The sequence below is a fragment of the Python bivittatus genome, unplaced genomic scaffold, assembly GCF_059951505.1.
Source record: "Python bivittatus isolate LINGU-HERP-01145 unplaced genomic scaffold, Pbiv_v1 ctg000430_np1212, whole genome shotgun sequence".
In the NCBI taxonomy this organism is placed as follows: domain Eukaryota; kingdom Metazoa; phylum Chordata; class Lepidosauria; order Squamata; family Pythonidae; genus Python; species Python bivittatus.
In genome coordinates this window covers 2,077,058-2,135,884 of record NW_028277071.1, presented here as the reverse complement: position 1 = coordinate 2,135,884, position 58,827 = coordinate 2,077,058, and the positions used below count along the sequence as shown (strand labels likewise).

The following is a 58,827-nucleotide window of genomic DNA, read 5'->3' as shown; positions in this document are numbered from 1 at the left end:
CTTGCTCCTTGGTGCAAGTCACTCTTTGTGTTGTCTGGCTGGCATTTTCTCTCCCATTTCCAGATTCAGACAAGCACTCCATGGCTGAAGAAATTGTCCTAGAATGTAATGAGGGTTCAGCCATTATGTTTTATGCTGTCCTTGGCTTTATGGGGTTCTTGACTGCTATCAGCTTCACGGTGGCCTTCCTAGCTAGGAAGTTACCTGATAGCTTCAATGAAGCCAAATTCATCACCTTCAGCATGTTGGTCCTTTGTAGTGTCTGGGTATCATTTGTTCCCACCTATCTGAGCACCAAGGGCAAGTATATGGTAGCGGTGGAAATCTCCATTTTGGCTTCTGCAGCTGGATTACTGGGCTGCATCTTTTCCCCCAAATGCTACATTATTGTTCTTAGGCCTGATCTGAACAGAAAGGAACAGCTGATAAAGAAACAAAACTGACTGTTTTGGTCATCTATGCTATAAATCCTCCAAATTGTGACAGAAACCTCATGTCCCTCCTTAAGTATCTACTGTTACTCTTGTAGAGTTGATTAAAAACTAGGGTGGGTTTTTGGGGGGTATATTTGTTCTTGTTTTGTTGTTTGTTTGCCTGCTTTTTTTTTGGTTTTTACACAATAAGTATGCAGGCATGAAACATGTGACATTTGTAATTCAGTCCTCATAGTACGGTTCCTTTATATGTCAGACTGGGTGGCCTTTTGTGAGAAACAGAGAAGTGTATTGCAGTTGCTGTAAGAGCTATTAAAGGTTGTCACAGAAAACAGACTATAGAACATGAGGAGTGAGAAGCCAGTGAAAAAATAAAGGGAAGGAGGGAGGGAAAGTAGGGAAGAAGGAAAGAAGGAAAGACGGAAAGAAGGAGAAACAGAAAGAAGGAAAGGGAACGGTGATAAATAAAATTTGAACCTGCTATTTCTCATTTTGTTCTACTTTTTTTTAATTATTATCCCAAAAACAGAAGAAAAGTGGAAAAAGTTGAAAAATGACTCATGTAGGTCATAGAAACACTTTTGGCAATAGGTTACCATTTAAAAGAGAACTGAGAAAAATTAAAAGAGGACATATATGTGAGTATTTAAAGGGTTAGGGTTAGGGATTGCATTTAAATCTTGTATCAATCTTGACATTTACCTAATATTACCTGCTTGTCAATGTAAGCTACATTAAAAAAATAATAACAAAAGTAACTAGTTAACCAACAGTAAGTAATAAACAGCAAAGTCCAGAAAAGTATGTATGTATGTATGTATGTATGTATGTATGTATATTTATATCTCTGTGTGTGCATACACAAATAAAGTGTGCCTCTGTGTGTCTGTGTCTCTCTCTCTCTGAGTATATGTATACACAGACACATGGACACACACAATCCCCTCTTACCCTCTCTACCAAAGAGAGACAGGGATCCCTAGAGAGGATTCATAGTCATATCTGCTGACCCATGAAGACTAAAATCTCAGAAAAAACCTGATCTCTATTGATCCTGATTGATTTCTCCAGAAAAATTTAACATTCATTCAGTTAGAAAAGTCAAATTATAGTCAGTAAGTCAGCTGGTGGAACTACAGAAGGCTGTGGGGATAAAGGAAAAGAATCAGCTACTGAAAAAATTCAAGGGCCTGACTCCATCTGAAGCCCTAGAGACTGCTAAACAAAGGCTCATAGCACCGGCTGCCAGGCTAAGGAGATACACTAGAGAAGCAGAGGCCAATAAGATAAAAACCCTGTTCTCCAAAGAACCATCCAAGGTGTACTCCCAACTGCAGTGCAACCACATAGTAACAGCAGAGTCATCAAAAGCAGAAACAGTACCAGAAGAACATACAGGAAAAAGAGAAGACATATAACACCAGTGCAAAGTAGCTACAGGACCTGAAAGCAGGCCACAGCAATCTCCCAGAAGAGGAACCAGTCAGCATCACAGTAGCAGACATCCAAAAGTGGTTGAAGAACAAGAAGAGCTGGATAAGAATATAAGTTCAAGAATGGAACCACCATCAGCCACCTCCTCTACATGGATGACATCAAGCTGTATGTAAAAGAAGAGCTGGACAGCACCTGGCCCCGACATGATCCACACCGACTGGAGAAAGAAACTAACAGCAGTGCATGAATTCCTAGCAGTGTAGATGAACCAGCTGCTAGCAGGCTCCCACCCAGGTTGGCTAACACAAGGAAGGACAGTGAGGATCATGAAAGACCCCTACAAGGGAACAGCACCGTCCAACTACTGGTCAATAACCTGCTTTCCCACAACATGGAAAGCCTATCAAGCTTCATAGCTGCCAAGCTACAGGACCATATGGGCCAGTACATGAGTACAGCTCAGAAAGGCATTGGGAACAACAGAGGCTCATATATAGTTCATTAAATAAAGTTAAAACATTGAAGTTTCTAAAAGTAAACATTATATTGAAATATACTGAAAACTGCCAACAGCCTCTTTTCATTGTATTGGAGAAAGAAAGAAGGAAGAAGGAAGAAGCAAGCAAGGGAGGGAGGGAGGGAGGGAGGGAGGGAGGGAGGGAGGGAGGGAGGGAAAACATTTTACAAGTCAATTAATTCCCAAGAGTTATTTTGATATTTGGATGTTTTCACAAGCTTTTATTTATTTGCCCATGAGGTCAAAGGAGTAAACTACGGCTCTACCAGATTTTAGAAACTTCTGTTCTGAAATTTATTCATTTTATAAATGTAGCCCAATTCAAAACTTGTCTCCAATGATATTCCTTTATTATTTGCTTATTTACTAGGCATTACATTCTGCTCCCCTCCCAAAGGACTCTGAGCAGCTTACAGACCTGCTCCCATTAGGAAGGTTAAAAGGAAATGACATGAGGTAATTCAGTGACAAATAAAATAACCCAAGTAGTTAAAGAGCTCTCCAAACAATAAATAAAGGGGGGTGGGAGCCTATAACATGATGGATCCACTTCTTTTTGGCTCTTTGGAAAAGTCATGATTTAAAGTAATTCCTAGAATCCTTTAAGTGTAAGTTTGGTAGTTCTATTGTCCGAGAGAATTCCATCTTTACAGCTACTGAACTACCAAAATGTTTCTTGTTTGGCATTTGTTCACTGGAATTTTCTTTCTCTTCCCCCCCCCCCCAGCTCCTATACTGTTTTCACTTATGAGCCCTTTTCTTCCTAGCCCATAAACATCATCATTCTATTTCTACTCAAAGTCTCCAAAGAGTTTCACTGAACGTCCATTGGTTTCCTCTGTAATTGTAACGTAGCTTCTTCTCAAATCCTTGAGGAATTCCAAGGGACAATGCAACAGAACAGCTCATGACTGAAAGGTGCTATTAAATGTGGGACCAGAGAGCTAGAGATGTAGCCATCTGCTCTTTGAGAAAGAATATATATGAAGGCTATTCTAATTAGTGAGAGTTTTTTCTTAGGTGTCATTGTTGCAGACCGAACTGGTTCATATGTGGTGATGTATGTTTTCTCAAAGAAGATGTTATTTTTCATGGCAATGATGGCAGTGTTGCTTCCAGGGGTTACATGCCTTATTCCTGCTACTACAGGATGTGCTGTGGGGAAACCTCACCTTATTAAGCACAAGTATTTTCTGTCAGGGGATTTCATACTCGCTGGTATACTATCTCAGTTCTACATGATATCTGATCCAGTGGGTTTCACAAGACATCCATCTGAAGAACTGGTTGATGAGCTCATGTAAAGACTTTCTCTTCTTAACTGTAGAATATCTCAAACCAGGCATCTTTCTCTAACATGATGCCTGGACTGAGTTAATGACTGTCATTACTTGCAGCACAGATTATTTCTCCTGTTTCTTGCTGGTTAGTTCCTTCATTCTTAAGCTAATACAGATTCATCCCCATTGCTATTTCTTACCTGGCAAATAAATAATAAACACACACAGAAACACACATACACACAGACATACACACACAAACATATGACAGTTCCTACCCCAGTTTTTTTATGCAAGTTCCATATTGAGCTCTTCTCATTTACTTACTGTGGAATGAATCAATGCTCTACCATCAAACCACTGTTTGTAGCCAACTTGAACGTCAACATTTAATGGGCTGTTTTTCTGAACATTAAGGAATAATGGTGCCGTGTCGCCCTTTGAATTTGTTTCTAAACAGCTGCTTCAGCATCCATGGAGTGAAAATGTAGGGCCTGTATGACCTAATGAAACAGCCACAACTTTTCCTAGCATAAGGAAGCCCTCTGAAGGTCTATCATGATCCCAGAAAAAGAGTGACACACAAAATTTGCCCTCATCATGCTTCAAAACACATTCTCTCCTCCCCCCCAAAAAACAACCACCAAGGGGAAGAGCTAAAGAAACAAGACTAGAAGTTATTTCTAAGAAATACAGGTAGATCATAATATTATTATTAATGTTCCTTCAAGCAATTCAGCTCTTTCCTACTGAAAGCTGTTTATCATGAATGCAAGGAAGGAACAGCCAGCCTAGATCTACTGAAAAATTATTTTTTTTTAATGTTTGCCGAAGAGCATTTTCTCCTTCATCAAAAATAATGTTTTAGCACACTCTGAAATACCTTTGCAGAATATTTCAATTACTATACAAGTACCACATCAGATTTCATTCACTTCCATTAGGAAATTGTACATTTGGTGGTCATGTCATTTACAGTTAACTCATATGATTCAGTGCATCTGTGGAAATGAAAAAGGTTTCTGAGTGCTAATGCATTTACATGAGTTCCTGAACGGTACTGTACAATCTATTTTTCTGTATAGTGTTTAGCTGAATTATAAAGTATATGTAATGCCATGTTCTTTAAGAGAAGGAATATGATTTGGAATATATCTCTCATTGCAGGTTTTTCCTGCAGAACTACCAACATATCCTGGCCTTAGTTTTTGCTGTAAAGGAGATCAGTGAAAACCATCACATCTTATCCAACATGACTCTGGGTCTTCACATCTCTAATAGTTATTTCATGGCAAGATGGACCTACTTGGCTTCACTGGAGCTTCTCTCAACACGGGATAGATTCATCCCCAATTATAAGTGTGATGCCAAGGACTGGGCAGTCTCTGTTATTGCAGGACCTAACTCTCACATCTTGCCCTTCATGGCAAACATTTTGAATGTCTACAAGATGCCTCAGGTAAAATTTACTCTTGAAATAAGTCTAATGGGTTGTGAGAATAACCTTGAGAGACAGGAGGAAGAGCTGCAGCTAGACAACAGCCTGATAAACAAAATCTGATTCCAAACCAGAAATGAAATTTGAGAAAGCATCTCAGAATTGACCCTCCCTAGTTCTCAGGAATCTAACGGCAAGGGGGGGGGGGACTGCTTTTAGGCTTCCAAGATTTGTGGTCTCAACCCTTCACGGCAGTCCAGACCAGGAAACCAAAATCATGAATACTAATACTACTTTTATTGTAAGGTCACAGTAACAGGATCTTGCAAGTCTGAAAGCACTTACCCCTCCCCCATTACATTTACAAAGTTATGTTTACAAAAGAACAAGTACTCAACAAGAAATCCTTCTTTTACATTAAATTTTGTGATTTGGAAATAAAGTGGCAATCCAATCAGGGATGAACTAAGTATGTGGGGGCCAGATGACATGGGTATTTTTAGGTTCTGTACTTGATTTATGCCTCAATCTGAATCCAAACCAATCAAAATACTATGATTCCTTGACTTATTTCTAAAGACAATTATAAAACTGTCAATACGTTTTCATCAATACATTTTCTCACCATGTTCTAATAATAATATTAAGGATTCACGGACCTAATTAAGCAATTCAACTTATTATTATTTGGGAATAGTTATCTTGAACTTTATTTTATTTTTTTTAATATTTTTTTATTTTTACAAGAAACACAAAACATACATGAACAAACAAAAACATAAAAAGGCATAAAAAAAGCATCTTCCATTTTATACCGTGTGTCAACCAGTTACCAACTCGTTGGTGCCCCTTTCATAATCTTAAATTCTCATATCATCTATTCAAAATATACTTGTATACTTATCAATTAACAATTATTAATCATTCATAGCTAATCTATAGAATCATTTACTACAAGAAATTTTAACTTTCAATAGGATTAGTAATACATTTTCATCTATCGATTATATGTGTATATATATAATAATTAATATCAAATTTCTATTATAAAATTTCCTAATCCATTACATTACTATATTTTCTCAGTGTCATATAAAATTACTTATCTTCTTACTCTAATTTCAAATCTCAATTTAACTCATCTCTGCACATTCCATAATTTTCAATAACTTCCTCCTGCATAAGTACTTTTTAATTTTTCCAATTCTTAAAAGTTACAGTTCTAACCAGTATCAGTTACAATATCAGTTACAGTTCTAACCGGGTTACAGTTCTAACCAGATTCTTCACTACATGTTTCAACAAAAATGTCTCTAGTTTAAAATCTATATGTTACTATATTCAACCATGCATAAAATTTAGTCTAATCTCTTGAAACATTTACAATCAAATACAATTTTTAACTATATATCTCGGATTTATACTTTATTCCAGCGCTTGCATAATTTTGAGTTCACCCTTTTCATTCAATATCCCAAAATATCTAGCTGTTTATTCCTTTTTCTATATTATTGAATAAAAGAAAGCAATAATAAATGTCCTTTCAAACATTCTGCTTTTTGAAGCTTCTGTCAGTTCCATCATTGTTGTATTCCCCGCGTTTTTTCTTTAAACATCTGAAGTAGTTTCTTTCAATATTGTTTTACTTCTTCTTTTTGTGCATTCTCTTAGTACGATTTTCCATTATAATCTTGTATAATCTTTTTCTCACCCTCAGTGCCAAGAACAAGTCTGTCCCTCTTCATTTATCAGTTAATTAACCCTTTTAATTCTCAGTTTATAGGCCTCACAATAATTCTGTTTAATGTTTCTGATTTCTTGTACTATTTCTTCCTTTTCCATTGATCCCGTTTTATGTTTAATTAAGTCCATTTTAGCTTTAATATCTTTTTTTCTTTTTTTTTTTGCGGGAATTTCTGCAGCTCTTCTTCCAGTTTTTCATAGTCATCCTCAATAGTTTAAAGATCTTTTTCTGCATTGTGTTTCTCGTATAGTTTATTATCTTGATAAACCTTCATTGAGTCAAAGGATTCTTTATCTTTGTTCTTGCCAAAAATAAGAAGAAGAAAAAAAAAGCAAGAGGAGAAAAAAAAAAAAAAGAAGAGGAGGGAAAAGACTAAGTCTCTTTTTAAAAAATCCAACTGAGGGGGGAATGGAGAGCAAAGCAGAGCTTCTAGCAGAAAGAAGAGCTACTGCCACTAATCAGGGCTCTTGTGACTAGCTCAAACTTTCCATCTTGATATTTTCAAAATCGCTTTCAACTCCACTTTCTTGTTTATAGTTACGGATGGCACCTGTATAAACATGCACATCCCACTATCTTTTTAGAAAGCACAGGGTCTTTGAGCATGCGTCACAATAGAAGAAAAAAAGCACTATGTTGAGCCTCTAGATGGTAGTGTAACTTTCTTTCATTTACTTTCTCTTAACTCCACTTTCCCCATTTCAAAATCAAAAGGTATAAATTTCTTACAACAATAAAGAAATCTTAGTCAAAAAAAAGGCTTAAGATAAAGAGTTATTGAGTATTAAAAAGAAAAAGCCAATCCAGTTAAAAATATATTTTTTTAAGAGAAAAACATCTTGCCAATTCCACTAAAAAGGGAAAGTTGAAAAGAAAAAAAATTTCCCCCCCTTTTTTTATAAGGCTCGATCTCGCCGCTTAATCCACTTTTCTTCACTTTTAAAAATCTCTTTAAGTTACTTAAGGTGTTCTCTAAGAATAGTTGAATAGTAAAAGTCCATCTCACCCAGTTGACACCCCTCTCTTCTTTCTTCCTTTGGAGCTGTCCTGGCTTTCGCAGCCATTTTGGCTGGCTCTCCTCCGCTGGCTTCAAGAGCTTCTCCCGGGATCAATCTGGGACTTGCGGCGTCCCTGAGATCCGCGGGACGCGCCCTTTGCGATCGCCATCTCTTCGGGACGGCTTAGGTCCATTGGGACCGTCCGGGGGAGGAGATATCGGCTGCGATCCTGGGAGCCAGTTCCGCCCTCAGTTATCTTGAACTTTATATTGCAGAATGTCCTTCCTTCCTTCCTTCCTTCCTTCCTTCCTTCCTTCCTTCCTTCCTTCCTTCCTTCCTTCCTTCCTTCCTTCTATCCATCCTCTCCATGAATGTTCCATAGTATTTCAAACAATAAAAAATTGAAGGGATAAGAAAGAGAACTGCGTAGAAAGTTAAATGAAATGCTCTGTGGATGAGTTTTCAGTAATTCCCTTACACCACATCCAAACACAGCTGTTTTACTGGGCTGTGAAAAGCATGAGGGTAGCTGGGAAAAAGAGCAGAACTGAAAGATAAACAGCCGGCGGACTTACTACGTTGCTTATTACATATTCTTGCTAATGTTTGTTAATATTTGATAAATACAATCAGAGTATTGTGGTATTTCAAATATTTCTCCTTCTCCTTCCCCTCCTGAAATCAGAGGAAGCAATGGGTTAATAAATCCTAAGTGGACATGGCCAATTCCATCAGCTAGAATGTGGTATCAGCATTTCCATGGCACATTGAATGTGGTAGCGCTGTGGGCCATTTGATGCCTGAAATTAGTCTCTTTAAAGCATAAGACAGCCTTTTAGCCTCTCCCAAGTTCTGGAAATGAGAAAAGTGATCCAAAGATTTAGCAACAGTTGCATTTCAGGTCACACAAAGTTTGTTGCTGGGGGCTGCATATTTTCTCCTCCTCTTTGAAAGTGGGGAGGGAAAGAATTTGATTTGGAGTATACTTGCTCCTGAAATTCAGATAGGATAGTATGGAAAGGAAGAGGCAGATACATCGCCAAAATGTGAAATAATTTAAATGAAAAGGGGGAAATTCATTCACTGTGCCCTTCCAGTACTTGTTGGATTGCAATTTATATCCGTATTTGCATGATCAGTATGCATAAAGATTATGAGATGGGAACTAAGCAAAACTGGAGGAGGGGGCAGGGTGCATATTGAACACCAGACAGTGTTCCTGCATTGCTCATCCTATCTCATCTGCGTCCCACCATGACTTCATTTCTTCCATTTCTCTGCTCTTTCCTATAAAGAGAAGACTAGATAAATGCTGGGGTGGGTTTGCTTCCTTAATCAGGACCAAGCACCTTTAGCCCTTAAAATATGGGGTCCATTTTCAGTATAACATTTCCTGAATTAATGTATTTCTGAGGTCTCTGGCTTGGTACTTATACTACTATTACAGCTATTGAATGAAAATTGTGCACTTTCTGAAAATGATTATATATCTGTTAATATTCACAATGAAGGCCATAAATTAAGTACACAATTTTCAAAAATAATGCATATTTCATTTTGGAAAACCATGTTCCCTTTTTTTTTCTGTATTTAGCTCATATATGGATCTTCTCCAATGATAGATAACAAGGTACAAGCTGTTTTCTTTCATCGTTTTTTTCCAAACGTTGACCAACAGATTATGGGTATCCTCCATTTGCTTTTGTATTTAAGGTGGACATGGATTGGGCTGATTTCCCAACCTGATGACAGTGGAGACAGGTTCATACAAAATGCTGTTACTGTGTTTTCCCAGAAAGGTATCTGCTTTGACTTTATGGAAGAGGTGGCCAAGGAAACATTTTCTAATGATATTGCAGGTGCCTTTAAAGATTTTAGTAAAATGTACATGATTATCATGAAGAGCACTGCCAATGTTATTGTCCTATATTGTGAAAACCAGGTCACTGTCATTTTTAGAATGCTGCCTTATTATACAGAATTTGAAGAGATGCCAATCAAGAGAAAAGATAAAGTTTGGATAATGCCAGCACAGATGGAGTTTACATCACTTCCCTTCCAAAGACTGCGGGGTATGGACTTTTTCCATGGTGTTATAACTTTTGCAGTTTCTTCCAAGGAGATCTCTGGATTCAATAAATTCCTTCAGATGAGAAACCCAACTTCAGAAGAGGAAGATCATTTAATGAAAGTGTTTTGGGAGCAGGTTTTTGAATGTTCTTTTCTGAAAGCGAAGTTAGATGAAGACACTGGAATGCTGTGCACTGGAGAAGAGAAGCTTGAGAACCTTCCTATGTCTGTCTTTGACACCACCATGACTGGGCAGAGTTACAGCATCTATAATGCAGTCTATGCTGTGGCACATGCTTTACAAGCCATGCTTTCCCCCAAGTCCAAACCCAGAGCAAGGGTAGAGGTTGGGAGACCAACATTTTTGAATCAAAAAGCATGGCAGGTAATCATAGAATGAATGAACATTTCCCATTGCCCTTATCTCTAATGCAATGAGCTATAGTATTCTGGGTATGACCAATGAAAACACAGGAGTGATGACTTTAAGTCATTTGACACTCCATTTTCCTCATAGTTTCAGGACTTAGAGAAACCTTTCTAATTGTAGATATATTGCTACAACATTGCTACAACAGTATGGAGGAAAGGATTAAGATGAAGCAGCAGCTCTGTGCTTGGCAGAGGTTCAAAGTGTCTGTGGCAGAGAAGAAACATAGATGAGGGGTTGAGGAACATTAATTCTATTAATGTGCCCAGTAATATTAAATGGAAGACCCCTAACCTAATACCCCTTCCTTCCTTCCTTCCTTCCTTCCTTCCTTCCTTCCTTCCTTCCTTCCTTCCTTCCTTCCTTCCTTCCTTCCTTCCTTCCTTCCTTCCTTCCTTCCTTCCTTCCTCATTAATTGTCTTCCTTTGCTTCTGTTTAGCTCCATCGCTATTTGAGAACCATCTCATTTAATAACACTGCAGGAGATAAAATTTCCTTTAATGAAAATGGGGACTTAGAGATTGGATTTGATATTATCAACTGGGTCACTTTCCCAAATGAGACCTTTGTTAAAGTTAAAGTTGGAAAGATAGACCCAATAGCTTCTCCAGATAAGCTATTCACCATTTCTGCACAGGACATCATCTGGCCCACCATGTTTAACCAGGTATTTCCTGCTCAGATTTCAAACTATGAACATTCATTCCCTTCTTGTTTTCAGAATGATAGATTTGAACAGGTTCTGTCCTTCGAATTGTGAGGCTTAAAATTGCAAAGATGAAGAAATAATGACCAGAGATTTTGAACTACAAAGACTTAAACCTCTGTATAGTCAGGGTTAAAATAATTGACTTATCTCTCCTCATCAAATCTTTATGGCTTTTAGGAGGAACATATAGACCAATACCTAGAGTCTATTCCTGCTGTCATTTCAAGGTTGCCTACTTAAAAAAAAAAATTGAAAGTGTATTAAAATAATTAAAGCTAGATATAATTCACAAAGTTTTAACAGTGACAGTGCTGAAATTTTAATATCTACTGTATGTCCTGGGAGATTTCCAGAATAAAGAGACGGTACGTTTGAAAAATCCATGGTTTATTTCCCAACAGTGACATTGATTTTATTCAAGCTTGATTGTATGCAATATTCCCCATTTAAGTTTAAAGGGGGAATATCTTTTACAGAATGTTAGTGTTGTTGAAAAAACTCATGAAAAATGCAGTATGAATCAAGCTGGCATCTCTTTTCTTGAGGACATATTCTAGTTGATGGTTATTAGGTGCCTCTGAGTTGGGTTCTCCTCCTAGTGACTATATGGATAAATGCTCACCATCTTGACATAATAACACATCACTCTTTCCCAGATATTCAAGCAATTGTTTTGATCCCATCCTTTCAGCTAATGCATTGTCTTCCTATTCTCCTTCAACCTTGTCAAATATAGTATTTTCCCCCCAGGCTTCCCTTTCCTTGAATTGCATATCCAGATATTTGGAGTTCCCATTTGCTAATTAAATTATCTGAGGAGCAGTCAGCCTCTATTTGATCCAGGATAGATTAGTTCTTCTTGCATTCTGTGGTGTTCTTGGTAATAGTCTAGATATGTATCATTTGCAGCTATCTACTTTTTCTTTCTTGCTCATCCTCAATGTCCACATTTCCAAGCCATGCATTACAGCTGGCAACACCATCCCTTTAACTGGCTTATTGTAGTTGGCACTGAAATATCCACCTCATTCGTCTTCTTGTTAAAGTTGTCCTTGGTTTCTTTCCTAAGGTTAATCTCTTCTACGTGTGTCCTGCCTACTGTCCATCTTTACCTGCTCTGGAGTCCTGGTAAACAAACTTCTTAGCAGCCTTTCTCTTCTTGCTCTCTGTCTAATGTTCATACAAATATGCAGATAGATGTTACCTTTTTTCCCTTAGGTTTTAACCCAGATTTTTCATTTTCTCTTTTACTTTCCTATTGAGGGCTGAACACCCTTCTTCCTTGCTCCAGCAACAGGATGGGCCAACCACCATCTTGGGTGCACAGGAATTAATAAGATTATCCTTAGCCTGTCCCTAGGGTGGTTGGAAGGCTGTTTCTAGTCACGTTTTCTTTCCCTACATCAAAAGCAATGTTTCCCCCATCTGCTGTATTTCATATAAATATTGGTCTACTCTGGCAAGGATCCCCACACATCATCCTCAGGCTCTGCTTTCTTTCTTCCATGGTCTTTCATACAGGGATTCTGGGCTGCCTGATTGCTTTTTTGTTATGGAGTAGGTGGTGGAATGGTGAAATGATGCTTGTTTAAAAAAATGAATCAGCAGAGCAATAGTGAAATGCTGGATAGAGAGATGAATACTGGGGATGGATGGATGGATGGATGGATGGATGGATGGATGGATGGATGGATGGGTGGGTGGGTGGATATTCTGCCAAGTTCCCCTTTATTCCCAAAATGACAGGAAGAATGATAAAACTGTAGCTCCTAGTTTGCTTGTTTTTCCACTAGTCATGACCACCCAAAGAAAGCAATTGGTGCTTACTTTCTGGGCATGGATGCAAAAGAAAAAGAAATGGGAGAATCCCATGTCAAGGACTATGTTAGTCATGGTCCAGACAGAACACCTGGCCATTGCTGTAGCCAAAGTAGAGAAAGGAATGGAAATTCAGGGGGAAAAAATCATTCATCTCTATTTCCAGCTCTTTTATACATGGAGTACAATTTTTTCCTGGATCTTTACTTTCACCTTGCCAAATGATGATATCCTCATGTCTCCAATTCTTAGTGTTCCTATCTTCAGTTTTGATGCTAGCTCTCATTCCCTGCAATACTTCCATCCATTTAATATAATTGCTGTAAAATATAAGATTTGGGACAGCTACCTCCTACATTCATTATTTAAAGTAAAATCCACACTGAAATAGAATTTTCTGTTAAAAAACCTATGACTTTTATTAATCCTCCTTTCACTTCTTGACAGGTTCCACCTCTTTCTGTATGCAATGACAATTGCTATTCAGGCTACAGTAAGAAGAAAATAGACGGGAGGCCATTTTGCTGTTATGATTGCCTTCCGTGTGCAAAAGGGAAAATTTCAAACCAGATGGGTAAGAGTTGTCTTGTGCAAACTATTCAGACTTCTTAACTGTGATTCATAATACTAATATTTAAACCTCCTACAGCTGACTTCTTTTTTTAATATATAAATTTTAATAAAAGTTAAAAAAAACATAAAAAATAACAGAAACTAATACAGAATAAAGAAAGCAAAGATACAAAAAGAGAAAGAAAAGACAGAAGACAAAAGGGCAGAAAGAAAAGAGAACAAGAAATAGAAAGAAGTTTCCGATTTCCTTTGCCGCAAATATAAGTATGATTGCAAAGGTATCCCTTGCTCTATGATAATAAAAAAAATCACTCATTTTTATTATGGATTTTTCTCTAATAATCAAAAACACAAGTCATAAGTGCATTATTTTCTGCTTCATGCAAAAGTTGTATAAAGGGTTTGCGGTCAGCATTAAATAGAGATTATTGTTTTTTCTATGATCAAAGAAATCAATTTCACCACCTCTGCAAGTCCCATCATCTTCAGCAACCACTCCTTTATTGTAGGTAGCGTCAAACTTTTCCACTTCTGAGCATATAACAATATCACTGCAGTTGTGATCTATAAAAACAAAGTTCCTTGCTTTTTTTTAGCTATCTGTCCATTAATTCCAAAAGGAAAATATCTGGTTGCAATTGTACATTAGTCTTTAAAATATTCTGAATTACTGTATTTATTTGTATCCAAAACTTTTTGGGTTTTTTTTACACATCCACTATACATGATAAAAAGTCTCTTCATGTTGTTCACATTTCCAGCAAAGATTGGAAGTATCTTTATACATTCTAGGCAATTTCTCTGGTGACAAATACCAATGATACACCATTTTATAAAAATTCTCTTTAAGGCTAGAGCATAATGTAAATTTCAATTGCTTTAACCACATATTTTCCCACTGATCTATTTGTATATTACAGTCAAAATTTTCAGCCCATTTTATCATACATTCTTTCATTTGTTCTTCTATCTCATGCTTCAACAGAAGTTTATACATCTTATCAATAACATTCATAATTTGTACATAGTTCTGTTTCATGGGTGTTCCTCTGATTTGTTGGTATATTTGTCCATCGAACTGAAAACAGATAGTGAAGCTGAAATTATGGTTTCATTTCATGTCACAGCACTCTTTACATCCATAGACCCAGAACTAGTAAAAGAATCCATGGCAGCAGTACTACACAGCACATCCAACCTAACCAAATACGCCCAGATTGAAATACCCAGAATCACGGACCTCATCAACCTCTGCCTCACTACCAATTTTCAGTTTGATGGACAAACATACCAACAAATCAGAGGAACACCCATTGGATGACTACTCTCAGGACTTATAGCAGAGATTGTAATACAGCATCTAGCACTTCCACACATATAACCAGAAGTATGCATCCTGTATGTAGACACCTTCATAATAATAAAAAAGGAACAAGTAGAAAAGACACATGAAACAATCAACAACATCTTTAAAGAAATACATTTTACAAGAGAAGAAGAAAATAACAACATACTACCCTTCCTGGATATGCACATCCGCAGAGGAAATGATGACAAATTAGAAACACAAGCCTATTGAAAAACAATCCAAACTAACCAAGTGCTCCAACTCAATGTCCCACAAGAGAAGCTGTTTAAGAACATTATTCAGATGAGCACAAATGCACTGCAGCAACCCAGAACAGCAGAGCAAGGAAACAGACCACCCATACAACATTTTCCAACAAAATGGATACCCATGCAACTTTATCAAGTTACCTGACCTCTCAACTCATTACAGCACTATCAACACAAGTTATGAAAAGGATAACACTACCATACATCAGAAACATCTCAGAAACAATCAACAGACTATAAAAACCACACAGCATTACTGTAGCACACAAACCAACTAAAGCCCTCCAGAACATCTTAAGTAAACCAAAAGACCCAGTTTCAACTGGGAAACTGTCAGCATCTTAGACTAAACTAAATCCAAGGATGCAAGCTAATTCCTTGGTATTCAGACAAGTCAACCATCAACAGGCACATAGAGATAAATGACATTTGCACACCATTCAAAAGAGACAATAAAAAGCCAAAAAGGAAAGAAAAAGACCAAAACACCACCTTGCCAGCAATCAATACTCAGATAAAAAGGGATTAACACCAGGATTAACACCAGACAAACTATCAAGCAGTAAACAATACCCTAATCAAGGGACTACCAACTAAGACAAACAATCAAGCAGTAAACAATAGCCTAATCTAGGAACTACCAAGGAAAAAAAGACTATACCCTCACTAACAGTGATAGGGCAACCTACTGTTTATAAACAGAGAGAAAACCCCACTCCTTCTAGCTGTGAAGATGTTACCTAGTCAGGTAACAAAATATTTGCAAGAAAACAACCAAGCTCAGAGAACATCAAGGACTCTACTTTAAACCTTTCTGATAATTGTACTTAGGAAAACCATTTATATGTATGTATATCTTTCTGCTACTAATTCTTCTCTTGATTTTGTTTTACAATCCCCTTGAGAAAATTCTAGTACATCACAATAAGTTAACCATGTATGTTTACTTATCATTTCTTGTCTATAAAATGCTTCTTAGGTTGAAAGCCACAAACGTGTTTTTAGGCATAACCTAAATCTATCTTTATTCCATACTCTAAGAATGGTCTGCCTGACATGTACAATTTTTGAAATCCCCATTAAATTTAGCTTTGCCATACCATAAATATCCATGCCACCCAAATCTCAGATCATGTCCTTCTGACTCCAATAGCCTTCTATTTCTTACCAACACCCAACTCTTTCATCCAAGCTAAACAACAGGCAGCAAAATATAGTTTCAAATCTGATAGACCCAGTCCTCCTCTTTCTTTGCATCTTGTACTACCTTATACTTAACTTTGGGTTTTTTCCCCCACCATACAAATTTAGATATATCCTTCTCCCATTGTTGAAATGGCACATCAGTTGTCAAAACAGGTATTGTCTGAAACAACAATAAAATTCTAGGTAAAACATCTTAATCACAGAAATTCTCCCCAACAGTTGTATTTTGTCCCATCTTGACATATCTTTTTTAACTTCGTTCCATTTCTTAACATAGTTATTTTGAAATAACATAAAATTCATATTTCTCATAGTAATACCCAAGTATTTTACCTTCTTCTCAATCTTAGGAAACGTTGTCTTCATCAATACTGTTTGATCTTGTATCTTCATGTTTATTGTTAACATTTTTGTCATCTATTCGTTAACCTTGAAACCTGCTAAGGCCCCAAATTCTTTTAATTTGCTCATTAATAGTTCAGTTCCCTTTAAAGGATCTGCCAAAATCAAAATCAAATCATCTGCAAAAGCTCTCAGCTTTTATGGCCCTTTTTAAATTTTTACACCCACAATCCTCTCATCTTGTCTTACATCTCTATTCAATATTTCAAGAAGTAAAATAAACAGAAGAGGGGACAGTGGGCAACCTTGTCTTTTTTCCTTTTTGTATCTCACATGGTTTGGCTAAATCTCCATCCTACAGCTGATCATGTGGTGACTGAACCAATGTTAATGTTGTATAAATATTAAAAATGAAGGGATATTTCAGAACATCCAAAAATAAACGTCCAATCTGGGTTCTTCTACACTGTTCCAGATGATGGATTCTGATTAATCAAAACTGAATAAAGAAAAGATCAGCTTAATAAAACCCTTTTTCTTTTGCTAAATGAGGGATCTTCCTCAAATAGAAATATATATAACTGTAAAAGAGGAACAGGATAGAATTTGAATCTAATTGCTGAATGTAAGAAGTTGATTCCATTAAATAATAGTATACCATGTAATATACATTTTCCTTCTCCATCTAAACCAAAACCATTTTTGCTTTTCATTTTTTCATGAAAGTTCTGAATAATAAAAGATTATTACACAAATCATTATTAGATTTTGTAATAAGGAGAGTCCTTACTACAAAGCAATATCTAACTCTCAGATGTTTTGGCATACTTACAGCATGGCACTAAATATAAACAGGGATTACTTAATTAGGAATAAATGAATCCCATTAACTGACTCCTGGACCCACTACCTTAGTATTTCAGGAATTGACCATGATGTTTTCTTTTTCCAGATGCAGTTGATTGCTTCCAATGTTCAGAAGATCAGTATCCAAACAAGGCACAAAATCTTTGCATTCTAAAACAAATAATATTCTTGTCTTACAGTGAGCCACTGGGAATCACCTTGGCCACTGTCAGTCTCTTCTTTTCTTTCATCACAACTTTGGTGCTGGGAATCTTCATTAAACAGCGGGACACCCCCATAGTCAAAGCCAACAACAGGAACTTCACCTACATTCTTCTCATTGCCCTCTTGCTCTCGTTCCTTTGCACTTTGCTCTTTATTGGCCAACCTGACCAAGTGAAATGTCTCTTGAGACAAACTGCTTTTGGCATCATCTTCTCTGTAGCCATTTCTTGCATATTGGGGAAAACGACCATAGTGGTTCTTGCTTTCATGGCCACCAGGCCGGGCTCCAAAATGAGGAAGTGGGTGGGGAAAAGGCTGGCCAACACTATTGTCCTATCTTGCTCCCTAGCACAATTCACCTTTTGTGTAGTGTGGTTAGCAATGTTTCCCCCATTCCCAGATTCTGACATGCTCTCCATGGCTGAAGAAATTGTCCTGCAATGTAATGAAGGTTCAACCACTATGTTTTATACTGTTCTTAGTTTTCTGGGGTTCTTGACTTCTATCAGCTTTACAGTAGCCTTCCTAGCTAGGAAGTTACCTGACAGCTTCAATGAAGCTAAATTCATCACCTTCAGCATGTTGGTCTTTTGCAGTGTCTGGGTGTCATTTGTTCCTGCCTACCTAAGCACCAAGGGCAAATACACAGTTGCTGTGGAGATCTTCTCTATTTTGGCTTCTGCAGCTGGATTACTGGGCTGCATCTTTTCCCCCAAATGCTATGTTATTGCGCTAAGGCCAGACTTGAACAAAAAGGAACAACTAATAAGGAGAGAAAAATGAATTATGGCTCTGTAAATGATACATTCTTGTAGTGCTAGCTTTAGTCTACTGGAGGAATAGCTGTTCTCGGGTTTTCCTGAAAAACTGAATGAGAAACACAGTATAAGGAATGTGTCTAAATAATATTTTACAGATAAAGCAGTTGGGCAACTAATTTCCTAGAAAACCAAATTTCTCATTAAAGGACAGAAGGAAAAGGTGATTTCTCAATGAGGAGATATTTATTCATTTTTATTTATTTGAAGCTTTCTGGAAAAATTAGAAACATCAAGGCTGTGAATGAAAATGTCATCATCATCATCATCATCATCATTTTGCTCTTTATAAATAAACACAATCCAATAGGAAAAATAATACACAACTTATTTTAAAAAGGAATATGAAAGAAGGCTATATTAAACAAAAATTCAAGGGATATATTCATAGATATATCTATGTGTGTACTTCTGCATAAATATTGCAATAATGGTAACCATATTTCATTATAATCATACATAGCTAATGTACATCAATATGTTTATCCTTCCAATGTAGAAGAATAAGTCTCTTGTCCAGATGTCCAGTTCAGTGTAGTGGAAATATTGTTCAAAAATAATATGACCATCTGAAAATACTAAATCTTGTCTCTCAGTTGAGTTAATACATCTAAGGAACCATTATAGGCCACCATACAAACACGTGTTCAAATGAAGCATTAATCTCACTGTGTCTTATTGATCTTGAAAGGCATACCTTTGAAAGAATTTAAAGTTTTTTGGCATTATTATCTTCTCAGTAAGTATGCATTCCAGGTTTATGAAATTCAGGAAACTTGCTGCATTGGATGAGTTAGAGAAGGTAGGATCAGATTTGGCCAAAATTGAACAGTTTGACATCCACATAACCTATTTTAGTAGCTGACAAAAAAGAAGGAGGAGGAGGAGGAGGAGGAGGAGGAGGAGGAGGAGGTGGAGGAACAGCAGCAGCAGCAGTTATTACACAAAGGGGATGTTTATATGGAATGCTGAATTCCAAGGCATAATCTAGAACTGGAAAGTTGAAAAAAAAATCCCAGGAGAAGTAATGACAGAGCACTACTACAACATTGCCAGGAACTCCCATCTAGAAGGAGGAAGAGGAGAAAATGAGAAAGAGGAAGCTGTCTTCTTAGGAGATTACCTTCTGTTATTCTTTATTAAGATGTTTCTACTTCATCCAACTAATGAACAGTACAGAGCATGCAATGCATGTGCATTGTGGACACTGTAAGTATGATTTGTCATGTGCATTTCAAAAACAGTCATGGGGAATATCTCTGGCTTCTCCACTCAAGTGCAGATACTGGTCTAAGATATCCTCTTCCACTCTGTTTATGGTAGACATAGGCGGCAAGCAATTAAATACCTGCCATATTTCAAGGATATAGTATCATAAAGCACAATATTTAGTGCCATGGTAAATTACCAATGCAGTTTACATTTTTACATGAGAAGGTAATGGAGGATCATGAAATATATAGTTCATTAAATAAAGTTAAAACATTGAAGTTTCTAAAAGTAAACATTATATTGAAATATACTGAAAACTGCCAACAGCCTCTTTTCATTGTATTGGAGAAAGAAAGAAGAAAGAAGGAAGAAGGAAGAAGCAAGCAAGGGAGGGAGGGAGGGAGGGAGGGAAAACATTTTACAAGTCAATTAATTCCCAAGAGTTATTTTGATATTTGGATGTTTTCACAAGCTTTTATTTATTTGCCCATGAGGTCAAAGGAGTAAACTATGGCTCTACCAGATTTTAGAAACTTCTGTTCTGAAATTTATTCACTTTGTAAATGTAGCCCAATTCAAAACTTGTCTCCAATGACATTCCTTTATTATTTGCTTATTTACTAGGCATTACATTCTGCTCTCATCCCAAAGGACTCTGAGCAGCTTACAGACCTGCTCCCATTAGGAAGGTTAAAAGGAAATGTCATGAGGTAATAACTGAAGTGCTTAAAGAGCTCTCCAAACAATAAATAAAGGGGGGTGGAAGCATATAACATGATGGATCCACTTCTCTTTGGCTTTTAAAGTACTTCCTAGAATCTAGCCGGTGTAAGTTGGGTAGTTCTATTGTTCCAGAGAATTCCATCTTTACAGCTACTGAACTACCAAAATGTTTCTTGTTTGGCATTTGTTCATTGGAATTTTCTTTCTCTTCCCCCCCCCCCCCTCTAGCTCCTATACTGTTTTCAGTTATGAGCCCTTTTCTTCCTAGCCCATAAACATCATCATTCTATTTCTACTCAAAGTCTCCAAGGAGTTTCACTGAATGTCCATTGGTTTCCTCTGTAATTGTAACGTAGCTTCTTCTCAAATCCTTGAGGAATTCCAAGGGACAATGCAACAGAACAGCTCAAGACTGAAAGGTGCTATAAATGTGGGACCAGAGAGCTAGAGATGTAGCCATCTGCTCTTTGAGAAAGAATATATATGAAGGCTATTCTAATTAGTGTGAGTTTTTTCTTAGGTGTCATTGTTGCAGACCGAACTGGTTCATATGTGGTGATGTATGTTTTCTCAAAGAAGATGTTATTTTTCATGGCAATGATGGCAGTGTTGCTTCCAGGGGTTACATGCCTTATTCCTGCTACTACAGGATGTGCTGTTGGGAAACCTCACCTTATTAAGCACAAGTATTTTCTGTCAGGGGATTTCATACTCGCTGGTATACTATCTCAGTTCTACATGATATCTGATCCAGTGGGTTTCACAAGACATCCATCTGAAGAACTGGTTGATGAGCTCATGTAAAGACTTTCTCTTCTTAACTGTAGCACATCTCAAACTAGGCATCTTTCTCTAACATGATGCCTGGACTGAGTTAATGACTATCATTACTTGCAGCACAAATTATTTCTCCTGTTCTTGCTGGTTAGTTCCTTCATTCTTAAGCTAATATAGATTGATTCCCATTGATATTTCTTATCTGGCAAATAAATAATAAACACACATACCATAAACACACGCACACACAATTATGACAAATCTCTCCCCAGTGTTTTTATTCAATTTCCGTATTCAGCTTTTCTCATTTACTTACTATGGAATGAATCAATGCTCTACCATCAAATCACTGTTTGTAGCTAACTTCAACATCAACATTTAATGGTTTCTGAATATTAGGGAATAATGGTGCCGTGTCACCCTTTGAATTTGTTTCTAAACAGCTGCTTCAGCATCCATGGAGTGAAAATGTAGGGCCTGTATGACCTAATGAAAGAGCCACAACTTTTCCTAGGATAAGGAAGCTCTCTGAAGATCTATCATGATCCCAGAAAAAGAGTGACATACATCATTTTCCCTCAAGCATGCTTCAAAACACATTCTCCCCCCCCCCCAAAAAAAAACAACATCCAAAGGGAAGAGCTAAAGATACATGGCTAGAAGTAGGTCTAAGAATTACAGGTAGATGATAGTATTATTATTAATGTTCCTACAAGCAATTCCTCTGTTTCCTATGGAAAACTGTTTATAATGATCAGAAGGAAGGATGAGCCAGCCTAGATCAACTGAAAAAGATATTTTTTCATGTTTTACCCAAGACATTTTCCCTTTCATCAAAAATAATGTTTTAGCACACTCCGAAATATCTTTGCAGAATATTTCAATAACTATACAAGTATCTCATCAGATTTCATTCTATTCCATGGGAATATTGTACATTTGGTGGTCATGGAATTTACACATTACTCATATGATTCAGTGTCACATTCTTTAAGAGAAGGAATATAATTTGGAATATATCTCTCATTGCAGGTTTTTCCTGCAGAACTACCAACATATCCTGGCCTTAGTTTTTGCTGTAAAGGAGATCAGTGAAAACCATCACATCTTATCCAACATGACTCTGGGTCTTCACATCTCTAATAGTTATTTCATGGCAAGATGGACCTACTTGGCTTCACTGGAGCTTCTCTCAACACGGGATAGATTCATCCCCAATTATAAGTGTGATGCCAAGGACTGGGCAGTCTCTGTTATTGCAGGACCTAACTCTCACATCTGTCCCTTCATGGCAAACATTTTGAATGTCTACAAGATGCCTCAGGTAAAATTTACTCTTGAAATAAGTCTAATGGGTTGTGAGAATAACCTTGAGAGACAGGAGGAAGAGCCGCAGCGTAGACAACAAAGATCTGATCCCAAACCAGAAATGAAATTTTAGAAAGCATCTCAGAATTGACCCTCCCTAGTTCTCAGGAAACTAACGGCAAGGGGAGGGGGGGGACTGCTTTTAGGCTTCCAAGATTTGTGGTCTCAACCCTTCGCGGTAGTCCAGACCAGGAAACCAAAATCATGAATACTAATACTACTTTTATTGTAAGGTCACAGTAACAGAATCTTGCAAGTCTGAAACCACTTACCCCTCCCCCATTACATTTACAAAGTTATGTTTACAAAAGAACAAGTACTCAACAAGAAATCCTTCTTTTACATTAAATTTTGTGATTTGGAAATAAAGTGGCAATCCAATCAGAGATGAACTAAGTATGTAGGGGCCAGATGACATGGGTATTTTTAGGTACTGTACTTGATTTATGCCTCAATCTGAATCCAAACCAATCAAAATACCATGATTCCTTGACTTATTTCTAAAGACAATTATAAAACTGTCAATACGTTTTCATCAATACATTTTCTCACCATGTTCTAATAATAATATTAAGGATTCACGGACCTAATTAAGCAATTCAACTTATTATTATTTGGGAATAGTTATCTTGAACTTTATATTGCAGAATGTCCTTCCTTCCTTCCTTCCTTCCTTCCTTCCTTCCTTCCTTCCTTCCTTCCTTCCTTCCTTCCTTCCTTCCTTCCTTCCTTCTATCCATCCTCTCCATGAATGTTCCATAGTATTTCAAACAATAAAAAATTGAAGGGATAAGAAAGAGAACTGCGTAGAAAGTTAAATGAAATGCTCTGTGGATGAGTTTTCAGTAATTCCCTTACACCACATCCAAACACAGCTGTTTTACTGGGCTGTGAAAAGCATGAGGGTAGCTGGGAAAAAGAGCAGAACTGAAAGATAAACAGCCGGCGGACTTACTACGTTGCTTATTACATATTCTTGCTAATGTTTGTTAATATTTGATAAATACAATCAGAGTATTGTGGTATTTCAAATATTTCTCCTTCTCCTTCCCCTCCTGAAATCAGAGGAAGCAATGGGTTAATAAATCCTAAGTGGACATGGCCAATTCCATCAGCTAGAATGTGGTATCAGCATTTCCATGGCACATTGAATGTGGTAGCGCTGTGGGCCATTTGATGCCTGAAATTAGTCTCTTTAAAGCATAAGACAGCCTTTTAGCCTCTCCCAAGTTCTGGAAATGAGAAAAGTGATCCAAAGATTTAGCAACAGTTGCATTTCAGGTCACACAAAGTTTGTTGCTGGGGGCTGCATATTTTCTCCTCCTCTTTGAAAGTGGGGAGGGAAAGAATTTGATTTGGAGTATACTTGCTCCTGAAATTCAGATAGGATAGTATGGAAAGGAAGAGGCAGATACATCGCCAAAATGTGAAATAATTTAAATGAAAAGGGGGAAATTCATTCACTGTGCCCTTCCAGTACTTGTTGGATTGCAATTTATATCCGTATTTGCATGATCAGTATGCATAAAGATTATGAGATGGGAACTAAGCAAAACTGGAGGAGGGGGCAGGGTGCATATTGAACACCAGACAGTGTTCCTGCATTGCTCATCCTATCTCATCTGCGTCCCACCATGACTTCATTTCTTCCATTTCTCTGCTCTTTCCTATAAAGAGAAGACTAGATAAATGCTGGGGTGGGTTTGCTTCCTTAATCAGGACCAAGCACCTTTAGCCCTTAAAATATGGGGTCCATTTTCAGTATAACATTTCCTGAATTAATGTATTTCTGAGGTCTCTGGCTTGGTACTTATACTACTATTACAGCTATTGAATGAAATTCTGGACATCAGTCCTTTCTGAACATGATTAGATACTTGTTAAGGTTTGCAGTTGAGACCATAAATTAAGAACAAAATTTTCAAAAATAATATTTCATTTTGGAAAACCATGTTCACTCTCTCTCTCTCTCTCTTTTTCTGTATTTAGCTCATATATGGATCTTCCCCAATGATCGATGACAAGATACAAGCTGTTTTCTTTCATCGTTTTTTCCCAAATGTTGACCAACAGACTATAGGTATTCTCCAGTTGCTTTTGTATTTAAGGTGGACATGGATTGGGCTGATTTTCCAACATAATGAGAGTGGAGAGAGGTTCATAAATGCTGTTACTGTGTTTTCCCAGAAAGGTATCTGCTTTGACTTCATGGAAGAGATGGCCAAGGAAACATTTTCTAATAATTTGGAAAGTGTATTTAAAGAACTTCGTAAAGTGTACATGATTATCATGAAGAGCACTGCCAATGTTATTATCCTATACTGTGAAAACCAGGTCAGTGTCATTTTTAGAATGCTGCCCTATTTTACAGAATTTGAAGAGATGCCAATCAAGAGAAAAGATAAAGTTTGGATTATGCCAGCACAGATGGAGTTTACATCACTTCCCTCTCAAAGAATGCTGAGTATGGACTCCTTCCATGGTGTTATAAATTTTGCAGTTTCTTCCAAGGAGATCTCTGGATTCAATAAATTCCTTCAGATGAGAAACCCAACTTCAGAAGAGGAAGATCATTTAATGAAAGTGTTTTGGGAGCAGGTTTTTGAATGTTCTTTTCTGAAAGAGAAGTTAAATGAAGACACTGGAATGCTGTGCACTGGAGAAGAGAAGCTTGAGAACCTTCCTATGTCTGTCTTTGACACCACCATGACTGGGCAGAGTTACAGCATCTATAATGCAGTCTATGCTGTGGCACATGCTTTACAAGCCATGCTTTCCCCCAAGTCCAAACCCAGAGCAAGGGTAGAGGTTGGGAGACCAACATTTTTGAATCAAAAAGCATGGCAGGTAATCATAGAATGAATGAACATTTCCCATTGCCCTTATCTCTAATGCAATGAGCTGTAGTATTCTGGGTATGACCAATGAAAACACAGGAGTGATGACTTTAAGTCATTTGACACTCCATTTTCCTCATAGTTTCAGGACTTAGAGAAACCTTTCTAATTGTAGATATATTGCTACAACATTGCTACAACAGTATGGAGGAAAGGATTAAGATGAAGCAGCAGCTCTGTGCTTGGCAGAGGTTCAAAGTGTCTGTGGCAGAGAAGAAACATAGATGAGGGGTTGAGGAACATTAATTCTATTAATGTGCCCAGTAATATTAAATGGAAGACCCCTAACCTAATACCCCTTCCTTCCTTCCTTCCTTCCTTCCTTCCTTCCTTCCTTCCTTCCTTCCTTCCTTCCTTCCTTCCTTCCTTCCTTCCTTCCTTCCTCATTAATTGTCTTCCTTTGCTTCTGTTTAGCTCCATCGCTATTTGAGAACCATCTCATTTAATAACACTGCAGGAGATAAAATTTCCTTTAATGAAAATGGGGACTTAGAGATTGGATTTGATATTATCAACTGGGTCACTTTCCCAAATGAGACCTTTGTTAAAGTTAAAGTTGGAAAGATAGACCCAATAGCTTCTCCAGATAAGCTATTCACCATTTCTGCACAGGACATCATCTGGCCCACCATGTTTAACCAGGTATTTCCTGCTCAGATTTCAAACTATGAACATTCATTCCCTTCTTGTTTTCAGAATGATAGATTTGAACAGGTTCTGTCCTTCAAGTTGTCAGGCTTAAACTTGCAAAGATGAAGAAATAATGACCAGAGATTTTGAAATACAAAGACCTAAACCTCTGTATAGTCAGGGTCTTGATAATGAAGCTCAAGCTTACATACTTTGGTCACCTAATGCGAAGAGAGGACTCTTTGGAAAAGACCCTGATGCTAGGAAAGATTGAAGGCAAAAGAAGAGGACGGCAGAGGATGTGATGGTTAGATAGCATCACTGAAGCAATGAGCATGAAACTGAGCAAACTCAGGGAGGCAATGAAGGACAGGAAGGCCTGGCGCGATATGGTTCATGGGGTCACAAAAAGTCGGACACGACTTAACGACTGAACAACAACAACAAAAATAATTAGGGTTAAAATAATTGACTTATATCTCCTCATCAAATCTGTATGGCTTTTAGGAGGAATATATAGACCAATACCTAGAGTCTATTCCTGCTGGTATTTCAAGGTTGCCTACTTAAAAAAAAAATTGAAAGTGTATTAAAATAATTAAAGCTAGATATATTATAATTTACAAAGTTTTAGCAGTGACAGTACTGAAATTTAAATGCCTACTGTATGTGCTGGGAGATTTCCATAATAAAGAGAGGGTATTTGAAAAATCCATGGTTTAGTTTCCAAGTGTAACACTAATTTTACTTAAGCTGGATTGTATGCTATTTGAAGTAGCCTTTGAAGTTTAAAAAGAGGATAACTTTTGCAGAATGTTAGTGTTGTTGAAAAAACTCATGAAAAATGCAGTATGAACCAAGCTGGCATCTCTTTTCTTGAGGACATATTCTAGTTGATGGTTATTAGGTGCCTCTGAGTTGGGTTCTCCTCCTAGTAACTATATGGATAAATGCTCACCATCTTGACATAATAACACATCACTCTTTCCCAGATATTCAAGCAATTGTTTTGATCCCATCCTTTCAGCTAATGCACTGTCTTCCTATTCTCCTTCAACCTTGTCAAATATAGTATTTTTTTCCCTTAGTCCTCCCTTTCCTTGACCTGCATGTCCAGATTTTGGGGTTTCCATTTGCTAAGCATTGTATCTGGAGAGCAGTCAGCCTCTATTTGATCCAGGAATGATTAATTAGTTCTTCTTGCATTCTATGGTGTTCTTGGTAATAGTCTGGATATGTATCATTTGCAGCTATCTACTTTTTCTTTCTTGCTCATCCTCAATGTCCACATTTCCAAGCCATGCATTACAGCTGGCAACACCATCCCTTTAACTGGCTTATTGTAGTTGGCACTGAAATATCCACCTCATTCATCTTCTTGTTAAAGTTGTCCTTGGTTTCTTTCCTAAGGTTAATCTCTTCTACGTGTGTCCTGCCTACTTTACCTGCTCTTGAGTCCTGGTAAACAAACTTATCAGCAGCCTTTCTCTTCTTGCTCTCTGTCTAATGTGCATACAAGCATGCAGATAGATGTTACCTTTTTTCCCTTAGGTTTTAACCCAGATTTTTCATTTTCTCTTTTACTTTCCTATTGAGGGCTGAACCACCCTTCTTCCTTGCTCCAGCAACAGGATGGGCCAACCACCATTTTGGGTGCACAGGAATTAATAAGATTATCCTTAGCCTGTCCCTAGGGTGGTTGGAAGGCTGTTTCTAGTTACGTTTTCTTTCCCTACATCAAAAGCAATGTTTCCCCCATCTGCTGTATTTCATATAAATATTGGTCTACTCTGGCAAGGATCCCCACACATCATCCTCAGGCTCTGCTTTCTTTCTTCCATGGTCTTTCATACAGGGATTCTGGGCTGCCTGATTGCTTTTTTGTTATGGAGTAGGTGGTGGAATGGTGAAATGATGCTTGTTTAAAAAAATGAATCAGCAGAGCAATAGTGAAATGCTGGATAGAGAGATGAATACTGGGGATGGATGGATGGATGGATGGATGGATGGATGGATGGATGGATGGGTGGATGGGTGGGTGGGTGGATATTCTGCCAAGTTCCCCTTTATTCCCAAAATGATAGGAAGAATGATAAAACTGTAGCTCCTAGTTTGCTTGTTTTTCCACTAGTCATGACCACCCAAAGAAAGCAATTGGTGCTTACTTTCTGGGCATGGATGCAAAGGAAAAAGAAATGGGAGAATCCCACATCAAGGACTATGTTAGTCATGGTCCAGACAGAACACCTGGCCATTGCTGTAGCCAAAGTAGAGAAAGGAATGGAAATTCAGGGGGAAAAAATCATTCATCTCTATTTCCAGCCATTTTATGCACAGGGGACAAGATCTTCTGGATCTTTCCTTTCACCTAGCCAAATTATGGTATCTTCATGTCTCCAATTTTTAAGGTTCCCACCTACAGTTTTGATGCTAGCTTTTATTCCCTATAATATTTCCATTCATGTAATATAATTGCTGTAAAACATAACTTTTATCACTTTTAATAAATCCTGGTTTCACTTCTTGACAGGTTCCACCTCTTTCTGTATGCAATGACAATTGCCATTCAGGCTACAGTAAGAAGAAAATAGATGGGAGGCCATTTTGCTGTTATGATTGCCTTCCGTGTGCAAAAGGAAAAATTTCAAACCAGATGGGTAAGAGTTGTTTTGTGCAAAACTATTCAGACTTCTTAACTGTGATTTAAAATACTAATATTTAAACCTCCTACAACTGACTTCTTTTTTTAATATATAAATTTTATTAAAAGTTTTAAAGAAAACATAAAAAATAACAGAAACTAATACAGAATAAAGAAAGAAAAGAAAGAAAAAGAGAAAGAAAAAACAAAAGTGCAGAAATAAAAGAGAAAAAGAAATAGAAACAAGAAGCTTCCAATTTCCTTTTTAGCAAGTATAAATATGATTAAAAAGTTAACTCTTACTGTAAAGGGTTTCCAGTCTTCCATAAATGTAGATATTTTCTTTTCTCTGATCAATGACATTAGTTTAACCATCTCTTCAAGTTCCATCATCTTCACCAACCATTCCTCCTTTGTGGGTAGTGTCAAACTTCACTTTTGAGCATAGAGCAATATCACTGCAGTTGCGATATATAAAAAAAAAGTTCCATTTTTTTCCCTAGCTGTCTGTCCATTAATCCCAAAGGAAAAGTCTCTGGTTTCAATTGTACATTAGTCTTTAAAATCTTGTGAATTAATGTATTTATTTGTATCTTTTTTTTTTTTTTTTGGCTTTTTTACACATCTACCATACATGATAAAAAGTCCCTTCATGTTATTCACATTTCCAGCACAGATTCAAAATACCTTTACTTTTATACTTTTTAAACAATATCACTGGTGACAAATACCAATGATACATCATTTTATAAAAATTATCTTTAAGGCTATCATAATGTAAATTTCAATCCTTTCAACCACATATTTTTTCATTGATCCATTTGTATATTATAACCAAAATTTCAAGTCCATTTTATCATACATTCTTTCACTTCTTCTTCTGTCTCATATTTCAATAAAAGTTTATACATTTTAGCAATAACATAGTTATCATTTGTACACAGTTCTGTTTCAAACTCAGTCTTGCATCGTTCAAAACAATAAAATATTTTATCCACTTTAAACCTTTCTAATAAGGTTTAATAACATAGGAAAACCATTGACAAGCATATCCTTTTGTTATCAAATCTTCTCTTGATCTTATTTTACAATCCCTTTGAGAAAATTCTAGTACATTATGATAAGTTAAGCATTGATGTTTACTTATCATTTCTTGTCTCTAAAATGTTTATTGGGCTGAAAGCCACAAAAGTGTTTTTGGGCACAACCTAGATTCATATTTATTCCATACTCTAGTTAAAAAAGAATGGCTTGCCTGACATGATTTTTGAAATCCACATTAACCATACGTTTGTCATACTATAAACATTCATGCCAGTCAAATCTCAAATCATGTCCTTCTTACTCAAATAGCCTTCTATTTTTTAACAGAGCCCACTCTTTCTTCCAAGCTAAACAACAAGCAGCAAAATATAGTTTCAAATCTGGTAGACCCAGTCCTCTTCTTTCCTTTGCATCTTGTACTACCTTATATTTAACTTTGGCTTTTTTTTCCCCTGCCATACAAATTTTGATATATCCTTCTGCCATTGTTGAAGTGATACATCAGTTGTCAAAACAGATATTGTCTGAAACAAAAATAACATTCTAGGTAAATCATTCATCTTGATCACAAAAATTCTCCCCAACAGTTACAATTATATTTTCTCCTATCTTGACATATTTTTTTTAAATTCCATTCCATGTCTTAACATAGTTATTTTGAAATAACATCAAAGTAATATTTGTCATAGTAATACCCAAGTATTTTACCTTCTTCTCAATCTTAGAAACTGTTTTATTCATCAATTCTGTTTGAACTTGCATCTTCATGTTTTTGTTAATATCTGTCTTTTGTTTATTAATCTTTAAACCAGGTAATGCCCCAAATTCTTTTAATTTGCTCATTCAGTTCCCTTTAAAGGATCTGCCAAAACCAGAACCAGGTCATCTGCAAAAGCTCTCAACTTGTATGACTCTTTTCTAATTTTTATGCCTACAATCCTCTCACCTTCTCATATCTCTATTCAATATTTCAAGAAGTAGGAAGAAGGGGCAACCTTGTCTTGTTCCTTTTTGTATCTCACTTGATTTGATTAAATCTCTATCCTACAGCTGACTTCTAATGTGGTGACCAAACCAATAATATAGCTGAACAAATAAAAAATTGGAAGGATATTTCAAAACACCCAAAAATAAATGTCCAATCTGGGTTGTTCTAGATTGTCCCAGATTATGGCTTCCAATTAATGCAGAATTGAATGAAGAAAAGATCAGCTTGATAAAAACCTTCTTCTTTTGCTAAATGAGGGATCTTCTTCAAATAGAAATATATGTAAGTGTAAAAGAGCAACAGGTTAGATTTGCAATCTAGTTACTGAATTTAACAGCTGGATTTCATTAAATAATACTATACCATGTAATATACATTTTCCTCCCCCACCTGAACCTAAACCATTTTTTGCTTTTCATTTTTTCAGAAAAGTTCTGAATAATAAAAGATTATTACACAAATTATTAGATTTTGTAATAAGGAGAGTCCTTACCTTATGGTAAGCAATACTGTATATAATTTTCAGAAGATTTGGCACATTTACAGCATGGCACTGTGAAAGGAAAATTCTTAGTAGCCTTCTATATGTTTTAATGTTAGTTTTAAATGCATTTAATAAAGCCAAGTTAGCTGAAATGTGACCTGTATGGCAATGACAGGAAATAAGAGGAACTTGCAAAATGAAGGAAATTGCAAACTTGTTGATGGGAACAGAAGTGACAGGGACAGGACACCGGAACGTGCTATGAAATTTGTTCTGGGAACATTATGAATGTTCTGAGAGTCATGATTGTGGTTTGCGGTTTAAAGGGATAAAAAGGATTGCATGCATGTAAATGACGCCACTTGGTCAAACTGTCTTCCCGACAGCTCGGTCAAGCTGGTCAACATTGCAATGTGTCTCTAAGTAAGTACCTTGTATGTTTTGATGGCACTTTACTTTCTTGCTGAACTAATTTTCAATAAAGCTGTAGAAGAACTTAGAACTTTGAGGTGACTTGTTTTATGGTGTGTCTGCCTCACATGTTTAACGTAGTTTTTTTCCTGACAGCACTAAATATAAACAGGCATTAATTAATTAGGAATAAATGAATCCCATTAATTGACTCTTAGACCCACTACCTTACTATTTCAGGAATTGACCATGATGTTTTCTTTTTCCAGATGCAGTTGATTGTTTCCAATGTTCAGAAGATCAGTATCCAAACAAGGCTCAAAATCTTTGCATTCCAAAACAAATAACGTTCTTGTCTTACAATGAGCCACTTGGAATCACATTGGCCACTGTTAGTCTCGCCTTTTCTTTCATCACAACTTTGGTGCTGGGAATCTTCATTAGACACCAGGACACCCCCATAGTCAAAGCCAACAACAGGAACCTCACCTACATTCTTCTCATTGCTCTCCTGCTCTCCTTCCTTTGCACTTTGCTCTTCATTGGGCAACCTGACCAAGTGAAATGTCTCCTGCGACAAACTGCTTTTGGCATCATCTTCTCTGTAGCCCTTTCTTGCATATTGGGGAAAACAACCATAGTGGTTCTTGCTTTCATGGCCACCAGGCCGGGCTCCAAAATGAGGAAGTGGGTGGGGAAAAGGCTGGCCAACACTATTGTCCTATCTTGCTCCCTAGCACAATTCACCATTTGTGTAGTGTGGTTGGCAATGTTTCCCCCATTCCCAGATTCTGACATGCACTCCATGGCTGAAGAAATTGTCCTGCAATGTAATGAAGGTTCAACCACTATGTTTTATACTGTTCTTAGTTTTCTGGGGTTCTTGACTTCTATCAGCTTTACAGTAGCCTTCCTAGCTAGGAAGTTACCTGACAGCTTCAACGAAGCTAAATTCATCACCTTCAGCATGTTGGTCTTTTGTAGTGTCTGGGTATCATTTGTTCCAACCTATCTGAGTACGAAGGGAAAATATATGGTGGCAGTGGAGATCTTCTCTATTTTGGCTTCTGCAGCTGGATTACTGGGCTGCATTTTTTTCCCCAAATGCTATATCATTATTTTGAGACCAGATCTGAATACAAAGGGGCAGTTAATAAAGAAATAATTGTGAATAAGAAATTAATTTGCTCATTGATTCAGTGCATTACAGCTTTTCCCCTACACCAACACAAACTGCAGGGCTTATTACATGTGGACTTTGTTGATCCTGGAATCAGTACCATAAAACTGAGCATATCATCATCATCATCATCTCAGATATGTCTGACACATACTCAAGAGGAAAATTCATATGCAGAGGTCTATAACAAGGAAAGGCCTACAACATTCTACCAAGTGACATTAATTCTGGTTCCTTTGAGGACAATTGTTACTAAGAGGAACAGATACTAAAGTACAAGCATGTCAGATTTTGAAAATATGAGAGATTTCAATAAAGTTACAGAAATTAGAGGGCATAGCTTTGTAAATAAGATTTGAGGATCTTTTCATTATTCTTCTACTGGGTGAGTTGGAGACAAGTTCCATGATTGATGAACAGTATTTCAGGCTTGGCTCAATTTGGGCAGTTTCACATTCACCAAGGTCATTGTAGGGGCAAATAATTCGTTACTTTTTTTAACATGAAGCAATAAGAGAAACAAATGAGCCTGATGATACTGTAAATAGTATCTGTGTAAAAATAGAGGAAGAACGAATCATTATTGTTGTCTACCATCATCATCCCAGTGATAAAAAAGATGTGGATGATGATTTTAGCTTCATCCACAGTGTGTGTGTCAAAGTAGCCAAGATGGCAGATGGAGTTTGGTGATGCAAACTTTGTCCTTTGCGAATATGCATGCAGCATTGATGCACACAGAAAAGTGTTGGGGTTTGCTTTGCAACACTCTATTGGTCATCTTCCTGATTTTGACAACATGCTCCCACTCCCATGGACACTACTGGATGCTTTTCAAAAAGTAGTAGTGCCTCTTCAAAAGCAACATGAATAACAGTAATAGGGACCTTCATTTTCTCCCACCTGAATTCTCTATCCCTGCATTTGGTCTTTAAGACACTAGCTAGAAGTTTCATGACTGTCCATTCTCTCATGGCAGCCTTTTTCTACCAAGCCATGCCTTCTCAAAATACTTGTAGCACAGCAGGATTCAATTCTCTTTGGATTTCAGAATGTACCTTCTCCTGCATGCCCCACTGTTACACTTGTTTCCTTTTCCCAGCCATGTGCATTTCTAACAACTCCAAGTAATCCATTCCAATTCCCAAAGATCTCAGTAGTTGAAAGAGATTGGCTAAATTAAGCTTTGCTGCAGCACAAGAGGCTGCTTAAAGGAGAATGGAAATTATTTTTGGAAATATATCTAGGAAACCAAGGAGACAGGAAAAACTGATGACTTTGCAGCCAGGAACCATAAAGGTTCTTAAATAAATAAATAAATGATAACCCCCTAAAGATTAAGAGCATAGGACTGAAGGCTATGAAATCCACAATAATATCATAGCTCATGTGTAACTGGGTACAAGTATTTTATCAATGCACGCCAGTCTGAATCACAACTTTGAGTAGGTTGTGGGAAAAAAATAACACTTTTCTACTCTTCACCTGACATATATCTCTTGGTGTGTGGAGATGGAGATGGCAGTAAGCAATTACATAGTTCTTCATTTAGCATTCTAAAATATCAGTAATGGATACATTAATTGGCCAAACTGGGGTTCATGTTGGCTGCTAAGTTGTTAATAATGTATAGCCTAATCATTTAACTATCAGATTATGAACTTGCTATGTTGCTGTCTTTTCTTTCCAAGATAATAAATCTCATTGCTACTTGTATACCACGAGCAATGCTTATTTTACATTTTGAAATAATCTCTTTAGAAAGTGATCATAATAATACAATAGTCTGATATTATATTAAATAATTAATATAATTATTTGGAATAACTGCCCCCCCAAAAAAAGAGTGTTTGTGCTTTGCAATAAAAAACATGTTGAAAGTATGGGTCTGACTGATTTAAACTGCTGTCTTGACTCACTTATAAATCTAGCCCAATTATGAACTTATCTCACAGGAAAAAGAATAAGTCAAATAGCACGATATAACTACATTAAAAATACAATCAATCTGGTTCTCAAAGATTACTCAAACTATGAATAAAGGGGATGGGAGCTTATAACATGAGGGGTCTTCTTCTCATAGCTATTCCACCCAACCTTTGTCTGAAGAAGCCATGTTTTAATGGCCTTCCTAAAAACCAGCAAGGTTAGGACAGTTCAGTTTTGGGAGCTACTGTTCTAGAAAATTCCACCTTTGTAAGTTCAGAACTAGCAAAATGACTCTTCTTTGGCATCTGTCGACCTGAATTTTCTTTTTTTCCTACTGATCCTATATTGTTTTTGTTATAAGCATATACTTTTTTTTTTACTGTTACAGATATGTGATCAATCTTCTTTTAATCCAAGTCTCGGAAGAGTTTCACTAAGTCTCAGATTCTTTCCCCAGTAATCACTAAAAGCATCCAGTGATCTTTGGATTAGACAACTAATAGAGGATAGAAGATGCTTCTATTCTGTTTCTCACTCTTAACAATAAGTTTTACTGTATTCACTGGGTGAGTCTCCTTCAATCCATAGCAAAAGAATATATAAATAAGAGATTAAAGACTCAAAAAAGTTTCTTTTTTGAGTAAACAGCAAAAGGGTGATTTGAATGTTGATTTTGGAAAGTTTTAAATGGACTAAGGGTCCAGATAGATGTGAAATAAGACTTTAAAATTAATTTTATGAATCCTTCCCGTGGGAAACTGCTGACGTTTGTCAACTCTAAAAATAGAAACATAAGATGGGACTTTGAAGTTGACTTATATAACAAAAAATAATATTTACAATTTCTTGGACTCCACTACATTTGTATAGAAAAGGATTGTCTAGGACAGCATTTTGTTGGAGATGTAATAACGATAATGCTTCTTTAAAACACATGTTTTTACAATGTCCTATAGTTACTAAGTTTTGGGAGAAAGTACTGGACTATATAAATGTGACTGCGCGACAAAAAAACTAAAACTGTTAGAGGATAATATTTTCTTGAATTACATGCCTAGTACATGGAACTTTACAACTGGACAATGTAAATGGATTCTTCGTGCCCTTACTATGGCTAAAAGACTGATATTGCAGCATTGGAAAGATAAAAGTATGGCCCATTCACTCAAAAGATTGAGGATCTGATTGTACTTGCCATTTATGAGCATATTGCCAATAGATGTAGACTTTGTATGGACAAGTATAATGAAATATGGCACTCATTTATACAAAATACAGTAGGTTAAAAGAAATGATAGTCATATAAAGGTATTAGAAATATATATGTACTTGAAAAACATTTGCTTTAGATCAGTATACATAGAATTGTAACTGTTTACTGTTATATCATATTATTTTTTGTTATACTTCGTTCATTTCTTTTGCAAAGCACTTTTTATTTTTTCTCTTTGACAATCATTATTATGGTGTTTTGCTCTTTTTCTTTTTTTGTAATTTAAAAGCAATAACATATAAATAAAAATGAGACTTTGAAGTTTGGACACTAGAGAGGAACTAAAGATTGCATTTAAAGGGGGAATACCTAAATTACTTGCCAACAATGAAGCAAAATATGTTAACACTGGGTGCATTTAAGGATATTTACATCAGCCCATCCCACCCACTCAGGCAGAGAGGGTATGTTGCAGATCCTGTCAGTGAGACAATGTCAGCTGGCAAGGCCAAGAGGAGAGACTTTCTGCTGTTGCCCCTGCCCTTTGGAATATTCCTCCCCCAGAGGTGTGGCGAGTCCCTACCCCCCCCCCCCCACCCTGCCTTTCCGAAAAGGATTAAAGACCTGACTCTGCCAGTGTGCATTCAAGTATTCAGGTATTGTGAGACTGGGAAACTCTCCCTGTTTTCCGATCTTGACTTGCACTTAGTGGCTAAATAAAATCTTCTTGAATGCAATGAAGGGTCATCTACCTTGTTTTATTCTGTCTTGTGCTTCATAGGATTTCTCACTTTGGTCAGCTTCATGGTGGCTTTCCTAGCCAGGAATTTCCCTGACAGCTTCAATGAAGACATCACTTTCAGCATGCTGGTGTTTTGCAGTGTTTGGCTGTTGTTTTTCCTAGCCTACTTGAGAACCAAAAGGAAGTCCATGGTGGCTGTGGAGATCTTCTCCATCTTACCATCCAGTGCAGGATTACTGTTTTGCAACTTTTGTTGCAAGTGTTACATTATTATTTTGAAGCCTGGACTGAACAAAAGAGAACAGATAATGAGGACAAAGAATTAAGAATTCTCCAGGTTGGTTGTTCTAATTCAAGTACAGTAAGCTGCAAGTTGGAATTGTATATTTATTTGTGGGAAAGCGACATTGAAGACAGCTAGAATACATAACTATGCATATTTTGCCAAATACACCCACTCACACACACTGATTTCTGAGGGATTCATTATTTTCTCATTTTTCCACGTTTATGCTGTAGTGTCTTTTTCCTCCTCAGACAATTGATATAGTGGAACAAATAGCCCTGTTCTTATCTTTCCAAAGAAGATCTACTTTGGACATTATTTTTTGTACATTTACTCATCTGCCTCCTAAGTTGCACAGTCATGGATTTCACTAGGAGAGCAACGGTGGAAGTGAGGATATGCTTGCATCCCAGAATAGGATTCAGAACCTGAGTTACAAGATGTGATACAGTGATACCATGACAACTGTTGAAATACTCAAGGCTGGCAAACCCTTGTACAACTTTCTCTAAGTCTGCCTTGTGCTCCAGCATTAGGTGTATTGAGTTCATTCTTATGTCTGCATGTTTTGTGACAACGTAGTGCCCTTTTGTGAACCCACAAGTAACAGCTTATAATGATAAAAAGATAATACAGAAAAGTCCTTTGATTTCACAATTTCATTCCAACTGCTTGGCCATCAGAAACCTTAGGCTGTGTGGGATACTTAGCATGGTTTCAAGTAGTACAAGGTACATTTTTAATATTTGTCCCATTTTTTTTCTTCCCATATTTTAACAGACTAGTTATGAAAAAGTCTGATATACTGCTAATTTCTCATATTAAATACTAATAAATATTTGCCTGTTTATTTCAACTATGCATGGTTGTATATCTTCATTCCTGAATAAGTGGTCAACAGAGTAACAATTATTACTATTATTCTTCCATGAGCATGAGAGAAGAAAAAGGCTGACATCTTGAGTTGACAGAGCAACATTCTTTAATAGTTGTACAGATCAACAATGAAAAATAAAAGATTCCATTTTGGTTTTGACCCATTCTAATTTCTAAAAACTGGTACAGTATGGCATTGGAATCCACTTTAATCATCAGTAATAAAAATCATGTGAACATTTTGCCAAGTTGACAAGATGACATTTTTCTGCCAGCTTCCACATTCTATGTATTCTAATTTTGTTTGTTTCTTGGAATTCAAAGCTACATATGCTTTTTGATTATATAATAGAAAGAAGTATTCCTTTCAATTATCTTCTTTTATGAAAACTACTACTCATACCCAATAATGACAATAGAAGGTGACAGAAAGATTTTCTTATACAAAATGCTGGTCATTGTACCCTTTATATTAGCATGACTGCCTCAGGTGGTGCCTGGGATTACTCCTGGTATATATCACATCAGAGATCCTCTTCCCATTCTTTTTTTTTTTTATCATATTTTTATTAGAGTTTTACATAGTTAAAAGCTAATACAGAATTAGAAAAAAATATACAAACAAAAAAGAATGAAGAGAACAAGAGAAAGAAAAACAAAAAGAAAGACATATAAAAATTGACTCTCCCCTTCCAAACAAGTATAAGCATTTACAGTAACTTAACACCTTCTCTAATATTACGGGGGGGAAACCCTCTTCTTCCCATTTCTCATCACTAAACTATAACCATATTACAGAAAGATTCACTGATCAGTCTTACACAGTAAAAGCATTAAGAGTACCAGTAGAAATAACCTAAGCTTAGACAAAGAAAAAAAATCTATTTTGCATTTTGACTTACGACTTTCTCTAATAAGTAAGACTTAAAAGATTTATCCCCATATGAAAAATGTCTGGAATCTAAACACTAGGCCAAACTGGCTCTCTATCTGCTTTAAGAGAAATAAAGGGACATAAAAGTTTAGAAACCCTTTTTGTGGGCAGTTTTTGAAGGATGATGTATAGGTAACATTAAGACTACTAGATATCCATTCAGATATCCATTCAAATATGTTCTACTTTGTTCCACGAGGTTTCATTTCAGATATATTTAAGCTTTTAACATTATAGAGAGAGATCAAAGTTAGCAACCTTTGTGTGATTGCATCTTCTCAGATCAATCAATTGGATCAGCTTTATCTTCCTCTTCCCATGGTATTTTTCTTAGAAGAAAAAAAAATGCAGGTTATGGCAAATGCCAAAATACATTGTTCTTCAGCTATATACTCTTTAAAAAACCCTGACTTTAAAACATAGGGGCTATATTGTTGAGGAATGTGTTAAATCTCTGAAATAAAAAGTAGTAAATGGAAGATGTTTTAAGTTCTAGTATGGCATATTAGTCCAACAACACAAGAGACGACTCTACACATGGACATCACCAGATGGTCAATGCCGAAACCAGATTGATTATATACTTTGCAGCCAAAGATGGAGAAGCTCTATACAGACAGCAAAAACAAGACCAGGAGCTGACTGTGGCTCAGATCATGAGCTTCTTACTGCAAAATTTAGGCTTAAATTGAAGAATGTAGGGAAAACCACTAGACCACTCAGGTATGACTTAGATCATATTCCTTGTGAGTACACAGTGAAGGTGATGAATAGATTTAGAGGATTAGATTTGGTAGACAGAGTGCCTGAAGAACTATGGACGGAGGTCCGTAACATTGTACAGGAGGCAGCAACTAAAACCATCCCAAAGAAAAAGAAATGCAAGAAAGCAAAATGGCTGTCTGATGAGGCTTTACAAATAGCTGTGGAAAGAAGGAATGCGAAAAGCAAGGGTGAAAGGGAAAGATATAAGCAACTGAATGCAGATTTCCAGAGAATAGCCAGGAGAGATAAGAAGGCCTTCTTAAATGAACAATGCAAAGAAATTGAGGAAAACAATAGAATGGGGAAGACTAGAGATCTCTTCAAGAAAATTGGAGATATGAAAGGAACGTTTAGTGCAAAGATGGGCATGATATAAAGGACAAAAAAGGCAGGGACCTAACAGAAGCAGAAGAGATTAAGAAGAGGTGGCAAGAATACACAGAAGAACTATACAAGAAAGATCTTAATGTCCCTGATGTCCACGCTGGTGTGATCACTGACCTTGAGCCAGACATCCTAGAGAGTGAAGTCAAGTGGGCCTTAGGAAGCATTGCTAACAACAAAGCTAGTGGAGATGACAGGATTCCAGCTGAGTTATTTAAAATACTAAAAGATGATGGTGTTAAAGTGCTGCACTCAATATGCCAGCAAGTTTGGAAAACGCAACAGTGGCCACGGGATTGGAAAAGGTCAGTTTACGTTCCAATTCCAAAGAAGGGCAACGCCAAAGAATGCTCAAACTATCGCACAATTGCACTCATTTCACATGCTAGCAAGGTTATGCTCAAAATCCTACAAGCTAGGCTTCAGCAATATATGAACCGAGAACTACCGGATGTACAAGCTGGGTTTCGAAGAGGCAGAGGAACTAGAGATCAAATCGCCAACATTCGCTGGATCATGGAGAAAGCACGAGAGTTCCAGAAAAATATCTACTTCTGCTTCATTGACTATGCAAAAGCCTTTGATTGTGTGGATCACAACAAACTGTGGCAAATTCTTAAAGAGATGGGAATACCAGACCACCTTACCTGTCTCCTGAGAAATCTGTATGCGGGCCAAGAAGCAACAGTTAGAACCGGTCATGGAACAACCGATTGGTTCAAAATAGGGAAAGGTGTACGACAAGGCTGTATACTGTCACCCTGCTTATTTAACCTATATGCAGAGTACATCATGAGAAATGCCAGGCTGGAAGAATCACAAGCCGGAATTAAGATTGCAGGGAGAATCATCAACAACCTCAGATATGCGGACGATACCACCCTAATGGCAGAAAGTGAAGAAGAACTAAAGAGCCTCTTGATGAGGGTGAAAGAGGAGAGTGCAAAAGCTGGCTTGAAACTCAACATTAAAAAAACTAAGATCATGGCATCTGGACCCATCAATTCCTGGCAAATAGAAGGGGTAGAAATGGAAGCAGTAACAGACTTCATTTATTTGGGCTCCAAGATCACCGCAGACGGAGACTGCAGCCATGAAATTAAAAGACGCTTGCTCCTTGGGAGGAAAGCTATGGCAAGCCTAGATAGCATATTAAAAAGCAGAGATGTCACCTTGCCGACAAAGATCCGCATAGTCAAAGCTATGGTTTTTCCAGTAGTAATGTATGGCTGTGAGAGCTGGACCATAAAAAGGCCGAGCGCCGAAGAATTGATGCCTTTGAACTGTGGTGCTGGAGAAGACTCTTAAGAGTCCCCTGGACTGCTAGGAGGTCAAACCAGTCAATCTTAAAGGAAATCAACCCTGATTGCTCATTGGAAGGATCGATAATGAAGCTCAAGCTCAGATATTTTGGCCACCTAATGCGAAGAGAGATCTCTTTGGAGAAGACCCTGATGCTGGGAAAGATTGAAGGCAAAAGGAGAAGAGGACGGCAGAGGATGAGATGGTTAGATAGCATCACTGAAGCAATGAGCATGAAACTGAGCAAACTCAGGGAGGCAGTGAAGGACAGGAAGGCCTGGCGCAATATGGTTCATGGGGTCACGAAGAGTCGGACACGACTTAACGACTAAACAACAACAACAACAAATGGCATATTAGAGATCTGTTACAGATTAGATAGCAGTCGTCTTTCTCTTGATGCTAATATCAAGGCTGATCGACTAAATCTCTTTCTTTTTAAAAAAGAATTTTATTAAATTTCAGTAAAGAATAAAATGTAGACAGATAGAAACTTTATTTTGGTCACTGACCAAGAAAAGTACACTCTATAAAAAGAAATGTAGAAAATTCAAGGAAGGAAGGAAGGAAGGAAGGAAGGAAGGAAGGAAGGAAGGAAGGAAGGAAGGAAGGAAGGAAGGAAGGAAGGAAGGAAGGAAGGAAGGAAGGAAGGAAGGAAGGAAGGAAGGAAGGAAGGAAGGAAGGAAGGAAGGAAGGAAGGAAGGAAGGAAGGAAGGAAATAGCAAAAGAAAGGAAATACAGAAGAAAAAATGTAACTTCCAACTTTCTTTGGTACATATAAAATAAATTCACCTCTTATTCTAATACTTAAAAAACTACAAAATAAATCTGTATCAGCAAAAAATATATAACAGATTAATACAAAGTATTTCTATAGTTATAAAATAAATCAGTCATCAAACCCCACAAAAAAAAATTTTTTTTGAGTCTCAAGTAAAAAGTCCAAGAGTGGTTTCCAAATACAAACGAAGCTAGACAATATCTTTTCTTTAATCAAAGTAGTCAATTTCATCATCTCTGCCAATTCCCATGTTTTTCCACTAAATCTCTTTCAAGCATACCTAACTTGAATGTTCATATGATGGGGTGCACCTTTCTCACTGAAAAAGATTCTGGGACACAGTGAGTGTCCTCAGCCTTGTAGCTACTAAGTACCCATTTGAGCCCTTAAAACTCCTGAACCACTCACCCGAAGTCTTCCCTCAGCATGACATACAGTGGGGCAAAAAAGTATTTAGTCAGCCACCAATTGTGCAAGTTCTCCCACTTAAAAAGATGAGAGAGGCTTGTAATTTTCATCATAGGTATACCTCAACTATGAGAGACAAAATGGGGGGGAAAATCCAGAAAATCACATTGTATGATTTTTAAAGAATTTATTTGCAAATCATGGTGGAAAATAAGTATTTGGTCAATATCAAAAGTTCATCTCAATACTTTGTTATATATCCTTTGTTGGCAATGACAGAGGTCAAACGTTTTCTGTAAGTCTTCACAAGGTTTTCACACACTGTTGCTGGTATTTTGGCCCATTCCTCCATGCAGATCTCCTCTAGAGCAGTGATGTTTTGGGGCTGTCTCTGGGCAACACAGACTTTCAACTCCCTCCAAAGGTTTTCCATGGGGTTGAGATCTGGAGACTGGCTAGGCCACTCCAGGACCTTGAAATGCTTCTTACGAAGCCATTCCTTCGTTGCCCGGGCAGTGTGTTTGGGATCATTGTCATGCTGAAAGACCCAGCCACGTTTCATCTTCAATGCCCTTGCTGATGGAAGGAGGTGTTCACTCAAAATCTCACAATACATGGCCCCATACATTCTTTCCTTTACACGGATCAGTCGTCCTGGTCCCTTTGCAGACAAACAGCCCCAAAGCATGATGTTTCCACCCCCATGCTTCACAGTAGGTATGGTGTTCTTTGGATGCAACTCAGCATTCTCTCTCCTCCAAACACAACGAGTTTAGACCAAAACGTTCTACTTTGGTTTCATCTGACCATATGACATTCTCCCAATCCTCTTCTGGATCATCCAAATGCTCTCTAGCAAACTTCAGACGGGGCCAGACATGTACTGGCTTAAGCAGGGGGACACGCCTGGCACTGCAGGATTTGAGTCCCTGGCGGCGTAGTGTGTTACTGACATAGCCTTTGTTACTTTGGTCCCAGCTCTCTGCAGGTCATTCACTAGGTCCCCCCATGTGGTTCTGGGATTTTTGCTCACCGTTCTTGTGATCATTTTGACCCCACGGGGTGAGATCTTGCGTGGAGCCCCAGATCGAGGGAGATTATCAGTGGTCTTGTATGTCTTCCATTGTCTAATTATTGCTCCCACAGTTGATGTCTTCACACCAAGCTGCTTGCCTATTGCAGATTCAGTCTTCCCAGCCTGGTGCAGGTCTACAATTTTGTTTCTGGTGTCCTTCGACAGCTCTTTGGTCTTGGCCATAGTGGAGTTTGGAGTGTGAATTTTGAGGTTGTGGACAGGGGTCTTTTATACTGATAACAAGGTCAAACAGGTGCCATTACTACAGGTAACGAGTGAAGGACAGAGGAGCTGTATATATCTGGGTATAGTCCTTGATCCAATGGAAGTTGTGCAACTTTGTAAGTATGGACCAGCCTAAGCAGAAAAACGCTCAATAGTCTGAAGAGAGGAGCAGTAAGTCTTTAAGTTTTATGTTCTATAGAAAAAGCTGCCTTGGAAGATAAATCATTATAGTTGACAATGTTGTGTTAGGCAGATATTCTTGCTTTTCTACTTTTTATACTGAAATTAAAGTTCAAATTAATGTGTCTGTTTTCTTCCCACATAGTGATGCAAAGGGCCTCCATGTGGGTATTACCATGTTAGGGACAGATCAACTATGTACATGGTTGCTTGGAGTAAAAAATGACTTAATGGCACATAATCAATAAATCAGTTACTGGGTCTGTGTTGAGAGATATTTTTCCAATAGTGGTATCTTCCAGATTTGGGCTTCAATCATGAGCCTAAGTAGGAGAGGGGGAAATACTCCAATGTTATTCTACTTCTATTACTAATTTCACAGAAAGGGGAAACATGCAATTGAAGAATTATGAATGAATAAACATGTTCTATAGAATGCTAATATTAGCTATGCCCCAAATAAAACACATTGGTGACCAATATACACATCAACCAACATTCAGACAAAAGCAGTACAAATTATTTTATTTTCGAGTAACTGAAGAGAAAGAAACTTAAGAGACCCAAATTTAATTTAATACAATTTAATTTGATTTAATTTCTTGTTTACTTCATGATGACTGAAATTTCCATTTGAATTCAGCTGTTTTCTCACTTGGAAAACAAACTACAGACACTGCAGAAGGAAACTTTTTACTTTTCTAATTCAGTTCTTTTTTTTCCCCCTTGCTACTATTATTTTGTCCTTAATTGCTGGTTGCAGTTCTCTGTGTATCACAAATTTGGATAGGCACCTGAGCAGGTATAGATCTATACAATAATTTTCAATTACCCATCATTATTTTCAGTCTCTAAGGATACAGAAATATTACAAAGTTATGTATTTCAACAGCAACAAAAATAGAATATGCTTTTCTTTTCCAGGGATACAGCTGGAGGGCAAAGACCTTTCATTCTGATTTCTAAGACAGTACACTTCTGACTTAAAAGCAGCCTCCTGGAATAATATATATCAGGTTGCCCTATTTCAAATTCTTATAGAGCGAACGGGTGGCTGAGAGATAAATTGGTCTGCAAGATGGTATTAATCTTTGCATCTGTAACAATCTTGTTCTTTTATGTAGAATGTGCTACACCTCTTGGAAAATGTTCTATAGGAAACCACCCTCTGATACTGCACAAGCAGTATCATTCAGAAGATTTGGTTATTGCTGGCATTTCTTCTCAAATTTACATGATGTCTGAAAAAGTAACATTCAGAAGAAATCCATCAAATGAACTGGTTGATGATTTCATGTATGCAGTTATTAGTTTTAAGCAATGCAAATATAGAAATAGTTAAAGTCTGTGGCATGATTGAATTTGGGTGGGGGATGAATGCTAGATTGCCTATGCTGCACTATTATTTTCCCTCCTCCCCCTCCTCCCCCTCCACCACTACTACTACTACTACTACTACTACCACCTCTTCCTCTTCTTCTTCCTACTAAAACTACTACTACTACTACAATTACCATCTGATGTCTCTTATACAAGGTGATTTCCAATGTGTTTTTATTTTGTTAGCACCCTCGACACATTTTTAGTAGATATCAGTTTAATTTTAGTACTTTTCTTTTTCACATGGCTATAACTAGGTGAAGTACCAAAAAAAAAAAAAAAAGTATGCAATGGCATCTCATTGCTTCATAATAGTGATCATCTGTAGAAGGTGTGCATGACTACAGTTAGTTCTGCACGCAGATATTATATCAAATGCTTCTCAGAAATTTCCAGTGTCTTAAAGTATAATATGTGACAAATGAATTTCCTTTTTCAATACCTTCAGGAACACAATCGTGGGGAAGAAGAACAAGGAAAAGGAAGAGGAGGTGGAAATGGTAGAATAGAAAATTAGGGTAGGAGGTAAAATTAAATCAGGACCTCTAAATTAAGGAAACCTTCTGTAATTATTGAAGATTATTCCATTTTGCAATTCAGCCCTCACCATCACCAATATTTAGGGTTATCTCCAATGGGTAAAAAAAAAATGGAGTGTACAGCCCAGTATTCCAGGAAGAGTTTTTTATCTAGTGTTATATAACTTTGCCTTCTGTCTGGAGACTAGTTGTCTTAGATATTCAAAGAAATGCCTTGCTTGAATGCTAATGTACCCACCTGTTTCAGTGCTCATGAGCTGTATAATCTAATTTTGTGTGATACAATTAGAAAACATAAATTAGGATGCAGCCAATTCCAAAGTTGGAAACGATGTTCTAACACTCATTTCAGGTTTCTTTTGCAAAACTACCAGCACATCTTGGCTTTGGAATTTGCAATTAAAGAAATCAATGAAAATTCCAGGATCCTGCCTAATATCACCCTCGGTATCCATATCTCCAATAGCTATTTCCTGGCAAGATGGATCTATCTTGCTTCTATGGAGCTTCTCTCTACAAAGGGAAGGTTCATCCCAAACTACAAGTGTGATCTCAAGGACAACGTGGTAGCTATTCTTGCAGGACCTAATTCTTACATTGCTCAGTTCATGCCAAATATTTTGAACATTTACAAGATCCCACAGGTAATATGTTTTCTGAAAAGATTGGTACACTAGAAGAAGTTTTATTGTCTGGACACAGAAAATGGTAAATAAAGAAATAAAGAAATAGATAACAATGTAAGATGCATTGAAGAATTACCTCATCTCACAGGTAAGTCCGATCCATGAAAGAAAGGTGTCAAGTCCAACAATCCATTTATACATTTAGGTGATCATTTATGTTTTGTGCAAATTGATAAACTAACAAATTGTAGATCTAGCCCAAATACAACGTACGGATATTCCTTTCTGAATGTGAGTACACATGGATATGAAATGGAGCATTTTCTCATTCTACTTAAATCTAATTTCATGGAGGACTAGATGGATTTATTCACCAAAATATGAACCAGATTCAAATTTTTAGTTATCATAATGCAGTTTTGTCCCCTCATTCATATATTCAATTAATATAATGAAGTAAAATATGAGAGTATTATTTACCTATTAAATAACAACAGAAGAATTGTAATCAAAATATATGGATCCCTTTTTTATTAAAAATATTTCTGGTCACTTGGTTGCTTGGTTTAGTTTAATTTATATTCCAAAGTTTTATCTAAATGATGAATATGATTTGTGTCAGAAACCTTCAAAACAAAGAGATAACCAACATTGCTTGATATGGTTAATATTAGAATCATTCTAAATAACAAAATAGTCTTACTATATTTCACCCAGGAAGGGACAGACAGGAATTATTCAAAATGCTAGAAACCTACATATTCCAAATCCTATGCAAAATTATTTCATTGAATGATATCTTTAAATACAGCATAATCCAATAGTTCGTATGTGTCCTTGCAGTTCATATATTTCTGAAACTTTAGAAAGGCACCATGATAAATTAAAAATAAACAATTTCTATAGAAATTATATTGGCATATGGAAATAGAAATCAACTCTGTTCTTGTTTGGAGAATAATACTACTTGCATCAGTACACATCCTCAAAAATATTTTGGTTTGGAAATATATGCTCCAATTTCTTCATTTTTCTTAGCTCATATATGGTTCAGCTGCAGAGATGGATGACAACATACAAGCTACTTTCTTCCATCAGTTATTTCCAAATGAAGATCTTCAAATTATGGGGATCATCCAATTGTTGTTTCACTTCCAGTGGAAATGGATTGGGCTCATTGTCCAGAACCCTGAATATGGAACGAGTTTTATTCAGAATAGGCTTGATATATTTTTTAAGAAAGGCATCTGTTTTGACTTTGTGGAAGAAATGCCAAAGGAATCTGTTACCAATGACATTGAGGTGCAAGTTAGTGGCTATGTTATGATGTACAAGGTTATTATGAGAAGTACTGCCAATGTTGTGATCATATATTGTGAAAATGAGGACATGCCCGTTTTTAGAATGTTGCCATATCTTTCAGAATATGAGGACCTGCCAATAAAGAGAAAAGATAAAATTTGGATAATGTCAGCACAGATGGAATTCACATCACTCCCTTTTCAAAAATATAGGGGTCTGGACTTCATCCATGGTGCACTCTCCTTGGCAATTTCCTCAAAGGAGATATTAGGGTTTAAGAATTTTATTCAGGTGAGAAAGCCTACTTCTGAAGAAGAAGACAGTTTGACAAGACTGTTTTGGGAACATGCATTTGACTGTTCTTTCCCAAATGCTATGTTAGATGAGGACAGTGGCAATGAATGCACTGGTGAGGAGGCACTGGAGACTCTTCCTGAATCTGTATTTGAAACTACTATAACTGGGCAAAGTTATAGTGTCTACAATGCTGTCTATGCAGTGGCCCATGCTCTGCAAGCCATGTTTTCATTCAAACCCGAACACAGAAAAAGAGGAAATGCTTGGGAACTCAGGACTCTAAATCAACAGTCATGGCAGGTAAAATGGAATGAATGTAAATATCCCTTTATCCAAAAGCTAGTCATACAAGTGTTCAGCTGGCATTTTGGGATGTAATGAGATAAGATCAAAGTGATATGTCAGTCCTTCAAAGAGGGTGGATTTTGCCTTAATAGTTCAGGGTCATACTATACCTAAACATGGGGTGTAACAATGATGAGAAGGAGGCAATATCAAATGTTAACTGAAGAGGAAAATAAGTTTTCAGAGGAAGACAAGGGTGATGGCATAATGCAGTGAGGAGAGTATGAGATGGGGAATACAAAAAAAAGAGAGGATGACATTGAGCAGTGATCAACAGGCAGGCCACACAAGGATGAAGAGTGTTGTTTCTTTGTTCCTGATAGGCAAGACACATATGACATTTGTAGTACACCACAGTTCCAGAGCAATAGAAAGAAAGCAGGATTTCATGAAGGGTTTCAGATGGCATGGTTGAAATTATTGCTTCATGCATGCGTGGGAATGCTAAAAGAATTCTAAAAGTAATGTAGAGGAGTGCAGAGATGCCCTGAACAAGGGACGCAAAAGTGATCAGAAGGACTGTTAAGAGAAAGCAAATGACAACTTAGTCCTGGGGAAGGAGGGAGTGTGAGAAAAAGACTCCAAATAATCCTGCCTTAGAGGGAAACTCTAGCAGGCTTTCAAATTTCTGTTATCATACCCTAAAACAGTAAAAGTCGACTCTGCACTGTGTTTGCTGACTGGTCAGCCTCAAAAGCTTATGAAGGATCCTTCATTCATACTTAATACATAATACTCATTATTTCCAATCTTTTAAAATTCCTATCAATTCTTTCCATTTAGTTTCATTGGTATCTGAGAACTGTTTCATTTAACAACAGTGCTGGAGAAACGGTTTCCTTTGGTGAAAGAGGAGAAAAAGCAACTGGATTTGATATTATCAACTGGGTCACATTCCCCAACCAGTCGTTTGATCGAATCAAAGTTGGAAACATAGCTCCAGTGGCTCCCCCAAACAAACTTCTTACTCTTTCTGCAGAGGAAATACTCTGGCCCACCATGTTTAACCAGGTACTTTTGATGCCAATATCAAACCATGGGAAATCATTTCTTTTAACTCATTGGTTCAATGTTCTGACAGTTTCTTCAGGAGTTACAGGCACAAACTGACTATTTTCTGAAAGTGACTCATGAATATGATCACCATAAAATTAAAATATTCAGGTGGTGATGGTTATGGGACGTTTTGACAGGGGCCAGAGAGCAGGCCATTCCTGGAGAAGACAGCTCTGGTGTCTTGTACTGTTATGTTCTGGCCCTCTGGACTCAGGCCCAGGCCCTGGTCAGCAAACCCACAGCAGCCCAGGCTTTCAGCTGCTGCTGATTAATGCCAGGACAGTTAATAATAAAGCTCCCCTTATTTGTGATCTTTTCAGGGAGGAGCAGCAACCTAGTAGGTATTACCAAGACCTGGCTGGGGCTAGAAGGTGGTGTACCCCTTTCTGAAATGTGCCTAGCCAAGTTTAGGGTATGGCACCAGCTGAGACCCCAGAGCAGGGGAGGGGATGTAGTGCTAGTTATTCAGAATCTCTTTGACCTTCAGGGGCACTGCTCCCCAAGTTGCCAGTTGTGAGACCCTGTTTTTGAAGATAGGCTCACTGGATCAGTTGGCACTGTTGCTACTGTACCACCCACCCTTCTGCATAGCAACCTCCCTGCCTGAGCTGCTGGAAGCCATCTCAAGGCTGGCTGTGGAATTCCCCAGGCTTATGGTCTTGGAGGACTTCAACTTGCCATCCCTTGGGCTGGCATCAGAAGCAGCTCAGGAGTTCATGGCCACCATGAGGTCATGGGCCACTCCCAGGTCATTCCTGGCCGGAATCAAAAAAGATCAAGAGATGTCTACAGTGCCGCTGGAGGAAGATGGGGGATAAGCCCCTATTAAGGCCTACCTCATGGTGATAAGAGTGGTGAAATGTCATTATTTCTCCACTCTTATTGCATCCACAGAATGCCACCTGGTGGCCCTGTTTAAGGTTACCTGGACCCTCCTGGTAAGGGGGGTTTGAGGTTTACCTACAGGGCCACGCAGAAGAATTTGTTGAAAAATCTGGCAGATAAACTCACTCAGATCCGTTTCCAGTTGGAGACCAAGCATGGTGCAGATCCTTCGGAGATGCCTGGGGAGCAGATTTGCTCTGTTATCTGGGAATAGTTTGATCCTGTTGGGCCCAAAGAAGTGGACAGGATCCTCGGGTCTGTAAGTGCAGCCACCTGTGCGTTAGATCCATGCACCTCCTGGTTGATCAAGGCCACCTGGGAGGTGATGTGTGGGTGGGTTCAAGTAATGGTTAATTCGTCCTTGAGAGAGGGGGTGTTCCCAGCTCCTCTTAAAGAAGCACTGGTTTGTTCTCTCCTCAAGTAGCTGTCGCTCAACCCCATTGTTCTGAACAATTTCCGTCCAGTCTTTCACCTCCCCTTCTTGGGGAAGGTGGTAGATAAGGTAGTGGCACCCAAGGATCCTAGATGAAATGAATTACCTGGTCCCCTTCCAGTTGGGTTTCAGGACTGGATATGGGACCGAAGTGGCATTGGTTGCACTTTTAGATGATCTCTGGTGGGACTGGGATGGGGGTAGTGCATCCATCCTGGCTTTTCTTGACCTCACAGCAGTTTTCAGTACCATCAACCATGGTATCCTTTTGGGTTAGCTGCGGGTGTTGGTGGTGTGGGACATAGTTTTGTGCTGGTTCACCTTCTTCCTCCAAGGCCAGTCCCAGTTGTTGTTGATAGGGAGTGAGAGATCCAGCCTGCGGTCCCTGTTGTGTGGGGTGCCACAAGGCTTGGTGCTCTCTGCTCCTTTTTATCATCTACATGAAGCTGCTGGGCGAGATCATCTGTCACCATGGAATGAAGTATCATCAGTATGTGGATGATACTCAATTATACATCTCCACCCCAGGTGGATTAAGTCATGCTGAGGTGGTTCTTTCACGGTGCCTGGAGGTATGGGTGTCTTGATGGGGAACAACAGGCTTCAACTGAACCCTGTTAAGATGGAGTGGCGGTGGGTTTGGGGCTCTTCCATATCTGGGGTCTTACCATCTTTGATTCTGGATGGGGTGTGCAATCTGGGGTCCTCCTGGACTCACAACTTCTGCTCGAGCAGGTGGTAGCCATGGCTAGGAGGGCCTTTGCTCAACTCCATATTGTGCATCAGTTGCACCCTTTCCTGGATTGGGAGGCCCTTCTTTAAGTCACTCATGTCCTGGTCATCTCCGATAAGGACTATTGCAATGTGCTGTACATGGGGCTACCCTTAAAAAGTATTCAGAAGCTGCAGCTGGTGCAGAATGCGGCAGTGCGGGCAGTTATGGGCACTTCTAGGATTGCATATATAACACCTCTGCTGTGTGAGCTGTATTGGGTGCCTGTCTGCTTCCGAGTCCAATTCAAGGTGTTGGTTAGGACTATAAACCTGGAAAGAAAGTACCTACCCTCTACTGTTTGATAGCTTCTACAAGGGGCAGGATCTTTATCAGCCATTAAAATTGGAATGATACATTTCTGCAGAGAACATGATCTGGTCCACCAGTTCAACCAGGTAAGTTCTGCACTAATTTCAAAATAGATAGACTCATTTCTATCTTATTCAAATAGTGATTCAGTATTCAGACACCTTTCCACAAGAGTTCTGTAATGACTTAATTTTCATAGCATGTTTGAATATAGAGAGGTTTGCAACTTCATGTGCCTCCAGGGTGAGAGATTTCCAGAATTGAAAGGCAAGGCCTGTCTTTCAGGGTCCTGATTTTACTCCGTCAGTAGACCCAGATTTTGCACCAGCTGACATTATCATGATCTTCAGAGAAAACCAGTTTCCAAACACATTAGAAATGTTTAAGTAAGATATGATAACTGACAGATGTGATGGAATTTCCTTTTGTTTAAAACATTTTAGAAAAGAATATAAGCAAAAGTAGAGAGAAAATGTGTAAGAGAAGTAAAATACTGATAATGACATACAGATAGACAAAAATTTTAAATATCATAAAGATTACTATTTTCCAATATGTTATTAATCATGTAATCCTAAAATAGGATAGTTTTTAAAAACAAAAAACTGAAAATTTGTGTGGAGTTTTAAAATGAAAATACCTGGTTAACACAGTATAAATCACCAAGTAAAGCTATACATATATCAAATCAATACTGGAAATCTAATTTTTTATAAAATTCAAAGACAGACTCCATACATAAAAGTTCCTAACTTTGGGATGTGATACATATCCATTTATAAAGTTATAGGCCAAGAATGATTTCCAGTTACAATTATCTTCAACATTTTTAAATACAAAGCTCTTCTGGAACAAGTTCTGAATTTTCCTTCTTAATGTCCAATAGGAACAGCCCATTTCTGCTTGCAATAGTCATTGCTTATCAGGTTCTAGCAGAATAAAAATAGAAGGGAAGCCGTTTTGCTGCTATGATTGCTTTCAGTGTCCAGAAGGGAAGATTTCAAACAAGACAGGTAAGAGATCTAAAGGACAGGTTTTATTGCAATGCATTTTGTGCAACTCACAGGCCTATTTTTAAAATTGCATTTTTAATGTAAGCAGTAGTTTACCAACTCTTTAAAAAATTGTCCATAATTCAGGTGAGCTGTGGATTAATTAGGAGTCTTTTCATGTATCATGTCAACTTTTTTCTGCTTTGGAAAAGATAAACCAGAGCATAAAAATAAATCCTTTCACCTACGGTTTCTATAAAAGGAAAGAGTTTGCAAGGCTAGGTGGGATGAGCCTCCTTTCATTTTGGAGAATTCGAGTTCAGAAGGGAAATTTAAAGAAATTGTAAAGGGAAGTTAGTTAACGATACTCAAGCAAATAAAATTTCTTGATAGTGTATTTAAGAAATTTAAGCATTAATATGTCTCAGTACTGTTCTTATTAAATGTTTACTGTAAGGGAAGTAAACTCTCTGGTAATCATTAAAAGTAATAATTAAGGATTAGTTCTTTAATCTTGGAAAACTAATAAACCAACAATCAAATAAAGTGTTGAGTGTAATGGTCATACGGTTCCTTTCCCAGAGAGAGGTTCTAAACTGGTAGTGTATTCAAGACTTAAAGAAAGATTCTAGCTAAATTTAAGTGGTGCTGTGTGGTTTCTGAGAATGGGGAGCAGAATAGGGAGCAATAAAGAAAACTCAAAAGATCCCTGTCTTAATGGTAGATGTGCCTTAATTATCTTCCTCTTCTTTATAAGACAGGAATCTTTGGGCCTTTCTTTGCAGTCCCAGAACCCCCAAGAATCATAAAGGACCATAGACATTTTCCCCATAAAACCAATCATAACTTCCTTTTGCTTTATGCAGGATGACTGTCAAAAATAAAAGATCACAAAAAAGGGTTGATCAGATTTTGATATAAGTCTTCTTGACCAGAAAGTGGGCATCCAGACTCTATCATGCCTAAATCATTCCAGAATAGAAAAGACTTAGCTTAGAAAGTCACATTAGGTATTTTTCCTCCGATTCATCCAAAAACATTTAAAAATCTGACTGCAATGATTTCTTTTTCAGATGCAGATGACTGCTTCCCATGTTCAGAAGATCGGTACCCAAACAAAGCTCACAATCTTTGCATTCCAAAACGCATCACATTTTTGTCTTATGAAGAACCTCTGGGAATTAGCCTGACAACTACTGCTTTCTTCTTTTCTTTCATCTCAGCTGGGGTGCTGGGAATCTTCATTAAAGAGCGGGATACTCCCATTGTCAGAGCCAACAACAGGAACCTCACCTATATTCTTCTCATTGCTCTCCTCCTCTCCTTCCTTTGCAGCTTGCTCTTCATTGGGCAACCTAACCAGATCAAATGTCCCTTGAGACAAACTGCTTTTGGCATCATCTTTTCTGTAGCCGTTTCTTGCATATTGGGGAAAACTACCATTGTTGTTCTTGCTTTCATGGCCACCAGGCCAGGCTCCAAAATGAAGAAATGGGTGGGGAAACGGTTGGCCAACACGATTGTCCTTTCTTGCTCTCTGATACAACTCTTAATCTGTATGGTGTGGTTGGCAATTTATTCCCCATTCCCAGATTCAGATATGCATTCAGTGGTTGAAGAAATTGTCCTGCAGTGTAATGAAGGTTCAACAATGATGTTTTATATTGTTCTTGGTTTTATGGGGCTCCTGACTGCTGTCAGCTTCACAGTGGCCTTCCTTGCTAGGAATTTACCTGACAGCTTCAATGAAGCCAAATTCATCACCTTCAGCATGTTGGTCTTTTGTAGTGTCTGGATATCATTTGTTCCCACTTATCTGAGCACCAAGGGGAAGTACATGGTGGCAGTGGAGATCTTCTCCATTTTGGCTTCTGCAGCAGGATTACTGAGCTGCATCTTTTTCCCCAAATGCTACATTATTATTCTGAGGCCTGATCTGAACAGAAAGGAACAGCTGATAAAGAAACAAACCTGACCTCCAGTTTTTGTTTTTATTTATTTAGTAAGCTTCTTATTCTAAACAAAACTTCATTCTGCTGAATTGCTTTCAATCTGCTAAAATTTGTTCAGAAACAATACTTGTTTTTTTTCAAAAATAAAAGTCAAGAGCAATGTATGTACTATGTAAGAAAGACAACTCATCCTTTGACTGAGCAGTGGATACATTTTCTTTTAAAAGGCAGGAACAGCAATACATTTCTGTTTGAGCTATTTATATTTGATCCCACATATTCAGTGCAGGAAAATATTACATTTTGTACAAAAAAATCAGGGTGCAGAAAATCCTGATTTCTAGTTGAAATTGCTCTGTTTTTGAATTAGAATTCCAGAAGGAAAAAAGGTGGAAAACTCCCTGCTTTTTTCTCCAGCTTTTTTCTGAATTCCCAAAATGTTTTGGCCAGCTTGTATATTTTTATCTTGGCCAGCTTGTATATTTTTATACTTGTCATACACTATACAAAGGCATGTATATTAAAATTTTCAGTGAATCCAGTGACTACCCCACACATTTTAAACCAGTGTACAATGAAATATATACAATTAATATAATAACCAAATAAATACATAAAAAAATATTGGAACCATTAGGCTGTCTTCGTCTGACAACAAGTGAAAGAGAAAAAAACAGTATCTTCCCACTGATTCAGATGAAACCCTCTAGGGCATGGCTTAGAGTATTGGGGGAAGAGAAGGGGAGGGGGAGATTAAAAAACCGGAAAACAATAACAACCAACCACAAATGTTTGTAAGAACTATATAAATGCAATAACATAAAAGTGAATATTTTAAAGTAATCTTGCTGGCAGATCTGTATCGTTCTTTCTGTTTTCAAATAACAATAGGGATGTATTTTCCAAACTGCAAGCAATAGAGACTATGACAGTCTTTTATTTAAAACCAAAAACAACCATCACCACCACCAAAAAAAAATAAAAATATCCATAGACGTGATCTTGTAAGCACCACAAGTCAAGGTTGACTCAATCAATCACAATAGCAATACTGACCATACATTTTATCAAATGAACCCATTTTATTCCAATTATTTTAAGGATTGTTGGCTAGAGAAGTGTAACAAACTCTTGGTGATCTAAAACCATGGATGTTTTGTTACAGATAATGAAACTTTTTTATTAAACTTTGTTGTTTTTTCATTTTGGAAGCCTAGTCCAAGTGCAAAATTGACTTCCATGTCATGTCATAAGTACCAGCACAAAGCTGTCAAATTTATTCTTTTTCAAACATTATGTTATTTATTTATTTTCCCTGGTCTTCTTTGCCTTTGATTGCAATCTGTTTTTCCCTTGCTACTACACAGAAAGCCACAAATGATTTATATCAAGGTGAAATCAATTATTTTCTGATGCAATTTCAGGAACAGCTGAGCAAGAGATGTTGTACCCTATAATTGACCATGTTTAATTCTACTCCTTTGGACCCTAGGGAGTTCCAAAGAGGAGAGCAAAACAGGAACCCAACCCAGCCAATTTATAGTCCTTGTACCTTATCTTATTCAAATACGAGGCTTGAAGGGTAAGGCTGTGTGAGTCTGATTCTTTTTGCTATACATTTCCGTTTTCAGATCACCCAAGAGAAAGAACCAAAATGTTAGGTTGTCCTATATTCAAAAGCTAGATCAATTATCATTTTGGTAAAGCACATCTGTGATTTGCTATGTTACTCTTAATGCTGTTGGTGATAATATGCCTTCCTCAAGTCATATGCCATGATGCTAAATGCACCATCCACAACCATAGTATTAAACACAAGTCTCACCATTCAGGTGAAGTCATCATTGGTGGCATTATTTCTGTGATCTACATGTTATCTAACCTGATCACCTTTAAAAGAATTCCACCAGAAGAACTTCTTGATGATCCCATGTATGTAGCTATTACTCTTAACTATAGCAGCTCTCAAATATGGCTGGATAATGGGACATGTACTTTGGGGAGGGCATAAATGATTGAAATATAACTTTCATCTACTTTCAGATATACTTCCTCTGCTCACAGCTTCTACTCTATTTCTTACATACTTCATAATAATTGGTTAACAGCAAGAGAGCCTTTTTTTTCCCCACTTTGTTTCATCTTAAGATTTGTAGAACTGTACTTGCCTTGCTCTCACTTAATAGATATCTGACTTTTCTCCAACTCTCTGCTTCCTAGTTTCCCAGTACTTCTATCCCAAACTTCCATGTCACACCAATTCCAGCACAGTATATATTCAAAGGATCAACTTTTTCTCTTGATTGAGTCTGGCTGGAATTCATCAGTGAAGTATAGAGTAGATGAAACATTGGCCCAAACAAGCTTGTTTTTGGTTGTGAAGGACAGTCCTTATGCTTGTTTATGGCAACTTAAAATCTAACCACACTTTTATCCATTAGTCTTTTCCACTCTACAGCCCATTTCATTAGATATATCAAATAAGGTCTGAGGGAGGATTTTTTTTTTCTTTTTGGATGGGCAGCAGTGCCAGTGGATGATATAGAAGAATTCTTAAAGGAGAGATCAGGAAAAGAGAGAATTATTTTAGAGGTGAGAGACAAGAAGGATATTTTATATAATGGCTGTAATCAAAGTAGTAATACAAATGACAAACATTTTGCTTCCAGAGGAACACCTGCATCAATCTTGTAACAACTATAGTCCTAGATACCTTAGAGATAAATTATCGATTATTGCATTAGATTATTATCATGAGAAAGGAGATTAATTACTCTGGAGTAGAGAGAGTAGAATGGGAGGAAATGATGGAAAGGAAGGTGAGAGGCAGAATCTTTTTAAATGTGACCACACAGAAAGCAGAGATATGGAAGAACGACACTTTGGCCTTTACCTAATATGTAGAAAGAATGTCGAATCTTCCATTGAACTTCACCTTGGCGGTTTTACAGTCTAACCCATCTGTGTAATTCCTTTTCTCTAGTCAAACCCCTTGTCATCAAAGACAGGATTTCTTAGGAGCTGGAAATGCTTTTAGGTTTTAGATATTGCTACTTGTAATGTGGTTCAATGTACAAGATTGGACCTTTCAAAATGAGGTAGGAATGCCAATTACTATAAACACATTGTAAAATAGACAATTTACATTTCTCAAAGAAGTGGACACCAAACAGTGTATCTGCCAAGTAGCTGATTCTGTATTCAACTTTATGGAACAGTGAGGACAATATTTTCTACGCATTGCTTTTCCTTGGGGGTGTACAGTCTATTTTTGGACCTTGTTGTTAAGATTATTAAATTGAAATGTAGCAAAAAATGTTCTGACAGAGGAATTATCCACTCTTGAAGTTTGTTTCTACAGAACTACCTGCATATCTTGTCCTTGATCTTTGCTGTAAAGGAGATCAACAAAACTCCTAAGATCCTGCCAAACATCACTCTGGGCTTTGGCATATCTAACAGCTATTTCATGGCTACGTGGACCTACCTTGCTTCTATGGAGCTTCTGTCTTCACATAGCAGATTTGTTCCCAACTACAAATGCAGCACCAACGAAAACACAGTATGTGTTATTGCAGGACCCAATTCTCATATCTCTCAGGTTATGGCAGACATCCTGAGCATTTACAAGATTCCACAGGTAAGACCTGCTCAAGAAAAAAACAAAGTTCCTATTGATATGTGCCTTCCTCTTTAATGAAATTTCTGTATTCGTTGTAATTAATGGCAATCAGAACATAAATAAAATTTTGCCACACAACACTTTCATATTTTCCAGTCCTAATTTATGGAAAATCGCGCTAACAGTTTGAGGGAAAGATATCTTGTCTCCTATTTAAAAAGTAGGAAATGAGATAAATCCTCTTGATCTTAAGAGAGATTTTTCTTTTAATTTGAAATATTTTTCTGTTGTTTTCCATGAAAGTTCCATAGCAGTGAAGGTAATAACAAAAACTAAAATAACAAGAAAATTAAAACA

At 37.4% G+C, this 58,827-nt stretch overlaps 4 protein-coding genes across 4 annotated transcripts in view; all 4 read left to right on the top strand.

The window, feature by feature from the left end:
• Window positions 1–21,100: 21,100 nt before the first annotated feature.
• Window positions 21,101–32,842, top strand: LOC148215246 (vomeronasal type-2 receptor 26-like). The gene is made up of 6 exons (XM_088144087.1): window positions 21,101–21,237; window positions 22,361–22,538; window positions 24,572–25,429; window positions 25,894–26,121; window positions 28,640–28,766; window positions 31,947–32,842. Exons 1-6 carry the CDS (start codon window positions 21,176–21,178, stop codon window positions 32,840–32,842), a joined length of 2,349 nt encoding a protein of 782 aa, XP_088000213.1. The 5' UTR covers window positions 21,101–21,175.
• Window positions 32,843–45,194: 12,352 nt separating this feature from the next.
• LOC112542699 (vomeronasal type-2 receptor 26-like) lies at window positions 45,195–49,840 on the top strand. The gene is made up of 5 exons (XM_088143934.1): window positions 45,195–45,253; window positions 46,229–46,520; window positions 47,541–48,401; window positions 49,230–49,457; window positions 49,823–49,840. The coding sequence occupies exons 1-5, from the start codon at window positions 45,195–45,197 to the stop codon at window positions 49,838–49,840; spliced, it is 1,458 nt and encodes a 485-aa protein (XP_088000060.1).
• Window positions 49,841–51,942: 2,102 nt separating this feature from the next.
• On the top strand, window positions 51,943–54,871 carry LOC148215245 (vomeronasal type-2 receptor 26-like). Its single transcript, XM_088143932.1, has 3 exons — window positions 51,943–51,990; window positions 52,791–52,917; window positions 53,970–54,871. The coding sequence occupies exons 1-3, from the start codon at window positions 51,943–51,945 to the stop codon at window positions 54,869–54,871; spliced, it is 1,077 nt and encodes a 358-aa protein (XP_088000058.1).
• Window positions 54,872–58,203: 3,332 nt separating this feature from the next.
• Window positions 58,204–58,827, top strand: part of LOC112540029 (vomeronasal type-2 receptor 26-like) — a 7,792-nt gene continuing 7,168 nt past the window's right edge. Inside the window, exon 1 of the mRNA XM_088144086.1 lies at window positions 58,204–58,488. Within this exon, the coding sequence (XP_088000212.1) occupies window positions 58,318–58,488 (171 nt within the window). The 5' untranslated portion in view covers window positions 58,204–58,317. The remainder of the gene's footprint in view (window positions 58,489–58,827) is intronic.

Coding starts and splice junctions, on each gene's coding strand:
- LOC148215246 (XM_088144087.1), top strand. CDS start 21,176: ATGATATCTGATCCAGTGGGTTTCACAAGACATCCATCTGAAGAACTG. Junction 25,430..25,893: donor TGAATCAAAAAGCATGGCAG/GTAATCATAGAA, acceptor GCTTCTGTTTAG/CTCCATCGCTATTTGAGAAC. Junction 28,767..31,946: donor AAAAATTTCAAACCAGATGG/GTAAGAGTTGTT, acceptor TTCTTTTTCCAG/ATGCAGTTGATTGTTTCCAA.
- LOC112542699 (XM_088143934.1), top strand. CDS start 45,195: ATGTCTGAAAAAGTAACATTCAGAAGAAATCCATCAAATGAACTGGTT. Junction 45,254..46,228: donor GAACTGGTTGATGATTTCAT/GTATGCAGTTAT, acceptor CACTCATTTCAG/GTTTCTTTTGCAAAACTACC. Junction 48,402..49,229: donor TAAATCAACAGTCATGGCAG/GTAAAATGGAAT, acceptor CTTTCCATTTAG/TTTCATTGGTATCTGAGAAC.
- LOC148215245 (XM_088143932.1), top strand. CDS start 51,943: ATGATACATTTCTGCAGAGAACATGATCTGGTCCACCAGTTCAACCAG. Junction 51,991..52,790: donor TGGTCCACCAGTTCAACCAG/GTAAGTTCTGCA, acceptor AATGTCCAATAG/GAACAGCCCATTTCTGCTTG. Junction 52,918..53,969: donor GAAGATTTCAAACAAGACAG/GTAAGAGATCTA, acceptor TTTCTTTTTCAG/ATGCAGATGACTGCTTCCCA.